At 36.8% G+C, this 72,089-nt stretch overlaps 5 protein-coding genes across 6 annotated transcripts; 3 read left to right on the forward strand and 2 right to left on the reverse strand.

The window, feature by feature from the left end:
• Window positions 1-6,207: 6,207 nt before the first annotated feature.
• LOC132795739 (E3 ubiquitin-protein ligase KCMF1) lies at window positions 6,208-7,221 on the reverse strand. The gene is made up of 2 exons (XM_060806613.1): window positions 7,070-7,221; window positions 6,208-7,005 (listed from the first exon to the last, which is right to left on the reverse strand). Exon 2 carries the CDS (start codon window positions 6,999-7,001, stop codon window positions 6,300-6,302), a length of 702 nt encoding a protein of 233 aa, XP_060662596.1. The 5' UTR covers window positions 7,002-7,005; window positions 7,070-7,221; the 3' UTR covers window positions 6,208-6,299.
• Window positions 7,222-22,358: 15,137 nt separating this feature from the next.
• On the forward strand, window positions 22,359-23,153 carry LOC132795619 (salivary glue protein Sgs-3). Its single transcript, XM_060806416.1, has one exon. The coding sequence runs from the start codon at window positions 22,392-22,394 to the stop codon at window positions 23,040-23,042; it is 651 nt and encodes a 216-aa protein (XP_060662399.1). The 5' UTR covers window positions 22,359-22,391; the 3' UTR covers window positions 23,043-23,153.
• A 2,497-nt stretch (window positions 23,154-25,650) lies between these two features.
• Window positions 25,651-26,754, forward strand: LOC132795587 (ras-interacting protein RIP3). The gene is made up of 2 exons (XM_060806383.1): window positions 25,651-25,716; window positions 25,805-26,754. Exons 1-2 carry the CDS (start codon window positions 25,653-25,655, stop codon window positions 26,752-26,754), a joined length of 1,014 nt encoding a protein of 337 aa, XP_060662366.1. The 5' UTR covers window positions 25,651-25,652.
• A 16,618-nt stretch (window positions 26,755-43,372) lies between these two features.
• Window positions 43,373-44,247, forward strand: LOC132795588 (uncharacterized). The gene is made up of 2 exons (XM_060806384.1): window positions 43,373-43,454; window positions 43,544-44,247. Exons 1-2 carry the CDS (start codon window positions 43,373-43,375, stop codon window positions 44,245-44,247), a joined length of 786 nt encoding a protein of 261 aa, XP_060662367.1.
• Window positions 44,248-55,530: 11,283 nt separating this feature from the next.
• On the reverse strand, window positions 55,531-56,228 carry LOC132796345 (uncharacterized). Of its 2 annotated transcripts, XM_060807488.1 has the most exons (4): window positions 56,173-56,228; window positions 56,048-56,093; window positions 55,904-55,984; window positions 55,531-55,851 (listed from the first exon to the last, which is right to left on the reverse strand). In XM_060807488.1, the coding sequence occupies exons 2-4, from the start codon at window positions 56,062-56,064 to the stop codon at window positions 55,641-55,643; spliced, it is 309 nt and encodes a 102-aa protein (XP_060663471.1). In that variant the 5' UTR covers window positions 56,065-56,093; window positions 56,173-56,228; the 3' UTR covers window positions 55,531-55,640. The 2 variants fall into 2 exon arrangements, with proteins under 2 accessions (XP_060663471.1, XP_060663470.1); XM_060807487.1 differs by having other exon boundaries at window positions 56,048-56,226.
• Between the last annotated feature and the right edge of the window lie 15,861 nt (window positions 56,229-72,089).

Raw genomic sequence — 72,089 nt, forward strand, 5'->3', positions numbered from 1 at the left:
TGGGTAGAAGGGTATTATTTTGTGCCTCCATGAAATGAGTGTAAAAAATAGAAGGAGGCATCACCGACCCCTAAAAGTATATATACTTTTGATCAACCGAACTAGCGAGACGATATATCTAATAGATATTATCTATGTCTGTCTGTCTGTCCGTCCAGGTCTCAGAAATTTTATAAGACAGAGATATAATTCTCTTTCGATAGTTTACCGATCAAGTTTGTTTCAAATTTTTGCAATGCAAATCGACAAAAATCGAATAGCAAGCATAAATTTGAAGCTAATTCCTAATTCATTAGGTTGCCATTAGATATAAATTGTAGAGGTTATTTAGAAAATATTTTTGGTTGGACAAAAACGGGACTTTATTGCTTTGGCTGACAATGTGGTTTATTTTACACTCTTTGGTATATTTTACACAATATCAATATACCAAATGAAGCTTTTGGTATATTTTTAGTACTGCTGCGGAATATTATTTGGGTATATTTTAAAATTAATACAGTTCTCTTTTGCTCAATATACCAAATATCGTCATAGGTATATTCTAAATTTTTGCGGTATATTTGCGGTGAATTTGTAAAATATGGTTTTATTTAAAAAGGGGTGGACGGTATCTTACAGTCGCGCAAACTCGACTATGAACTTTTTAAGCTTACCGAATTTTGACTTTAGTTTAAATTGTGCATAAATGCGGATCGTTAACTGTGCGCATATAGAAGTCGATTTAGATGAATAGTTAAAGATAGTTAGTTAATGATATGACAACTGGCATTATGACACACACCTACACACGAGCACACACACATATATAAATGTATAAACCTTTACTACTTGTTGTTATTCTGTTACTTTTTCTGCTGATTGAGGGTAAGTTAAGCTACTCAAAAAATGTACAACGCCAAACCGCATTGTCTCGCAGTATGTGTGGGAAATTGTGTAGGAGTGTGTGTGTGTGTGTGGGTGTTTGTGTGGGTGTTTGTGTTTGTGTGTGCGTGCAATCATCGTGACAAAGTTGAGACATTAAGAGACAAAAACTGTGGCATCCATATTCTCTGATTTGTCTCTTCCTCATTGTCATTGTTGTTGTTGTTGTTGTTGTTGTTGCTCATGCTCCGGCTGCTGCTGCTGCTTCTTCTTCTTCGTCTTGTTATTGTTGTTGTTGTTGTTGCTTTGTATGATTTTGCGGCTCATTTGCTTTTATTAAAATTTGCACGTTTTTCACGCTTATCAAACGAGGCAACGCCAAAGCTTTGAGGCTTTGATTGTGCGTAGCCAAATCTCTTTCTCTTTTTTCCTCACGGATTTCTATACACAAAAACCCTGCATACGCGTGTGTATGTGCGTGTGTGTGTGCGTGTGTGTGTGTGTGTGTGTGTGTGTGTATGCTTGTGAGTTTTACTTTTATGCTAATTTCAAAACAGAAATGAATAAATGTCTTTCGTTTCTTTGGCTTTGCGTCGTGTTTGCCTTTGCTTTTATTATTGTTATGTAAATTTTTATAGTTTCCCCATCATTTAGTTGTCCCCCCTTCCAACACATATACACACACACACACTCGCACACACACACACACACACACACACAGTAACACAATGGCCTAAACGCTTTTTCAATTCGGTTGCTGAACGGAGTTTGGTCTGGCGGACTTTCTTTTTTGTTGAGTTTGGGTCATGCGGTCTGTGGCTGCTGTTTCCGCCTGTCCGTCCGTCCATCTGTCCGTCCGTCTGTCCGTCTGTCTGTCTGCCCGTCCATGCGTCGCTTAGCTTTTGAAGTAGAAAATTTAATTTTCATACAGACACTCGCAGACACCAAAAAGAGCTGGCAAGAGAATGAAAGAGAGAGAGAGAGAGAGAGAGAGACAGAGAGGGAGAGGCAAATGCATACATTACGTGGCGCGAGCGCGCTCAAATGTAGGCAATGAAATTTCCGCTTTGCAATCCCTTTTGTCGCTTCCTCTCCCTCTCTCGCCTTTTGTTGCCCTTCCCCCTTTTGAGCGTCGCCCAGTTTTTGGGGCGCTGTGGAAACCTTTTGTCTGTCATTTGTTCTAAAAATTGTATGCAATAAATAAAAATTACACGTTCAACAATTTTTATCTCGCTTTTGTGATCTGTGTACGCCGCCAACAATGGCGCCTCTCTATGCGCTTCTCACTGCTTCGACTTGATGGGTGACGGCGGATGGGAACGGAGAGCGGAGCGATTTGCCTCTCTACCCTTTTTTTTTGGACTTGACTGTCATCTAATTGGATATGTTAGCAGCGTTGTCGTCTTCGACTTTCGACTTTTGGGATTGCTATTTTAGCCATTGGGCTTCTCTGTTCGCCGCCATCCAAGCAAAGTACAACTAAAAAGACACAAAGACTAGAAGAGCAAAAAAAAAAAAACACAAGCGAGTGCAAAAAGAATGAACGAGAGAGAGCAGTGGGGAGAAAAGTGTCGTCGGAGGTCGCTGTGAAAAACTCTTTGGTATGCGTCCAAAAGGCTCAAGCTGAAGCTGAAGTTGGAGTCGTGGCGATACAAAAGCGGCCGCCCTGACGGGCAATCAGAACTTATGTTTACCCCAATTAAGGTGAACACGAGACCGTTTTTGCGATCCAATGAGTTAGAAACAAGATAAAGGACTAAAAGCCATAGAGAAACGGCAACAATATAAACCGGTCAGGCTGCTCTTTCTCTCCTCTCCACTCTCGAATGCCTACCGCCTAAGCCAAGACTTGGAGCCACAGAACAGCAGACTGCAAAGAGGAGCAGAAGATGGGATGGGAGAGAGGGGATGAGGAACCATGCATGTTTACGTGTCGCTGGCGCAAACAATGTCCCTGTCCAATGTCGAGGAAGCAGCAGGGATCAGCAGCTGGCAGTCAAGTCCTCGCCTCGCCATGATTAAAAATTGTGCAAGCGTTCCCCGGCTTGTGGGCAGCCCAAAAAAAACCAAAAAAGCCAGACCGGGACGAACCTAACTCCAAGCAAGAGCAGGGAAGAGGGGAGAGGAAAGTGGAGAGTGAGATACACGACTGAAGAGTGGCTAGATAGAAAGGCAAAGTCGCAAAATCCAAAAACCAAAGTCGTTCGTTTTTATTGTCATATCAATGCGTAGCGTTGCAAAATGGCAACGGCGTGAGAAAGGAGCCCAAAGGCTTCATTAGGGATGGGCGCGTGACTGCAAAATCGTGAGTCACGACGTGGAATGAGGATTAAAGATATTGCAGCTTCAATTGCATCGAGTTTTCTGGAGTAATACAATTTTAATCGTCAAATAAGCGAAAGACTAAATCTGCTTGCCTACACGGTTATATTTTAAGCTACAATTATAATAAACAAAGACAAAAATAAATTAAAAGAATAACAAATATAGCAATAAAATAAAAATACACAAATGACACATCACAAAACCAATAATTAGTTTAATAAATAAATGAGACATACACAAAAAGAGTTTAATGTATGTACATTTATTTATAGGATAATTAAATAAAAAAAAGAAATACAAATAATAATAATTACGTTGCATGCATAAATAATTAAAAAGAAATGCAATCAAAATAAAATAAAGATAAGTAAATAAGTTTAAGAAGAGGTACAAGAAAAAACTTTAAACATATAATTATGTAAATGCAAAAAAAAAATATGAGATATACACAAAAATAAAAAATACATAAATAAATTTCAAAAATATATAATTAAAATATCATAAAATTAAAAATCAATGAAATTATAAATAAATAGAGAATAAATATAAAATATAAATACGAAAATGAATAGGAATACATGTATGTATATATTAAATAAATATGTAATAATAAAATTAAAAGTAAAGTAAATTATAAAAAAATAATATTATTATTTCCATGTTAATTATTATGCCATATAATATAATAATTAAAAGAAGGGAGTGCTAGCAGTAAGGGCCATCGATTTGTATAAAAAAAAAATAAATAAAAAATGAAAACTTATAAATAAAACATATATATACAAAGTTAAATAAAAACTAAATATCCTTGAAAATAATTCGAATGAAAATTCATCAATGGGTAACATAATAATGCAAATACATAAATAAATAAATAACATAATAAATATATTAATGCATAAGAAATTACAAATAAAGTTCAACGCGCAAAAAAGTGATTCGACTTGAATCATAAAACGAGGTAACTTTGGTTTCACTCACGACTTTCGTGTCACGTGTTCGTGCCACTCACGCGGCGCACAAGCTGGTGCAGTTCATACAAAGTGTGGGTTCATAGCTGACAAAACGAACTCGTGTCACGACACTCCATTTTTATTTAAAATGGAAGCGATTTGCAGTTTGCGCACGCATCCAGCTCAAGGATCAACCCCTTTAGTGTGTTGTATGTGTGTGTGTGTGTGCTGTGTATGTGTGTGAGTAGCGAGCGAGTACTTGGCCGTCTCGATGGCTCGTAATACTCATTAGCCATAACGACCTGCAGGCAGCTGCGTCCCAGGCAGTCGCATCTCCAACGTTTCAACTCATGTAGATGTCCAATGTTCATGTCCATGGCCAGGAATGTCTGGATGGAGCCGAGTACGAACAGGAGCAGGAATATCTCGGTAACCCATCAGCCAAACAGTCGTGCGGCATGTGGCAAGTGGCATGAGGCAGCCAGCTAGCCAGTCAGCCAGCCAGTCAGCCACGCAGCCATGCAGCGCACAGATCAAAGCGTGGGGCAGGTTGTGTCCCGGCATGCCTTTGTTTTGCTTCTGCTTCTCTATTGTTTGGTTTTGTTTTGTTTTTTCGTGTTTTGTTTCGTTGTGATTTGATTTGATTTGATTCGAGATGATGTGGTTCAGGTTTAGGCTTTAGCTTCGAAGAGACAACAGGCAGGAGACGTGGCCTATCTGCGCCTTTCCACTATTTACACAGCTGATTTTATCTAGTTCGATTGGCAATTTATCTCAAATGTTTCAACCCACTGACAGACGTAGTTCAGTTTACCTGCCAAGACTGAGGGGTAGTGGGAGGAGGAGAGGGGGCTAGGAACAGGACCCGCTTTATAATTGGGCCTGGCTGGCAACAAAACATGCTATCGGTTTTTGAATCTTAATTTCTTTGAACAAAATCAAAGACCCGGTGACGCTGCCAGCTAAAAGTTAACTAAGCAGCAGCACACACACACACGCACATTCCGTCTCCCCTACTGTGTGTGTGTGTGTGTTGGGGCCAAATCGCAACAAATGGAAATTTTGTCAAGCTTGAAATCCTTTTATAATGACAAAAGGTTTCACCTCTAAGCCGATTACAGCAACGGAGACACTTCACTCCCATGGAACTGGGAACATGGAACACAGCATACTTTTAGGCGAGGCCCACAAGTGCGACAGGGACGGACAGAGGCGACAGCAAGCGATTTTGAGAGTGAACGGGCAAGTGAGTTGCTGGCGACCATCTGTGCGAGTGCGAGTGCGAGCGAGAGGCAACCAAAGCGCATTTCAAAGTTTGCCGAATGCGACGCTTACTTTTGTAATTAGTTTGCAGTGGAGCATAGAAAAAGTGAAAGGAAAATGATATCGTTCCTTGCCCCTGATATGCTTACATTCTTATCGATTATCGGCATAAAAAGAGCAACTGCCAATGTTGCTGAAAACCCCATTGTAAAAAACTACAACATCAATTGGTCGTCCCCAACCTCAACTATAAATATCAATTATTTGCGTATGAAAAATTCTAGAAGATGCCTCCTTCTGCCTGTTACATACATTTCCTGCTGGTCCACAGTTATAACACGGGTATAATAAACAAAAAAAGAAATAAAATAAATTAAAGCGCTGCTTCAAAGTCTGTTAAAAAGAAGAGTATAAATTTCAACTTCCATTGAAAATATAAATAAATAATTAATTTAAATTGAACTGAAATAGACTGCAATAAAGAACCGAAAACTTGAAATTACCAATAAAGAGTATAAATTTCAACTTACATTTAAAATATAAATAAATAATGAATTTAAATTGAATTGAAATAGACTGCAATAAAGATCCGAAAACTTTTAATTACCAATAAGGAGTGTAAATTTCAACTTACATATTGAAATAGACTACAATAAAGAACAGAAAACTTGAAATTACCAATGAAAAGTATAAATTTTAACTTGCATTTAAAATATAACTAAATAATTGATTTACATAAATAGAACTGAAAGAGAACAATAAAGAACCGAAAACTTGAACTTACCAAAGAAACATCTTCAAGTCGGGTTAATTTCGTATTTTTATTTAGCCGTTAACGAATAGTAACAAAGATCATATATTTGATTTGATGTTTCAGATGCTTTGCCATTTCAGTTATGTTTCGGATAATAATTCATCCAAATCCACGATATCTAACTCGGAAGAAACACGCGGATAGTAGCGTGGGGAAGCCGAAGCTTGAGCACGAGCATAAACATGCTGACGGGGATGGCCACGTGAATGCGAATGCGAATATGAATGTGACTGATGATGGTGATGATGATGATGTTGAGCCATGGTGGAGAACGAAAAGCCACCGGTTGACGCTCTGCCTGCAGCCCAGTCAGCGACACCGCCACCGCCAATGCCAATGCCACCGCCAATGCCACCGCCAGCGACTCTGATTGTGCCATGCATGAGTGAAACGTGATTGACCAGATTGCTCATGCGCATCGTTTGCGGCGATGGCATCGCGGCGCACAGTGGACAGATGACAAGAGTGCTATCGCCGCGATGCTGCGACTGCACATGCTTCACCAGCTCCCGGGCCGAGTGTCCCATCTTGCCGCAAAAGGGGCACGTGAAGCTATCGGCACTCATCTCGGGCATGCGCTCGCCAACAAAGTACATTTCACGCGCCTCGCGATCCAGCAGACATTGAAATGGATGTGTGTTGCGGTGGGCATCGGTCTCCACCTTGTTCTCGAAGCACAGGCTACACAGATCGTAGTTGTCGCAGCGCAAGCACTTGTAGCGATGGTGAATCATGTTGATCAATTCGCAGCCATCGCATGTCACATTCCACGACGTTCCCATTTTGCTGTGTGCAAATGTTCAAAAGTTAATTCACTATTAATTCATTTTTTTTTTTTGGTTTTACTCACCTTGTGTTTTTCGTTGTGATTTGTTTTATTCCTTTCTGAAATGTAATATTTTTTTGTCGTTGCAGTTCTAGTCTGAACTTCGCTTTGACAGAATTGTCAGCAAAAGCAATGTGAACTCTTCTGAATGCTGTTTAACCTCAACTTGAATCAAAGCTGTCAAATGCATGATACAATTATAGATATATATGTGTAATAAATAATAATATATATATAATCGTATCATGGCCGAATGCAACTCTACATGAAATTATAAGAAATACTAAATGCACTTAATACTAGAGCTGGGATAATATCGATGGCACTATCGATATATCGAATTTTTGCCTTTCTGAGCCACCATCGATAGTTTTTTTTTGACACAATCGATGGTGCTGGGCATTTTTCACATCACTGACATTTCAATAAAACACGAGGTTTGGTTGCGGAATTTGGGTAAGAGAAATTAAAAAATTTGATATATCTTTTCCAATAAAAGCGCATTTTAGCTTAACTTAACTTATTTTATTATTTTTGCAGAAAAATTACTGGATACCATAATTTTTTGGTTTTTAATTTTATATCAAAAATGATCCGAATTTATTATGATCTCTCTTGAAGTTACCTTATAATTTATGTTAATGATAATATAGAATAATTTTGATCTTTTTTCTCTTTTTTATTATTAGCTTAAAAAAACTATGTATGGGAAAAAATGAAGTAAATATGACTATACCATCGATACTATCGAATTTTTGCTTTGAAAACATCGAAATTATCGAATGGCGCGACCATCGATAGTATCCCAGCTCTACTTAATACCAAATGCTGTTGTTCAACACTGGCAGGAGTCACAGGGTGCACAATTTTTTTGGCTTTTGTTCGCTTTTATATTTCTATTTTATATACAAAAGTGTTAATTAATACTAAGCAACAGTTTTTTTTTTCTTAAGAAAATTGATTCGCGCTCACACTTTCTCTTTTTGACTATTGCCTTCATGGTTGCTTTTTGATCTCTTTCATATGTACATACATTCATGTCAACAAGGAATTATGCGAGAGAAAGAGAGAGAGAGCTTGACTCGCAAGTTGGTGAGCTCTACAAATTTTAGAGTGACCGCCTTTAACAACCTAATTGTACCTAAATTTGTCACGGGAATGGTAAAAAACAAAATATGTGTAGACACGCCAATTAAACATTTGCATATTAATCAACAGTTTTTCTTAATGCAATTAATTGAATTTCTTTCTTTGGCTTTTGCTCTCTTTCAAAAATCAATGTCAACAATGCAGCATCTGCATGTTTGAGAGAGAGAGAGAGAGAGAGACAGTTAGCTCGACTATTTTTTCGCTTTAAAGCGTTCTGGTGCTGAATACCAATGTCATGTGGTTCTTCTAATAATTTTGTTTTGTGTTTACCTTTGTATTAATATAAAGACTAACACGCTGTTCCCAGATGAATTGCGTGCGAAACAACATACATACATATGTATGTATATACATATTTCGCAAGCTCCATCAATTTTAGTGTGACCATCTTTAGAAACCTTTATGGGCGTAAATTGGGCACGAAACGGTTAAAAAGTTTTTAATGAAAACATAAAATTCATGGCTACACTGCTAAAACAATCACACAAATAATTTATAGAAAAAGATGTACTCAAATCCTATGGCAACAATATTCTAAGCTAATTTTCTTAAGTGCAATAATATTTTTGATTTGAAATTTTCTATTCCAATATATCGAACTATCGATACGTATTGACAGTGTTGTCAGATGAACACTTGTAAGCTTGTCACTATCCAACACTTAATTCAATAAGAGCAAATTAATTTATTACTTGTATAGCTAGAGAGTAATTATAATTTAAAAATTCTGTTTGTGATGGCATCTTTTTGGATTTATAATAAAGTTATGCATTGATTTAAAATTCTCTGTAAATATTTGATGAATAGTTTCGCTTGAAATATTTCTATTATGCTGCATCTTTAAACTTGCTGCAAATGCTTGTCGCCTTTGGAAAGTTGACTGAAATCTTTATTGGCTGCCACAAAGTAGGGACTTAAGAGAGAGGGGATGAGGTGTCTCGGCATGTATCCCTTATGTGTGCATAATACATCAAAATTCGTTTCGTTTGTTCGCGCTTTGTACATAAATTTCATGCAAATTGACTAATTAATTTTTGTGCAATGGATTCTTATCGTGCAATGCACCGACTTGCTGGCTTGCTGGCTGGCTGCCTTGCCTTGTGTTGGCCTAAGCCAAAGTAATATATTTGCATACGACAACACAGTGAGTGTGTCTGGGAGTCAATTGAAGTGTAGAGAGCGAGAGCGAGAGCAAGAGACGAAGGTTGAAGTTGGCTCAACCAGGATGCGCCTAAGCTGTGTGTAGTCGATGTTGCACCCACGCACTGTGCCACTTGCCACTTGCCACTTGCCACTGCATCGTGCAACGTACTGTGTGCAGCACAGAAAAGTGCCGACCACAGTGCACACGTTGCAGCACAAACACAACAATTTTAATGACGGATATTAAGCATAACCACAGCCATGGCAAGCCACTAGAGCTTCCAGAGCTCAGAGCTCATTCTTGTTGCTGTTGCTCGGCGTCATCGTCGTCGTCGTTGTAAGTGTAGCCAACGGCAGCGAGAGAGGCATAAAATTTACAATACTTCCGTGCTTTATTTTGATTTTTTGCTCGGCTTTTCTTTTACTATTATTGTTCGGGGCCCGTTCGCAGCATGAACAGAATATAAGTATAGCTGCAGGTCGCAAACAGCCAGAGCCTGAGAGAGAGGGGAGAGGAGTGCTTTAAGCCTGCCAAATATGCTGATTGCAGCAATAATGATGATTATGTTTGCCTGGCCTGCATGCACGACGCAAATTTGTTAGTCAAAGCGGAAGGAAGTCGAAGCATTGACAATGCCAGCGACACGAAACAAACAGCAACAACAACCACAACAACAACAGCAACCAGCAACATTGCTGTTGCAACAAAAGTGTGTTGCAGTTGCAAGTGAGTGTGCTACGACAATGACGAACAAAAGCATTTAACGACTTGCAAATGCAGCCAACCAACATCAACCCCCCATCCCCCATCCCCCATCCCTCTGTCCAACTATTCAGCTGTCCAACTGTTTCAACTGACTGACTGACTAACTGACATATAAACAAATGGCATAGATAGGGGGGGCAAGCCGAAAGGAAACAATTTTCCAATTGCCCCACAAGTCGCCAAGTCGCATGCACTACAATTCCCATTTGCAATTTGATCCACAGCAGCAGCAACTGATATCAAATTGTAAATAATTGTATAAAAATGTAAATAATCAATAGCCATAAATTGATAAACAAAAAAAGTGAAACCTAGAAATACTATAAATAAATTAATCAAAGTTGCTCTAAGCAACTTATCCAAAAAATACCCTTTCAATAATGTGTGTTCTATATCTCAGTTATATTTAATTTGATTACAAATTACGAAAAAACTCGCTTCACAAGTTATATTGTAAATTGAGCAGTTGGCTAAAAATTGAATAGATTACTTGATTTGCTTTATTAAATAAAATTTACAATAATTGTGATTTAAATCTTTTAATGTGTTAAATAGTTAATAGCAGAAATTGGAATAGTTTTTGGAAAGTCATAAATTTAAGTAAGTAATTTCTCAATATTTTTGGAAATAGTTTGTTAACTAATTTGCCCAGTAATGTATTAGTATTTATACTTTTTAATAAGCACCAGCAAAATATGTATAAAAAGCTTGTTAGTGTTCATCGAAATTTGAAAAGAATAAATATAAGATTGTTTTAAATATGATTTATTATTTTATGACATTCTTTACTTTAATTATTTTTATTTCTACTCTTCTTAAAACATTCCTTTATATTGCAATATTTGAATGCAATTATTAAATTGAAAATGGAATTATATTCTTTTCATCATTTGTAATTATTCATGTAATGTAAAGTTTCTATTTTTCCTATTTATTTTGTCTTGAACAATATTTATATATTAAAGATTTACAGCTATTTTCAAATTTGAAAATTGAATAACTTTCGAATTTCTTTCAATATTTAACTGTTCGTTCATTTTTTTATATTTCTTTATATTTTTGTATTTACTGATTATGTAAACTTATATTAAGTTAAGTTTATATCAAATTCTCAAATTTTTAATTTTTGTATATTATTTATATAAATATTTATTTTGCCTTGATTAATTTTCTAATTTCTTTACATATTTAGTTAATGTTGTATTCATTTTTATTATTATTATTATTATTTTTTGATAAATTTACTGATTACTTAAATTCACATTAAAGCTCAAGGTGTGAGTTCAATTAATATATAATTTGTTGTTAGATTCTTTCCTCTTCCCTTCTGAATGCTGCTCAAACTTCTCTAACTAGTCGATATACCCCAGTGTGTAGGGCATTGTTGACCGTTGAGTTTACCAAAAGTGCTGGGCAAATTATTGCATTGCGTGCGGAAAGTTTTGAAGCACCTGCAGCCAAAACGCAGCCAGCACCGGATGAATCGCTGCGGCCATATTAGCAAAGTGAATAGGTTTTTATTTGTAACGGAAATGTGGAAATTATTGCCAGTTGTTTGTTCGTTGTCGTTGTCGTTGTCGTTTTCGCTGCTGTTTGTATTAGTTAGCTGGTTGGACTTGGTGGCTTGTTGTTTTGCCTGCTACCTGTTACTATTACTTGGCTTGCTTTGATTTGCATAAGACACAGGTGACAATTTACCCAGCAGCTGCCTTCTATGCAATGCTCCGTTCTTCACTCTCCGCACTCTCCGCACTCACTCTCATTCATGCATGTCGAAAGCAGCTTAGAGCGCACTTTACCTCCAACTGGCTGGTGGTCAGCATTAAGCTGAGCTGGCAAAATGCTTCTACTTGCAACTTGCAACTTGCGACTGGCGACTTAATGGCTGCCGAAATAAAAACTCCATCTACCGACTCTATTCCTCATATTGTAGAATTTTCGAAACAACAAATAGAGTAACTTGAATCGCGGCTGTTCCTTGCACTTACTTTGCAGCTCGCTTCTCTCTATTATTTGCGACAGTACTCGATAGCGATCGACTGACGGAACTGAAACACAGACTCAATGGCAGCGATTCTTTCTGCAAAGCTTTCTAGTATTTTTTTTCTTTACACATTCTCTGGCGATTGTATCGATACTCGAATGAAAAGTTTATAAATTCAACATCGTTTGACATTCAATTTGAATATATGATATAAAACATATAAAAAGTAAGTCCATTATTATTGTAATTATTATTTTCTATGTTTTATTAATAATGAAAATACTTTATAAAATAATTATTATTTTTAATAATAATATTCTTTATTACAATGAGATGAGAAAATTCTAAAAGTTAATGTGTTTCAAGAAAAGAAAATTAGATTTTATTAAAACAAAATATGCAATTTTTAAGGAAACAAGTATTTACAAAAAACCTCAAAAATACACACAACGTTTTAACACATGAAAAAGTTTCAAAATATTACTAAAATCAATAAAATAATTACTTACAAAATTTATTATTAATTTGGTAACTTTAAATCGACAACAATTACATTCAATTCATATTCATATTCAATCAATTTTTTACTAATACACTTAAATTTGATTTTATTTAAATTAAAATAAGGGTTGATAATCGATTGTATTGTAAAAGAAATGAAATAATAAATCCAAATCTTAGTGATAATTTTAATTGTATCAGACATTTTTAAATAAATAGCACAAATTGCAATATTATTTGTTGGCAACTAGTTAATGAATATATACACCAAAATATTTGGCATTTATTTATTTATTTGTTTCCTCTTCCTCTTCAAACTAAAGATGATACATTATTATTATGTTAAAATATTTAAAGTATTTAAGTGCTTCAATGTTTCCTAGATCCACGAAGTAAAGCTTATAGATTATTCTTATTATTATATCAAATAAAGTTTGTGAAGCATCCGAACAAACAAAACAAAATAGTTGCAGAACTGATAAATAAATACAAATACAAAAAAATGGAAAAATCGTGCTTAAATCAAGATTAACATCAAAAAAAACAAAATATAAAATTTGACATTCATTAAATTTATTTGTTTCCTAGCTCTTCAAACTAAAGGTGATACATTATTATAATATTAAAATATTTAAAGTATTAAATTGTTTCTTTGTTCAAATGGAACCAAATGGAATGTCAAAATGGAACCAAGATTATTTGAAGAAAAAATCTTAAATTTAGATTTGAGTAGAAGAAGTAATAACAACTTATTCTATTATTCAATTTAGATATTTTTGTCTCTGTATAATTGCAATATACATGAATTTCGAATGCAGCTTAATAGAAGAAAACTTGTATTATTTGAGCTGGCTTTCTTAAAGCGCTGCGAGTCGAGTGACTGAAGACAGCTCCGTGGGGAGCAGCATTCTGTGTGACCGCAGCTGATCGCAGCTGCTGACTCTGCCACAAAAGTATGCAATGTAATGTGTGTGGCAAGTATGTGAGAGGAGTGTAACATGAAGAGCAACAAGCAAGAAGCAATTGGAATTGGCTGTGGCAATATCGATGCAATGCCTGACATTTGGCCTGCACTTTGAGCTGTTGATTTATGTATGTGCTGGGCAAACGTCTTGCTCTTTTGGAATTTAATTTAATTTATATTTCATTTGCGAGAGAGAGAGAGAGAGAGAGAGAGACGAACCCAAAGAGGGTGCCCAATGTGAGTCGAGTCGAGTCGAGTTGAGTTGAGACTCAGATCCATATGTCCATGGAGAAATTTCGCTGTTTGTTGCTCTCGGGCAGCGGAGGTTTTCTTTTTTATGCATGTCGCCATTAACTGAAATGCCTGGCTGAACCATCGAATGGCTGGCTGTTTGGCTAGCCAATGCGATTCCTTTGAGCTGGCTTGCAGTACATTAGTGTGTGACATGGGGCTCCACCTCTTGTAGCCACAGCCACAGCCACAGCCACAGCTATAGCAACAGCAACAGCTTCAGGCGGCACACTCACACACTCATCAAGATTGCAACGTTTGTTGGTCCACACTTCAGTTCAGTTCAGTTCAGTTCAGTTTGGTCTGGTTTCAGTTTGGCTGTGTGTGTTTGCCTTGCATTTCTCGTGGGAAATCAGTTTAATGGAAATTATAACATTCGATTACTTTTCAAACTAAACTCTCAAGCTGGAGCTCGAGCTCGAGCTCAGCTCAATTCAATTCACCTCCTCCATTTTTAGCTGTTTAGCTCTGGCCACAAAAATAAGTGACAGCTCTCAGTGCTTAAAGTCACAGATTGCTGCTGCTGAACACAGTCGAGTTGCTTTTGTCAACTGCCTATAAGTATGCTGGCAAATAACTGGAAAATGCCAACACATCTCTCGGAGTATAGCATGAGAGTTGTTCAGCATGTATCAGACAGCCGTTGGCATGGGTACATTTTTTCTCTTTCTATCTCTCTCTCTCTCTCTTTGTTTTCTCTCTCATTATTGTGTTTTGTTTATACGTGTTCTTCTATTTTTTCACAGCACTTTTTTTTTCCTATTTTGATTCAGATTCTCTGTGGCAGACGCTGCCAGGTGAAGTGTTTTTAAGTGACAAAACAATGGACAGCTGAAATGGACATTTGCTTTTGATGGCCAGCAAAGAGAGGGGAGAGCTGCCAGCTACGCTGCAGCGCAGAAAAACCAAAACCAAGACCTGAATCACAACCACAAACACACACACACACACACACACATACAGAGAAGAGTTCAGAGCCAACGGGTTGCGAAATTACATTACCTAATCATTTCTTCTTCTAGCTTTCTTTATTTTTTTTGTTTCTACTACTTGTGTTTTTTTTACTGCGATTCAACCGCATGCTTCTCAATTTCTTTTTTAATTCAAGTGAAAACTTAACAATTTAATTTTTCTGCAACTAAAAATTGGTTTAACTTTTATGTTTAATATAAGCACAATTTTTAATTATTTCATTTTAGTTTTGACTTCAATAAAATGTGCAACTTTAAAGTGTCTATTTGTCTCAAAATTTGTATAAGTAAATTGTTGAATTTGTTAATTTTTGACTAATGAAAACTTCTTGTAATTTCAGTAATTAATTTGTATTCACTTTTTGTTAGTTTTTGTACAACACTGAACACAGTCGAGCACATTTGGTTGTAGCTTTCTTACTTGTTATTGTATTATAAATATTTCTCTATAAATTGTAAAATATAAAAAGCCATTTTCATTTTTTTCATTTAAGTTTTTAAGCAACTTCAAACTTTTTATTTCTTTGAATATTAATATAAATACAATTTTGAAGTTTTCTAAATTTTCGCTTATAAGCATTATTGCATACATTATTTCTTTAATTTGTTTAAAGGAAATATTAATTTTATTTCGTTTTTTTTTTAGCTATTCGTTTAATAAATCTGATATTTGACGCTTAGAAATTTTGACTACAGAAAGCTATTTATTGTTATAAACATTTCTCTAAAAGTTGTAAAAAATTATATAAATTTCGAATTTACTTTTAAAATTTGTATTTCTTTAAATATTCGCATAAATTCAGTTTTTCATTTCGACTACTAAAAAGTTCTAATGTATAATTTGTTACAAATTAAATATTGCATTTTCATTAATTTCATTTAATTTCTCTTAATATTTGTATAAATAATATTTATTGCAGTTTAAAGTGATGCTCATTATGGTTCTAATAATTTAATTCGATCTTGGGGCGATTGCAGCAAAATTCATTCGTTTGATTTTCTTTAATTCCGCTGCCTACGTGACGGCTACGTGATGGCTCCAAACTCTCGCCCACACTGCATGTGTGGGTGTATAGTATGTGAGTGTGTATGTCAGTGTGTGTGTGTGTGAAGGTCACGTGGCGCACTTCGACGCGTCGACAAGAAGGTTGGTTGGCTGGATGGTTCGATGGTTGGATTGTTGGCAGGTAGTCAGCGCTAAGAGCGCTGGCAGCCGATGTCGATGTTGAGTTTAATGAAGTGCAACGAACGTTGTGCAATTGAAAAGCGTGGTGCAAGTGCATTTGGATGCGGCACCTGAAATGGAGGGAGAGAACTCGAATGAAGACGAAGATGAAGACGATGACGATGCAGTCGAAGACGTTGAACGCGACGCACAAATCACAGCGGGAATTGTTGTTGTTGTTCTTGTTGTTATGCAGCAAACGTTTGCTGGTGTTCTTGTTCTTGTTGTTCCTGTAGTTGTTGTTGCTGGCATCATCAAGTGCCGTTAAACATGCCACACGCATCAAAGCGAAAATGCTGCAAATACCAACAACAACAACAACGAAAATACATGCGGCATAAAAAGCTCGAGCAGCGCAAGGCACGAGTGCTAAATAAACCAAAAACGAAAACATAACAACGAGCCAAAAAGGAAAAAAAAGCAAAAAAGAAGTCGACTCTCTCACTTCCTTGCTGTCTCTCTCGCTGCCTGTTAGAACTGTTCTCACTTGGGTCTGGCGTCGCTGTTGCGTCGCTGTTAAACTGTTCTCAGACGCTGTCTTTTGCCATTGCAGACATTCGACGTCGTCGTCGACTGCGCTGCTTGCTGCTCTGCTCTGTTCGCTGCTCGGCGTCTGCGCTTTACGTTCAGTGCTAAACTCAGACTTCGGCTCAGCTCTTGTTCACCGTTTTTAGATCATGGCCAGGCATAATCAGGACATTCAGCTGCTCGCTGCCTTTGGCTGTGGACGTCACACGCGTCGTATGCGCAACATCAAGCATTTGCGAGACCGAAATTTGTCGTAGTTTATTGCTGGGATTATAATGATTATAATGATGACGATGAAAATGCACTTGCCAGCAAATTCTAGAGGCCACTTCAAATGGCGGCCAACTTTGTCTTGCGATGTTAACCAACATCGACCACAGCGGCAACAAAAGCATAAACCAAAAGCGAAGAACCAACTACCAACAGTCATCAGTCTGTCAGTTTGTCAGTCTGTCAGTTTGTCAGTTGTCAGCAGTTCGCTGTTTCTGTTGAGTTCGTGCTCATTAGTGTAGCGCTTATGATGATAATTTGGATTAAGCCAAGAGATGAACTTGCCCGGAAGCGTTTTGCATTTCGCTTAACATAAATCCTCTTCCAATCGCAATTGCAAAAAAGCCTCTTCAAATACAAAAAACGAAAAAAAAGAAACTGAAACAGAAAACTTAGCAAAAATGCTAAATAAATACAATACAACATATTGGATCGAGTTTCAGTTTGCTTGCTGCCAATTATTGACAACTACAAAATGTTTATATACTCGACTCTTTCGTTATTAGACTTCGTATTGAAGAAAACTCTGGATCATCATTTTTTCATTGTTTTGCTTTCATTATGATTGTTTCATTCTCATAACAAACAAGCTCTTGCTCTTGCTACAACATGCAAATATCTGCGTAATTGCTTTTAATAATCTCAAAACACAATATCAAATGTTTTCTTTTCCATTGTCAAACACACAAAATTCCAAAAGAAACCGAACATGATTTTATTTTGGCAATCGAAGTCTTTAAAAATGGGGAAATGATAAGGAATATTTTGTAATTATTTCTACTGCTATTTAATGCAATATTAATCAATTGCAAGCCAATAAGTGGTGGCGTATACTTAATCTACTTATAATATTTGTTTTTCTTCATATATTTATATGTTCAATGTTCACAAAAATTACAAAAGTAACTACTATTTTGATTTATATTTTTGGGAGTATAAAAGATGATAAATAATGCAAAATTAATTGCAAATGAAACTAATTTAATTTATATATTTTGCATAATGTTAGCAGCTGTTGATAGAAAATTGAATCAATTGCAAGCCATCAAGTCGAAGCTTCATATTTCACTGGTGGCGTATACTTAATCTACCTATAGTAAGGTTTTACTTCATATATTTATATGTGCAATATCGAAAGTTTTCTTTTGTGGTGCAAAATAACAAAATTTCAAAAGTAAGCGATTATATATTTATATTTATTTATATATATTTATATATATTTTGATTTATATTTTTAGGATTATAATAGCTGGTAGTTAATACAAAATTAATCATTTGCAAGCCAACTAGGCTTGTCTTAATATTTATTATATAATATATTTATACATATGTGCGGCATAAAATGTTTTGCTTATTTTTTCGCATTACAAAATATTTCGCTTTGCATTGACAAACACAGAAATTCGATAAGTAACTAAATACGTTTTACTTTGCAATGGAATGTGGATTAGGAATATTTTGATTAAGTTAAGTCTTAATATTTCATAGGTGGCGTATACTTAATGTGCATAATCATATATTTCTATGTTTTTTTTTTGCATTAAACTGAATTTGATTGCATTTTGTAATTGACAATAAAAAGGCAATAAGATAAGAAACTTTATTTACTAATATGTGCAATTTTGTTGATTGGCAGTTAATGTAAAATTAAACAATTGCAAGCCAACAAGTCGAGTCTTAATATTTCATATGCATATATTTAAACGTAATATGCACAATAATGTTTCATATAAATCTGTAACGTTTGTCTTTGCATTGTCAAGCTCAGAAATGAAAAAGAAAAACACTTGTTTTATTTTACAATACGAGTATCAACAAGTAAGAAAGCTACAATAAGAGTGTGAGCGACTGTGAGATACCCGCTACCCGATATTCTTAAAATATACCAAATAATATACCGCAAATACTAAAATATACTGCAGGTTATATTTTAGTAAATCGATCGAATAAGAGTGTGAGCGACTGTGAGATACCCGCTACCCGATATTCTTAAAATATACCAAATAATATACCGCAAATACTAAAAAATACTAATAGTGCGGTATCATTCTTTAAATAAACCAAATAATATACCACACAAATACTGAAATATGCCGAGGACCTTATTTGGTGTAACGATTAAGTAGTGCACTATTCTTCTTCAAATATACCGCAAAAATACTAAAAGCCATATTTGGTATATCGATTGGGTATGAAAAAAGTGAACTTTATAAAACGTATTTTCTGCTACTTCTTTGGCAACAATATTATTGTGATTCATATTTTTGTGCGTTGTGAAATTAAATCAATCTTTGATAAGTTATTTCAACGGTGGCGTATACTTAATATATTTATGTGAGGCAACAGAAGAAAGATTGTGTGTGTGTGTTGTGGAGTTAGTCAGCAGTCAGTAGTGAGTCATTGTGAATGGGATGATGTTCGCACATTTCATTTATCTAATTAGCATAATTTAAGTACTCACAGCTGAGGAAACCAAAGATTTACATTTATTTTCACATCCAACTGAAAGCTATGCGCTCGCATCTCTCTTTTGGATCGCAGTCAAAGCAGCTCACAGCTCGCGTACCTTTTGCTGCATTATTTGTGCTGGGTAAATGCATAAAATAAATAAGCAAAAAAAAAACACAAAAAAACAAAAAATAAGAAGGGATGCCAGAACATACAAACATATATATGTATGTATATGGAGTACAACGCTCTTAATGCGAGGGGCAGGTGGAGTTATAATAATAAATAAAGGCGACTCGCTCTCGACGAGTGGCAACTCGACGCAGCGGTTTCACACGCAATTAACATATTCTCTCTGTTTCATTAAAATTGTTGCACTCACCGAATGGCTGAGGGCTACTCCCACCATCCTCTTCTTCACCCTTCCCCCTCCTCTCGCACACACACACAGAGAGAGAAACAAACACAATCCTATCCAACTGGATCAGGATTCCGAGTAGTCTGATGTGCTTTTTGCAGTTCGCCTTTCTACACGTACGCTACTCACTATTTTTTGTTGTATTTCACTTATTTTAATTTTCTTTCACTCTACGCTTTTTTTTGGTTTTTAATTATTTGTGTGTTTTTGCTTTTTATTCAATTACTTGTACACACTGAACGAGCGAAAGAGAGAGAGAAGTTTTAAAACGAATAATTGTCTATGGGATTTCGAGATAGGCGGATGACAATCCAATTGGTTATTATGAGGAGGGGAAGGGGCAGGGAGAATGGTAAAATTGTTGCAATTCACATTAATGCCGCATCACTTTGCAATGCCGCATTAAACAATTAACAATTGTAATTGATAAACAATTAGCGCCAATGAAAATGAGCCGCAAAATGCCAAAGACAACAACAGAGCAAAAAGCATTGATTGTGATTGAACACGAAGTCGCGTATACCCCATACAGAAACACTCAATCAAAGTAGGGTATCTCGAATACAGACACCGGAATCGGAATCGCCTTCGACTAGATCAAGGGGAAAAAAAAGATGCTTCGAGTAATGCGAGTATTTAAATTTTTGGCAAATATAAATTGGAAAAGCATGAAACGTGCTGTCGTCATTTAGTTTCCAAACCGAACCGAACCACAACTCATCCACTCTGGAGGCCAACAACAAATCAATGGAGTAAAAGTCTAGCGCATGGTCGAAGCGTTAATAACGAGCACAAACAAAAAACAAACAAACAAACAAACACGTTGAACGATACAAATAACACGGCGTTCAAAAAAAATATCAATGCAAATACTAGAGGAGAGCTTACTCTCGTCGTCGTCGTCGTTGTCGTCGTCGTCACAAAACAAATCACTGCGATTCTCTCAGCTACAAAAGTGCGGCATGTGCGACAAGTGGCAATGTAACAACAAGATTCTCGACTCCAGTGCCTCGAGTTTGCTCAATCGAATGCAATAATAAACAATGTTATACAGAGATACAGTTTATTCTTGATTTATTTTCATTTTGTATCTTAAAAATGTATCTACAAAATGTTAAGTATATGATTAAGTCTTTCATTCAAAGTATAGTAAAGTGACATTTTAAAATTTAAAAAATAAAAATAGAATATTCACCATTTTCTAATGAATATATACGACAATATACATATACTTAATTATACTTAATTATTATTAATTAATAACTTTATATAAATGAAATACATCAAGAAGTCTTAAAATCCGTAAATTTTTTTTTTTAATTTATTATTCTTTTTATGATTTGAATTCTTTGAATGGTCGTTTTATTTCATTATTAAAATACATCAGCTAACTTTTCTGTAGTGTTTGTGCTTTAATTGTTTTAGAAACGTATTTTTTTTGTGTTTTATGGCTATGAATATTTTTTAATATATTTTTTATTATTTACTTTTGTCCACCAGCCATATTTTTTGTACTAATGTTAGTTTAACAACATTCATACTTTAATAGACTTTTAATTATGTCTTTAAATATAGCAGCTAAACCTTCTTTACTAAATAAAAAAATACATTTAAAAATCTTCAATGCTATATATTATTTCATGCTTTTTTTATTATTATCAAAGTCATTTTTCTGTGTTTTGAATTTATTTTCTGTCGTGAATACTTGTCAATATAATTTTAATAAGTCATTTAAATAAATACCAGCCAACTAAATTTCAATGAATAGAATACCGTACATTTTATTATGCTAATATAAACATATATTTTTTATATTTTGTTGTTATTTATTTCAATTCTCTAGCCAACTTCTCTTTTATAAATTGAAAGAAATGAAATACCTCTGATAAATATATCAATGAAGTTAATTATTATCAAGTTTCGGATATAAAAAATAAAAAAACAGCATAAATATTTTTTTATTTCTTGCTTAACTTAACTATTCTTAACTTTTGTTGTGTCGAATAGAAAACTTACCTAAAAAAATAAATTAAAAATCAATTCAAAATCAATGTCTAATATTATTATGCTTTATTTTTATTATTACTTATTATTATTATTAATATTTTACAATTTGTGAAAATAATTAATTAATTTATTTTTAATTATTTAAAAATAATATTTTTATATTTTGTGAATTTAAATTAAATAAATCAATGGTTTTTCTTCTTTTCTGTATCAGTTTCTACGAATTTGAATAGAGGTATACAAATTTAAGTATTATTATTTATTTTGTTTTATTTATTATTTTTTTATTTATTATTTATTTTGTTTCATTTATACATCTTTTGATTTATTATTTTTATATTTTCTTTTAATATTTTTTGTTATTTTTAAATAATTAAATGAGTTACAAATATAGGCACAATGTTCTACGCATTTGATACGCCATCATTTATTGCGTAGCGCACAAGCATGCTGAGAAAAAAACCCCCGAACTTTGAATTTATGGAGAACTGGTTAGCCGATAGTTTTTAATTGTGTGTGTGTGTGTGTGTGTGTGTGTGTGTGTGTGTGTGTGTGTGTGTGCGAAGGGGAAGGGGGAGTTGTCGCTGCCGGTGCCGGCCTCTAGGTGTCTCTATAAATAAATGCAATAGACACGAGTCGAGGCTCAGTGCTGATTGAAGCATCGTTAACAACAGCAGCGCAATGCGTAAGGCAACTCTCATCGTCTGTTTAATGCTCGCCAGCTGCTGCTGGATGGGCCAGGCATATCCACAGAGTGCAGATGCCACAACAACCACATCCACCACAGCCAGTCCCGAGCAGAAGACTGAGGACAGCAGCAGCAGCTCAACAACAACGACAACAACAACGACAACAACAACGACAGTTGCACCAAGCACCCAAGCTGCTGACTCGACAACAAGCAGCACAACAACTACCGCTGCACCTGACACCGCTGAAAGCAGCACTACTCCGAGCACTACTCCGAATACTACTCCGAATACTACTCCCAGCACTACTCCAGCTTCTACCACAGCGGCGAGCAAAGAGAGCCAAGCATCGAGCACTACACCAGCTTCTGCTTCGACTTCGTCTGATGCCGAGCTGCAACAGTTGCTGCAAAAGTGCGAGCAGCTGCGTCACCGCAAGAAGCGGGACAGCTCCTCGTCGGAGGAGGATGACGACAGCTCGGAGCACAAGTCGCAGAAGAAGGAGCGCAAGAAGCTGAAGAAGATGTGCAAGCGCCTGAAGAAACAGCAACAGGAGCGCAAGGGAGATCAGGACCTCAAGGAGTTGGCCGACAGCTTCCGTGCTTACAATGCGCGTCAGAGCGAGAGCCAAAAGAAAAATTAAGCCAAACTAAACTCAGTTTTATTTTCTTTTCTTTTTTTTTCCAAGTGTAAACCATTTTTTTTATTATTAAATTATGAATAAACAACAATACAGAGTGGCAAAATTGAAGTATCACAAATTGGTCGCTGACCCAATTGAGTGCTAAGCGAGCGAACGAATGTTGATCGCTTTGCTAATTCATAAGTCAAACATCAACACTGAATTTATACTCCCGCAATAATTGAAAGCACAAATCAGTCGTCAATTTGTAATTTCTCTACAAATTCGTTATTTGCGGGGTAAACAAATATATTTATATATTCGGGTCTCTGGTTGGATTAATGGAACTGCATCTGAATCAACAGCTGCAGATTAAATAGATAATCCATTGAAAATGATTTGAACTAGGAAGAAATATAGATATAAATAATTTACGAAAAAAATGAGTATTAGAATAAATCACAAATAAATAGGCAAGCAAACCAATGAATATATAATATTTCCCTTACTTTCTCTATTAACATTACAAAAATAAAATACATTAACAAGTTGAACAAAAGTGCTGTCGTTTTTAAATTTTAGTTATTATATTTTAGTGTCAAAAATAAATCTAACTTATATGAACAAACAAATAGTGTGAAAAATATATTATCGTTCTTACTTACTCCTAACGTGCTTCCATAAGTTTTTGTTTTTTTTTTTTTTTGTGTTCATATAACACTTATTTTATATATTTTATTGTAAATATATTTATATCTTTTTAAATATGTGCAATATGTGCTGTGAATAATATATTTTCACGCTTATTTGCTGCCACACTTATGAATATTCCTCAAACTAAAATACATTTTATTTATTTGCTGTTACTTAAGAATTCACATTAAACTGCAATCGTATTTCTGTTTATAGATATATTTCTACTCTGTATATGGGAAGTTCTATGAAGAAAATATTGCATGCAAAACTATCTAAAGTGAAAAAAAACCAAAACTTATTTTTATTTTGATTAAAAATGAATCTTATAGCTCTTCAATATTTCTAAAAATAGTATTCATCTAGATCTATAAGAATAACCTTTACTTATTCTGAAAATTGTTTCACTTTGTATTTTTTTTTTTTGCTGTAAATAAAATGTGTCAAATTACAAAAGTATATAAATATGAAAAGTTGTATTTGTTTCTCTAATAAATCCAACAGTTGTCTTTTGTAAACTACTAAAAATGAAAATCATTTACTTTAAATATTAATTTGTATTCCGATCCATTTAAAACACTAATAAATTAGATTTCAAATTAGTCGAAAAGAAAATAAAAATGGACAAACCAGAAATGCAGACTTTACTTTTACTTAACTGTTAAACAAGATTTGAATTTGGTTAGAAAATGCTTTTAATTCAAAAGAAAAATCTGAAAAAGCTGAAGAATTTACTATAAAAGTGACTATGTTAAAATGATAAGCTACACAAAAACACAAAAAAAAACGTAGATAAAATCATATTCAATGTTCATTGGAATTAATTCGTTTTCTTTTGCTGTAAAACATAAACAGGTTTTGTTAGTCGAAACTTAATGGAGTGCCAAGCCCACAATCAAGCTGTGCGCAGTATTCTCTGACACACTGTGCACCAGCCACATGAGTTATTATTCTATGTAGAAAAAAAAATGTACAAATAATTTGAAATAATTTGTTAGTAATGTATAATAACAAAAAAAAACGAACAAATTGGCCTGTCTAATAACACATACAAATACACACACACACACACACACACACACTGTGTTATTAGTTTCGATCATGAATTCATGATAAATTCTATAATAATTTGTTAATTGTGCAATTGGAATATTTCCAAAAACAGGTTTCACAAACAATCATAATGGATGAAAACGTTTTACTCAGAACTCACGTCTTTGTTTTGTTTATTTATTTCGATGCTTAAGTCTTTGGTAAATATTAATGATTGGCGGCTTTAAAACAGATCCAAATGTCTATGTACATAGATCAGCGAAATTAGTTGAATGTTTGAATTAATTATTTCGTGTTGTGTTGTAGCCCAAGTCTCTGGGCCAGGTCAATTCAATTTGGTATGCGACGCATAAACATTTCACGGTCCACGTTTTGGCCACAAGCATCGAGAGTTGATCGTCGATTGTTGGTTGATCGTTCAAGAGAGGTAAAAAAAAAAAATTCATTTGCATATGCGAAATCAAAATAGAGGGGAAGAAATTTGTTAATAAGCAAAAATGATAATGAAGCCAGAGTTCAGGCATTGAACTCATAGAAAAAAAAAAAAATAGAGTTTTGTATGCTTATTTGTAGTTCTTCTTGCTGTTCTCTTTTCTTTTTGCGCGGCTCAGGAAGATGTCCGTTGTCCGTCGTCTGTAAATGGGTCGAGACCCGGCATTAGAGACGTGCTTTGAACTCTGAGGCCGCGGCCCGAACTGTGGCTAATTATGCACAAGCCTCAAGAATCAGCAAAAAAAAGAAGAAATGAGGGAGAAAAAAAATATATGCCGTTAGAAGCTAATGATTTATACGCTGAAATCGATGTGAGTCGAGCAAGTTAATATAAGTGGCAGGTCGGCCAGATTCCCGACTCAGTTTGAGAACACAACACACATCAGCAACACAATGAAGTTATCGTCTTTGCTGCTGGTCCTGGCCCTTTCGGTCGGTGGCCTCTCACTGGTGAGCGGTAAATTTTTTTGATCCTCCTCCCACCCCCCAAACGGAAGTCAACTAAATCGCAATCCACAACTCTTTTACTCCCTTATACTCTGCAGCACGCGATGAACTGCGTCCAACTGCGGCTCCGTTGATCAGCTCGACGGTGAAGCCAACGAGCGCTCCAAAGCTCGACACGAAGCCAACGAAGCCACTGATGATCATCAATGCACCTCCAATGAAGCAGAAGCATCTGGTGCCCGTTGCCGTTGAGGCGCAGCCACAAGTCGAGGCACAACAGCAGCAGCAGCTGAAGTCAACGGTGCAGGTGAAGGATGCGAAGCCGTTGCAGGTGACGGGATTCATCACCAAGTCGGGCAACATCTATGAGATCGAAGACAAGCGCGGCATCGGACACATTGAGCCACGTCAAGCGGATCAGCCCGCCGAGCAGCAGATCGTTTGCAACTACGGCAACGTTGTCATCTACAGCGATGTGCCCTGCGATGAGGTGACCAACGTGCAGATCGGTGAGGTGCAGTCCCTGAAGAAGCCCGTCGACGATCAGCAACCAGCTGCTGCCGTCGAGCAGCCAGCCAACGAGATGCAACAAGCCAGCGATGAGCAGCAGCAGCAGCAGCAGGAGGTGAGCAACAACGCAACGGGCAACACGCCACGTCAGCAGGGCAATCAGCAGCGTCGTCGTCGTCGTCGTCCAGCCAATGCCCAGCAGCAGCGTCGTCGCGTCAATGGCAACCGCAATGGCGTGCGTCGTCGCATCCGCATCCGCAATGGCAGCGGCAACGGAAATGCTGTTCGCAATGGCAACGGCAATGGCAATGGCAATCGTCGTGTGGTGCGTCGTCGCCCCAACGCCCAGCGTCGTGGCAATGGACAGCGTCGTCCGGCCAACAGGCAACAGCAGCAGCGTCGCCGTCAGCAGCAACGTCGCCGCCAACAGCAGCAGCAGCAACAACGTCGTCGTCGCCAGCAGCCACAGCGCCGTCGTCTCCAGCAGCAACAGCAGCAGCCACAGAAGCGTCGCATTCGCGAGGATGAAGATGTCTAAATTGGACTCAGAGTCTTAGAAGTCAGAGTTGCCACTTAACCCTAAGTTGCTCCACGTCTGACCTCCTTTCACTTAAGCAGCCTCAAAGACAAACGAATACAATAAAATGTTTACCAAAAAACAGTTCGAATCTCATCTTCATTTCCGCCTCCAATTGCAACTGCAACTGGAATTGAGTATACACTTTGTCCGGGGGAATCAGGGAATTCATCATCCACAGAAGCTGAAGTAATTAAAATAATGAAAAAGCTATTAGGAATATCATAAAACAAGATTAACCAATTATGTTTTTATATCGAAAATATTGTAGGCGGAATTTTCGAATGGCATAATATACGAAATTATGTTCTTGTTGAAAGATTATCTCAACTTTATAAGAAAGATCGTTTAGTATCAATATCAATATCAATATCAATATCAATATCAATATCAATATCAATATCAATATCAATATCAATATCAATATCAATATCAATATCAATATCAATATCAATATCAATATCAATATCAATATCAATATCAATATCAATATCAATATCAATATCAATATCAATATCAATATCAATATCAATATCAATATCAATATCAATATCAATATCAATATCAATATCAATATCAATATCAATATCAATATCAATATCAATATCAATATCAATATCAATATCAATATCAATATCAATATCAATATCAATATCAATATCAATATCAATATCAATATCAATATCAATATCAATATCAATATCAATATCAATATCAATATCAATATCAATATCAATATCAATATCAATATCAATATCAATATCAATATCAATATCAATATCAATATCAATATCAATATCAATATCAATATCAATATCAATATCAATATCTATATCTATATCTATATCTATATCTATATCTATATCTATATCTATATCTATATCTATATCTATATCTATATCTATATCTATATCTATATCTATATCTATATCTATATCTATATCTATATCTATATCTATATCTATATCTATATCTATATCTATATCTATATCTATATCTATATCTATATCTATATCTATATCTATATCTATATCTATATCTATATCTATATCTATATCTATATCTATATCTATATCTATATCTATATCTATATCTATATCTATATCTATATCTATATCTTTATCTATATCTATATCTATATCTATATCTATATCTATATCTATATCTATATCTACATCTATATTTATTTCTATTTCTATTTCTATTTCTATTTCTATTTCTATTTCTATTTCTATATCTATATCTATATCTATATCTATATCTATATCTATATCTATATCTATATCTATATCTATATCTATATCTATATCTATATCTATATCTATATCTATATCTATATCTATATCTATATCTATATCTATATCTATATCTATATCTATATCTATATCTATATCTATATCTATATCTATATCTATATCTATATCTATATCTATATCTATATCTATATCTATATCTATATCTATATCTATATCTATATCTATATCTATATCTATATCTATATCTATATCTATATCTATATCTATATCTATATCTATATCTATATCTATATCTATATCTATATCTATATCTATATCTATATCTATATCTATATCTATATCTATATCTATATCTATATCTATATATCTATGTTCCATCTATCCATATATATCTCTACATCTCGATATATCTTCTATATCTTCCTCCTTTGTTGCGTACTCCCTTGTGCAACTGGATGTCACGACTTGTGAGTCCTTTTTTGACTCAGTTTGTCACATTAATTGTAACTAGATTTTCGACTCGACTCAACTCTAGTTGACTCGACTTTTTGTTCAACAAATTTGCGAGGGAAGCTCGCTCTAGGGACAGGGAGGAAATGGGGGGAAGTTATGTGCGGGTTGCGGGTTATGGCATTTGGGCTGCGATGTCAGCATCAGCATCAGCTTCAGCGTCAGTTACACGTAAGAACAAGAGGAAGCTGAGAAATTTGCGCGCTTGGGCCCAGCGCACTTAACACATAAAACAAATACAAAATACAACAGCAGCAGCAGCAGCAGCAGCATGGACAGCAACAACAAGAAGTAGAAGAAGGGAAAGGAGAAGGCAGGCAGGCAGGCAGGCAGGCAGAGTGAGCCCCAGCAGCGAGAGAAGCGCACAAGAAAGTCATTCAAAAGTCAACCAACTTTCTTCTTTTGAAACACGTTAAAGAGCAGAAAAAAGAAATACTTATACACGCACACACACACACACACTCACAGACACACACACACTTGTACAGTATGCGTTGCGTCAGGGGGCAACATGGAAACTTGTAAAGCAGCAACAACAACAACAACGACAACAACGACAACAACAAGAACAACAAGTGCAAGTCGCCTGCTGATTTTCCTTTGTTGTTTGCATGCACACGAATACCCACACACAGCACACCACCTCGCTCTCCTCTCCACCCCTTTTCCACCCCCGCAGCCTGCTGCTGCTTGCCCTGATTCTGGGCAGAAAACTGCTGCTGCACTTCTGTCTTCGTTGCGACTTCGCCTCTCCAAGGAACCATCAAAATGTGCGCCACGTTGACGTCGTTGCTGTTGTTCTTGTTGTTGTGCTCATGATTGTTGTTGCTGTTGTTGTTCACATTGTTGTTGTCGCTGCAGTTGTTGCTGTGCGTTGAGCCTGCAAGTTTATCACCTCATTGTTTTTGCACGTCGAGGCTAGAGCTCATTGTCGTCGCCTCTGTTCTGTTCTGTCCCTCTCTCTCTCACTCTGTATTTCTTTTTGTGTCTATCTCTCTCGTTGCTTGCCTCGCCGAGTGTGTCATTTGCTGTTGTTGTTTGCGCGACTTTTATCGCTGACTGCAGCAACACCAACACCAACACCAACAGCAGCAGACGCAGTCGCCACCTGCAGCTGCAGCCACTCGAATGTGCCACTGACGACGACCTCAAGCTCAAGCTGAAGCTAAAGTTACGAGTTGTTGTTGCTTACTTGCTTCTCCATAAAATGCATATATGCAAATTCGAATGCAAGTCGGACTTGGCAGTGGCGCCATCTATGGCTAAGTAACTGCCCTAGATGCCACCATCGCGAATCGCGATGCATCCATCGGCCAATCAAAAGACTTCACTTCCCTCTGATTTAGCTGCCATGGCAATAAAACTCTGATTGAGTGCGGCCCTGGAAAACTCTGCATATGTTAAAAATGAATTGTTAAAGCAATGCGCGACACTTGCTTTACAGCAACAATTACCAAAGTAACCAAAGTACTACCCCAATACATAAATGCTTATATTAACATGACAATTTTGTGCACAATTAACTTTAGAATGCATAAAAGATTCGATTCTTAAGTGTATCACTAACTAAGAAGCTTTGCGGGTAAGATATAAAGTATTACAGTTTTTGCTTGTTAATTATAGTATACATATATATATGCATATATAATGTGTACATATTTTATCAGTTTAAAATAAATTGCTCTACTCTGTATACAGATGTGTTATTTAAAATAGCAGTGCTTACGACCTGCTCATTTAAGCTTGAAAACTACTATTATAATTGGTTTGAATGAATATATTATTATGTGAAAAAGCTAAGCTCAATAAATAAATATTATAAGATTTTAACATAAATATTTGTTAAATCTTAGTTTATAGCACGATGTAAGTTTCTATATAGAAATAAGTATATAAATTTAATCAAAGATAAAAGTCGTAAATAGTTCATTACAAATTAATGAAGTCAAAATACAGAAACTATTAAAAATGGAATTGATAACACTACTTTCACAAATCTTCATACTGCGTGTCAAAGTTTGTCGTATCTTTCAACATCCAACCATGTGTTATTAATCTATTCTTTAATAATTATCATAATATTAATTTTTGTTGCAAGATTTGACACATAGTAAACAATGAGAAAACAAAATAATTTATAAATATAATATATAAAAAGATATAAATGTATAATTTCAAATATTGTTTAAATATTAAAATGCTAATGAAGACATATAAACTATGTAGTTGTATGGTAATTGTTGTATATATAGCAAAGTAAATAATGTGCAAAGCACAAAAAGTGTAGAACAAATTTAAATCTTAAGAATCTTATTAGAAATAAGTATTACATATTTATTTGTACAGATTGTTTAATCTATAAATAAAAGAAAAAATACAAAACAATAGGAATTAACTTTCATAAAATAAGCGAAGCAGCCGACCAGTGAAAAATTAAGGAAACACAAATCTCTATCGTAAGCAGTCAGCAAAGTTTTTTCAGTACTCCAAAGCAAAGAACATATTCTAATTGTAGTACAGTGTATGTGAGTTTTACTGAATGATCCTAAAAGTATGCAATGCGAATTTAGGAGAGAGAGAGAAGCGTGATTATGACTCTGGCTGAAGTTGTGAAGCAGCAGACACAGCAGGTGTATCAATAACTGTAACCGTTAAATGCTTTTGGGGCTAAACGACTGAAATCGCTGTGAAAAGCTCAACTGGCCAATAAACCAATATTGAATGGGGGGTCACCCAGAGCGAGAGAGAGGGAGGGAGTGAAGAGCAGGTGGTGGTGGGGGTGGAAGTTGTGTAGTGGAGTAGAGTAGAATACGTGACTGAGAGCGCGCCCAGCATTTAGCTTTGTCAAACACAAATCCTTTGGGCAAAGAGTTCGTTGGCATCGCACACATATTAGGGCAAGCGAAAGAGAGAGACAGAGTTAGAGCGACAGAGAGAGAGAGAGAGAGATAGCAGACATAATCGCATAAAGATAAAACAGTTTAATGTCGCAGCCGAACAAAGCAAATGCCTAAAGTAGAAAACACAAAAGACGAAGATGAAAATGGAGATGAAGATGACGATGAGGATGAAGTTGAAATTGAAGTCGAAACTAGAAAACGACCCCATTGACCCCTCCTTAAAGGGGGGAAGAAGATGGCGCAACGCGCAACAATATAAACAAAAGGCGCCCGACGGCGTTTGCTGAAAACGCGAAAATCTGTCAATTATTTAAATCGCCTGCCAAAAATCTGAGGCAAACCCAGGTCGCTAAGCCCGCAGGCGACTCGACTCGACTCAAGTGGAAATAGAGAGTCAGTCCAGTCCGCTGTGGACAGCAGCGGGTGGTCCAAGAGTTGGGAGTGTCCTTGCTGCCAGTTGAAACTATGTTTGCTTGCGCCTTTGCGCTTGATGAAGCCGCCTTGTCTGTTGGTAATTAACATGAAAATAAGCGCATTAACATCATGGGATGCCAGCGGTTTATGTGCCTGATGAATGAGATGCAAAATGCGAGACACGAGTGACAGCGAGAGAGAAAGAGAGCGAGCGCTATGTAAATGGAGACAAAGTTGGGGATGGGGATGGAGAATGGAGGATTTTTTAAGGGCTTGTCCTTGCCCCTTGGCAACAGAGAAATGACTTCAACGTGGGCCCTAATTATGAAATCGAAATCGAAACCAAATATTTCGCCCCAGCGAATTTGCCGCGAAAAACGAAAAGCGCGCAAATTAAAATAATAAATTCGCTAAATTAAAGAAGGAAGTCATTAAAGGCCGCGACTGAGGCCTCCTCCATGCACCGAGAGCACTGAGAGAGAGAGAGAGAGCCTTTTGTGTCCTGGCGACGACGTCATTAGCAGCATTTACACGTCGCACGTTGAAGCCAAAGGATAATAAGTAACGACGACGACGCGACGCTCGCGATGCGATGCCCGGCAAAAGTGTGAAAAGAAAAGCGGCGCTAAGACAAAAACTGACACAAATTAAACTGAAATTAGTTGCAACTCACTTCGTCCGGACGTCGACGACAGGCCACATCTTCGTCCTCATCTAGCTGGTCGTCTTCTTTGTCTTTGTCATCGTCATCTCGGCGTCGTCGTCGTCGTCTTTAGCCTCGTCTTTGTCATTTCCATTTGCAGTTCTTCCATCCTCTCATCATCGTCCAACATCGTGGCCCCGTCTGTGAATGTGTCAAGCCCAAAGTGGCTGCTAATGAGCGGCACATGGTCAGGGTAATGACGAGGCACCTCCTTGCTTAGAAGGACCCACTTCTCTCCCCCCCCCCATCCATCGCCATCTCCTGCTCCATCTTCAGTTGACCCAGCATCATATTAGACATCCATCTGGCAGGTCAAAACCCAAAGAGAACTTAACACACAGCTGCATTGCGCACGTTGTTGTCACTGAAATTCAAATACTATCAGAACTCTCTATAAATAACTTTTTAGTTTTGCGTAGTTACAGACATTCCAAATGGATTTTGGACAACAATAGTTGGGTTCAAATGATCCTCGTCACTTTGACTTGTTGTATCTCTCGATTGATAACATAATCACATTTCACTGCTACAAATTTATTTCTAGCGTAGAAGGTGAATGTTCTTCTTTAGCTATTTTTGTTTTGTACAACTTTATTTATTCACTCTCATTTTATCACGTTTTCGCAGCTTCGATCGCACATGAGTGTCGCTTTCTTATCGATGTTATGGATACTTCTTTGTTTTAAGTGCTGTGTAGTGTGTCATAATCAGTGCTGCCAATTTGGATTTTTTCCCGTCAAAACTGGCTTTTTTTGAAGGCTAAATGCGGGAAAAATTTGTGAATTGCGGGAATTGTGAAAAGCGGGAATTCTAGCTTTTTTAGAAATTCTGTTGGCTTTTTCCCAACTTTTTTTTGTGTTGTTAACACAAAAGTACAAAATATGGAAAAGTGGCAGCTTTACGATAGTCACATATAAACAATCCAGAAAATGTGTTGGCGTATCGATTGTTTTCTCGAAATACGCTAATTTCATCACTCGCTTAGTGTTTCCATTTCAATTTGATCAAGTGGGCCAACATCAGCAACACAAACAAATTTTGGTCTTTAAAGATTCTGGTGAAAACCGGAGATTTTTTGAGTTGGCAACTGTGGCCCTCCAAATATTGTGTTTGCCCTGGTCATACGCGATTTCTGGCTATTTGACAGGTTAACCTAATTAAATCCAATTTAAGGAATGCATTCTAAGCATAAGTTAAAGTATTAATTTCAAGCAAAAGATATACTCTATTTATTTTTATTGTAATAGAGAATCGGATTGTGACGGATGGGAAAATGCTGCGTCGACTATGAAGTGCCTATAAAATATCTGCAGATGATAGGCACTTATATGTCATACGCAAATGGGACAGACTAAGGAGATAACGATAAAATAATACAAATCTTTATCTTTTAAACAAAAATGAACTTAATATATTGTTATTTTTGAAGACATTTTTTCTCTTTTTTTATACATTTGTTTTTAGCTTTTTTTTGGATTTTTTAATAATTTTTTTGAGCTTTTTTCTCCATTCATTCCGTCAAAAACAGCTTTTTTTGCTGGTCAAAAGTTGGCAGCACTGGTCATAATTACTAATTTTCAGTGCTGAGTAGAATGTAATGATTGCTTTATTTAAGTGCTGAGTAGCACAGCAAAGATAACTTTTAGTGTTGTGTATTGTATAGAAATTAACGGATTAACTTAAATTAATTTACTTGCATATAAGTTTCGTTTGCAATTTATATTTTGCTAGTATAAAAACATATATTATAATTATAAAAATTATGTGAATATTTTTACTTGATTTTGTCACGTCTTTTCTTAATTAGTTTCATATTTGGAACAGCAGAAATGATTTCGTCTGTTACAAACTTCAAATGGGAACTAAAAATGAATATTCATAAGAGAATGTATTCTATACCAAATACGGCAGAAGGAGACATCTGTGACCCTATAAAGTATATATGTATATTCTGGATCAGAGCCGAGACGATATTGCCAGTCTCTATGATTATCGGGCTACGTTAAGATGAAAATTGTAAGTGTTTTTAAAGTCTGGGGAAAAAAGCACACTACAAATATGATATATCTTGCAATGGTATATTTTGAATGAAGCACTATATCAAAATATACCAAATACAGTCTTTGGTACATATTTAGTATTTTTGCGAAACATTAATTGGGTATATATTTTTAAATTAATACCACACTATTTTGTTTTTACTCAAAATTGTCTTTTTTACTTTCGATAAAATACTTAATTGCATAATATAAAATAAAATAAAAAAAAATGAAATAAATTAAATTAAAATAAAATAAAATTAAATAATATATGTAAAACTTCTGTGTTCGATTATCTTATTTGGATAGTTAGAAGAAATAATAAACATCAATGGAAACCTCAAAATGGATCCCAAACCATTTTTCTTTTCCCATCAAGTCTTTATACCCTGTAAACTTTCGGTGCTCAAGCTGTTCTTCATTTCTAGCAGTTAGTTGTGACAATTGCAGAGTCAAAAAAAAATATATATATATATATATAGAAAATTCACGACATTTCCTCGTGTAACATCAAATTAAAAATAAAAATACAAGAATTCTGACAGCAACTCGTTAAAAATGCACAAATCAATATTGTCAGGAATCCGGTTCATTCACAATTTTCAGAGTACGAGACAGACTTCCAACTGTCTGTCTGTGTCGCACTCAGTTCTCCCTCTCTTTCCCTCTCTTTCCCTCTCTTTCCCTCTCTGTTCGTGTCCACCTCCAAGGTGGCGACGTCACAGTCACAACTCGAATCCCAATCTGAATTCGAAGCCGATGCCGAAGTTCTGGTCTCTGGATTGACTCGAGTTGCCACCACACACACACACACACACACACACACACACACGCACACACACACACACACACACACGCACACACACACACATGTGTCAAGCTGCCGTCTGACATATCGTGTCTATTTTGAGCAGAGGCAAAGTCTTATTTTAGCCAGGACGAAGCAGCGTTTGAGGCGGGTTCCTGTTTTGACGTGGCTCTTAACGAGCCCAACTGCCTGCTGCCTGCTGCCTCAGACTCAAATCAAATAAAATGAAAATAAAAATATATAAAAATAAAATGTATAAAATATTTTGTGCTAATTTTGTCACGCCCCCAACTCCAGCTCGATTCATGTCGCCCCCTTTATTTTTTGTGTATTTTATTTTATTTTGTTGAGTTTATAGCAGGCGACGCGTCGCTGGGGCCAAGACGAGTCAACTTTTGCCAGTTCTTTCAACTTGGCCGGAAGCGTTAAGCGTTCGAAGGGCAAGGGAGTGGAGGCGGGGGCGACGGGGGATTTGGTATGAGCATGGGCGATACTTTGTGTTATCAGCAGTCAGTTAGTAACGGAAACTTTTTAAACGTTTTCGAAACAAGTTGAAATTTAAATAAACCTTCTCAATTTTTGACGACCCCGTCTCCCGATCTACTTACAGTCATCCCCCTCGCTTTCCCCCCGATCCCCGTCTACCGCCGCCATATGAATGCCAAGTTGAGACAACAAAATCGCCAGAGAAATGAAACTTTTTGCCAAAGAATTGTAATTCTTTGCCTTCACTTTGCATTTCAGAGTTGACGCTGCGACTCAAGAAAGACTCCAAAAGGCACCAGGACTACACACAGACACACACACACACACACACACACAGAGAGAGTGAGAACTCCAGGACTGCGAGGACTCGAAGACTTCGGCTCTCAACTTGCTTTTTGTGCCCATAAAATCGACTTAAATTTTTATTGCGACAAAAAACTGTTTGGCAAGTGAAAAGAAACGCGCGCGCAAAGTGCAATGCAGTTGGCAATGTTCTTGCTTGTCAAGGGAGAGGGGGCGGGAAGGTGGAGGTGGAGGTGGAGGGAGGTAAGGAGGAGTAGTGGGCATGGTCGCGGGGGCAGCGGTTTGTAAGTGCAGTCGACAACGATGGTAAAATCGCATTATGGCAAAGCATTTTTTCGCTTCCCTTCTCCCCTTCTCGCGCTCTCTCGCGTTTCTGCTGCCACATGAGCAGTTGCAAATTATAGGGTATATAAAAGTTGAAACTACCCTGCAGTTGCACATAAAGTGAATAAGAATTTATATGTTATTTGTTATAGCTGTGTCCACACTTTTGTTCATTTGGTTTAAGAAAACTTTAACGGTATCTGAAAGTCGTGCATACCCCACACAATGCACGCTTCTTTTTGGCATCTTGGATTTTGTTTTTTTTTATTTTTGGTATAGTCGTTGCCCAATTTTCAGTGAGCACTGTTTTCGTACATATTTTTTCGCGGCGCCCGAAAGTATGCTATGTTATACTATTTTCGCTTATGCTGCCGTCCTGCCGCACTGCAGCCCTGGTAGGAGAAGGAGCATGCTAAGGAGTGAAGGAGTGGAGCAGCGGCAAGTGGCAAGTTCAAAAAGTGCCAACGATGCCGACGATGAAGGCAACGAAATAATAAAAAGCAAACTTTTTACCAAGTTGACTTTGACACATTGGGCCAAGACAAACAGACAGATGGTGGAGGGGTGGATAGGGACGGGGGGGGCAAAAGGGTGGAGACGGAAGGCGGGAGGAGAAAGAGAGAGTTGGATTGCTATGGATAGAGGAAAACTAACCGCACAAGACCTCAATCCGTTAGCTCTTGCATGAAAATGGCATAACAAAATTGTCGGTCAGACTTGAAAAGAGACAGAGAAAGAGACAGAAAGAGTGAGAGAGAGAGAGAGAGGGAGGTAGTATGTATATATGCTGATCACTCTGGAAATCGTATTTGCTTGCGCTGTAGTGCAACAAAATAGACGTACTTATATTTGTCTTGGCAAAATGAAAAACACAAATTCGCTGGCGATTCAGGCCAAACTGACAAAACAGTGACAAGGAAAGTAAGAGAGAGAAAGAGAGGGAAAGAGAAGGAGTGAGTTAGAGTGACAGATGAGAATTCCATGAACTGCTGATTAATAAGTCATTTAACCAATAAGCTGGCAATAATTTGGCAGGTGAGTTGCAGCAGGACATCAGCGGTAAAATGTGTAGCTTTGGGTAATTAGCAGTCATTCCCTTATTCTCTTTTTTTTTATTGGGGAGTGAACTTAAGATCAAGTTGGCTAAAAAAACAAAGTATAAAAGAAAAGAAGCCAGCGCGGAGATTAATGAGCTCAAATGGCGCTGCTATCGCGATGAAAACCGTTGTTCTTCATGCCCCAAACTCGCGAACTCTCAAAACTTCTGATAAGCGGGAGCGATAAGAGCGTCGCGAATAAATGAGACTCATTAGCAAAGTCGGAGCAACACTTCGTTCTGTTGGCGGGTATATAAGCACAGTCTGCAGCCCAAGTAGAGCATACAGAGCACAACGCTTCAACTAGTCATTCGACTACAATTCAGCAAACACCTCAAGTTAAGTTAACTTCCCCAAAAGCAAAGATGTTCAAGATGCAGGCGATGACAACGATGGCAGTCCTGTTGCTGATCTGCGGCCAAACTGCATTCGCAGCCAATGTGGAGCGTCAGCGTCGAGTGCAGACAACAGCCACTGCCACAAGCAGCGCAGGCATCGCCGGTGAACTGGCTCGCCTTGGCTTGCCACTGCGTCATGCCACCTACGAGACCAACGACGAATTCTACGAGACCTCCTCGAAGTCCCTGGTCAAACCTCATCCGGAGCCATTGCCGGTGGCTGTGCCCGTGCCCGTGCCCGTTCAGGTGGCTTCGGAGCCCGAGTACAAGGTGTTCGATCTGTTGTCGGGCGGTGAACTGAGCGTGGGACAGGTGAGGCATCTGCTGCAGCTGAACGCCCAGGCGGAACCCGCACAGCAATTGCGTTTGCAAGTGCCCCAGAATGAGGCACGCGTCTTCTTCGGCTTGCGCCCTCAGGCACCGTCAGGTGGGAACGGAACTGCGGTCACCAACGTGATCAATAACACCGTCACTGTGACGCCCGCCTCAACGTCAACGTCGACGACGCCATCGACGACAACCACAACCCGTTTGGCTCCTCAGCTGTTGCCTCTGTCGTACTATCAGAATCGTCAGGTGTCGCCATTCGGTGGTCTCTCCTATGGCCTGATCGATCCCAGCAGCCTGGGCTATGCCGGCAATCAGGTGCCTTTGGTGCCCATCAGTCTGGGCAACAATGCCGTCGGCTATGTGCCCATGAATCTGCGCATGTTCCGCCAGCTGATCGATGGCAACAACGCCAACAATGTTGCTGAACCCACTGTTGGCTTCACCTCCGTCGGCTCATTGTCCAGCCCCTTCACCTTCTCATCCACTTTCTCCACTTTGCCCATTCGCGAGAGCGAAGAAGCCGCTGCTGCTGCCGTCAATCCTCTGGAATCTGTGGTCGACAACGATGCCGAGCTCGCTGACGATGCTGCCGAAGAGTCCGCTGCTCCAGCTGCCGCTGCTGCTGTTGCCAACGAGAAGGCCACGTTCCCCAATCGCCTGCAGCTCTTTGGCCAGAACTTGCGTCAGCTGCCCGTCCTGACCTTCGCCAAGAACTTGCGCCGCGTCCAAGTGGTTTAAGAAGAAGAAGCTACGAAACTGCAAACTGAACTGACAATGATGCCCACGATTGACCCTCTAGCTGGATAGGCAATGCAAAACCCTTTAGCTGCTAATGTCATAATGTAATTAATTTAATTCCGCAATTTATGCTCAACATTTTTTTTTTTTATTTATTCTAACTTATTTGCAAAAATATATTCAATTTTAAATTCACAAAACAAACATGCATTCGTTCTTTTCATTTTACTTTGAATTCATCAAATTAACAGATTTTCTTATATTATATTACATTATGTAATTACTATATAAAAGGAAGTTAATACAAAAATTAGTCAAGCTTTTAAATTAAAATATTATTATCATATATACAAATACTTCTATACAACTTTTAAATTCACAAAACATTTATGCAATCGTCTTTTTTTACTTTTTACTTTTATTCTAGCAATTTAATGCAGCTCATTCTTTATTGAATTAAACAAAGGAAGGATGTTCATGAAATCATTAGAAACTATATTAAAGCAATAATTTCATTAATAAAAATATTTTGAATATAGATGAAATATTATTCAGTTAATTAATGCAATTAAATTCACAAAATAAATACGTAATCGTCTTTTCACTTTACTTTTATTCCAGCTCATTTTGAATAAAATTTATGAATGGAACTGAATTCAAATATTTATTAAGCTTCAAATATATTAAACTCTGAATTTTTTGTAATGAAAACTATATCTCTATAAAGTTTGTTTCAAAAGTTTACCACGCCTTTTTTCGCCCCCTCTAATCGACAAAAATTGAATAACATGCGTAATTTTGAAACTAGATTTGCAATCGGATAATAATCTTTGGAGAATAATACCGCATTGTTTTGATCTTTGACAAAATGGGTTACGAGTATCTCGCAGTCGAGCACACTTGACTTTAGCTTTCTTACTTGTTTAGTATTATTTATTTTAAGTTGATGTAGCTTAATTCTGAATACAGTTAATATAAGAAACGATAGTTACCTGAAATTCTTTTCGAATTTAAACTTTATGTTAAAAAATAGATAAATCAATTCAATGAAATCGTCTTCAATTTGTTAACGCAATTCCTCTGCAAAATTATTGGCAGTAAAATAGATATTCGAAATTGGGTTTTCATTCATTTGCATTGCACAAACTTGTGGCTTCAAATCTTGAGTCTTGAGTTTTGAGTGCTTCACGTATTTGCATCCAATTGTTGCGATCGTAAAATCGTAAAGTGCGTAGACTTTATGGATTTAGTAGAGAAGGAGAAAAAGGGATTATTATGCAAAGAGCAGAGTCGATAAAGAAGAAATACAACAGTGGAATTGCAATGGAGATGCAAAGCAGCCTTCACTTAAATTGTAATTCGATTATGAATAAGTTTGCAAATCATAATGACCAGCAGATACCCTCCAATAAATAAAGAGAATTACAGCATCAACTTAACAGAAGGATATTCAGAAAACCACAATTTAATGCAGTAAATTTTACCCATTGGCATATGCTAAATGCCAAGGCAAACTTGAGTTTATAATTGAGAAATTATTAGCTGCAATTGCAGCTGCATGTAAATGAATCGTAGCAAATATTAAGCATACGTCCGGTTAGCCAACGTCCATCAATCAAACAACTAATAATGCAATAATGATTTTTGCTCCCCACATACATTTATACGAATGTGCTTGGCAACAATTCAATTCAGTTAGAGAATATAGAATACAGAGTGCATAATCGTAATAAGAATGCGATTGCAAATTAAGTTGAAATTATATTAGATCGAATGGAATCGAGTCAGTTAGTCAAATAACTATTGGGCACAGCCTTGAACCTTTTAGAAGATACAACTCGAGTACTCAAAGAACCTTTCTCAGTGAATGTGTGTGTGTGTGTGTGTGTATTAGCGTGCGTGTCAACAAAAACAGCATTTATAATTGGCATCGCATTTAAGAGGAAAACTACTCACAACATCAAGCAGAGCATAAAGAACAGCGGCGAATGGAGCCGCACACAATAACAAATTAAATAAATATAAGAAGCTTTTCAGTTAATAAGAAATTTTATAATTGGATTTTAGCCCAACAGCCGCAACAATAACAACAACAACATCTTCGATAGGCAATGTAAAGTTCACAATCAAATTATAAAAGACGCTTTCCACATGGCCGAACATAAATACAGACATAATTTATATTCCTTTCTATATGCATAGCATAGTTTATGGCAATTTAATTTGAAGGAAGAAACTTTTACATTTCACCTTTTCACAAGTCAAAGTAATTACTTAAATTTCTTTTTTATTTATTTGTATTAGCATAAGTTAAATTTTTTTTGTTATCGATTGCATTATTTATGCATTTATTTTCTTGTTATATAAATCTAAATAAATAAATGATGCGCCTATGTATTTTCTTTATAAATATAATTATATTTTATTTTATTTTTATGGCGATTAAATTTATTCAAGTTGAACTATTAACTTTCATTTTATTTTTTTTTTTTTTTGCATTAACATAAGTGGGATTTCTTTGCCATGGATTAAGCTGATTACAATTAATTTCTTACTATACAAATTTGTATATTTTAATGAATAAAAGAAGTGCACATTTTTTTAAAATCACTTTTATAATTATATTTATACCAATTTATTAGAAACCAAACTTTTACTTTCCACCTTGATGGATATCCTTATTAAATACATTTTTATTTATATTTAGTTTTTGTTTATAGAAATTTCATCTTTGTCAAGTCAAATTATTCACTTCAAATTATATTCTTTTTAATCATGCTTTTTCTTAAACAAAACTTAAATTTTCATTGTTTAAACTGTAGAGGATGCTCATATTTTGTTTATTAAATACATTTGATATATAAGCGAAAGTACTTTTTACTTCAAGTTGCTTTGGGAAGTTCATAAAAACTCTGAATTGGAAAATCCATTATGTGATAGCTTCTATAATTTAGCTAACATTTGTTTTGTTTAAGTAATCTGCTTGTGTGTTTGGTTGGTTTAGGAGAGATAGAAGACAGAAGACAGAAGCGAAGTCAGTTAAGTTGGGCAATATGAAGTATTGGAGACTATTGACACAACACTTTGGGAAATTACAAGAAAACATTTTGACTTGGGCGCCAAAGTTGAAGCAACATTTGCGCATACAGCAGGAGGGGGAGAAGAGGAAGGAGTCGAATGTACAGCTGCAGAGATACAGATACAGTCAGAGATACAGATACAGATACATTTAGAGGACAGTGCATGTGCGTAAGTAAGTAAGTAAGTAAGTAAGTGCTGTGGAATGTTTGCTTCACATTGTGCTTGACTGTCACTTCTTCCCCTCTCCTCTCCTTTTGTCTGTCTGACAGTGCGAATGAAGCACTTAATGTGTGTGCAAGTGTGTGTGTGTGTGTGTGTGTGTGAAACACTTTTCAAGATTAAACCAAAAAGATTTAAGTGAATTATGTTAAAGTTATTTGCCTGGGCGACTCACGCACTGACACTATCTCGACCGCATATGGATATGTGCCAAGGATGCCAAGGATGCCAAGGATGCGAAGGATGCGAAGGATGTGAAGGATGTGGCCGCAAAACTGGTCATGTAATATAAATATGTGCATAAAAAAATATGCCACACACACACACACACACTCACTGAATAAATGTATCTAGATTCATGGTATATGCGTATAAGTACTCGGCCAACCTCAAAGATAGACACTGAAACCGAAACCGAAACTGAAACTCAAACTGGAAGCAGACGGAACAGGAGCAGGAACAGGAGCAGGAGCGAGAACAGAGAAGCTGGACTCTGAAAACATAAATTCGTTTATTTATTTATACAACACGCTCGAGCTGTTGCTTTAGCCAGCCATAAGTATTGTATCTCACAGATACGCACAGACCGTATGTAGTTGGTTTTGTTGTTATTGTGTTGGCCTGCAACTTGATTTGCCAGTTTTTCGTTCGTGCCGCCTGCCGAGATTTATGTGCGCATGTTTATTGTCGAGTTTATTAGATTTGATTTACTGTGCCTACACACAACTTTCACTGGCGCCAAAAGTATCCGAGAGAGCGAGAGAGTATCTCGTAGATACTCTGTGTGTGTGTTTGATTTACGTGCCCCGCAGCAAGCGTTGCAGCTAGAAGCTTCTTCTTCTTTTAATGATGCCCCACGCACGCAAGCCCGCAATTAGTTTATGGCGGGGTGAAACTTTTTAATTGCAACGCTTTTGACTATAAAAGCCCGCGCAGCCAAGACTCAACATACACCCAGAAGATGTCAACAAACATGGCTGGCCGGCAGCTGCTGCTGCTCCTGTTGCTGCCCCTGTTGCACGTCTCGGCGCGTCGAACTGTTGGTGCTGGTGCTGGTGAGCAGGCAACTCATTCAATCTGCAGCTCAATTACTTCAATTAACTCTTTTCTCCCGCTCTCTCTCTCTCTCTCTCTCTCTTTTCAGGCTATCGCCTGCCGCCTGCGATGGGACGCAGCTCGGACGCTGATGTGGGCAGCGGTCGTGATCTGTTTAAGAAATTCATGCTGTGGCGCAACTTGTTCCAACAGCCACAACAACCGCCGCAGGACAACATCATTGTCATCTCACCGCCCACCAACTACTTTCCAACGACGACGACGACAACAACAACCACAACGAACACCACCAGGGGACTGGGGACCAGGGGCAGGTGGCGGAGCATTGAGGAGCAACCGGTGCCCACAATGCCGACGAGTCTAATGCTCAGCGATGGCGTTGATGGAGGCGTCCAGCGACAACGACGACGACGTCAGCGGCCGAGAAACAGAAATCGCAACGGAAACCGCAATGCGGGGGGCAACATTCAAGTGCGGGGAGCGGGAGGGCAGCAGCCGAGGAAGAAAAAGAAGACGCGTCATCGACACGTGAACAAGCGACAGCAGCGTGAAATGTGGCAGCAACAGCAACAACTATTTGAACTAGCCGAAGAAGAAGAACCAATTGCGAGAATCGAAGCTGAAGCTGAAGCAGAAGCTGAAGCGGAGGCCGAAGCCATGGCTGAAGCTTTAGCTTTAGCTGAGACTGAAGCGGAGGCTGCTGCGACGCTGCTCGAACAGCAGAGCGTGTTGGACATGCGGCATGAACGGTCGATGCCAAATATCTGGCGACGACGCCACTCGAGATACTAATCACAGCACACGATGATAAACATCATTATTTATTTTACTTTATTTTTTTTTGTGTGTTTTTTTTTTTTTTTTGTTTTTGATAGTGGCTTAAAAGAATATGTAAAGAGAAAACAAATGCAAAATCACAATAAAGAAAACAACAAAATTGAGATATTAAATAAAGTCTACATTACGGAAATACAAAACAAATATATGTATATGAAAATTGGAGAACTGTGAAATAAAACAAATAACTAAATGCTCAAAAATGCAACAAAAAAGTTGAATTTCTATATAAAAAGTAGAAAGAACAATAGCTTAGGCATTAGCATAAATAAATGATGCAGAAATATTGAAGAACATAGAAAAGTAAACAAATTGTATAGAAAATATATAAAAATTGTAAATAATTATGCAACAAAATGCTTTGAAAATCAAAGAAAATTAAACAAAAAAGTTAAAGAATATAATGCAGCAAATATTGCTTAATTCTTGAAATATTAAAAAACATTTTTAGCAGGAGCAACAAACTGGAAATGACAATATTTAAAGGCTTAGGCATAAACATAAATATATAAATGAAGCAGAAATATTAAAGCATAAATAAATATATAATTTTAGCTGCAAAAAAGTGCTATTGAACCTATAGAATATGTATAAGAATATTACAATAATAATGCAACAAAAAAGTGCTTTAAAATCTATAGAAAATTAAACATAAAAATATATACACAATACTTGAAATATAATAAAACATTTCCAACACGCTTAATTGGATTACTTGATATGCTTGTTTTTCTGTTTGAAACGCGCAGTTAGTTAGCTTTTAGCGAGCATTCACTGTATGTGCTCTAGAATTTCAAAGGTCTTTAAAGCAGCCTCTGCACAAGAAACTGTGAGCTGAGCTAACCCACACACACACACACACACACACACACACACACACACACACACACACACACACACAACATTCAAGAAAGAAGCTCACTTAAATTCGGTTTTAATTCGCGAACTTAACTCGAGACTCGAGGTCGAGGGATACGCCTTAGCAAATCCTTTGACGGTGTCTCCGAAAACAATTGATAACTCTCATGCCGTCGATGGTGTCGGGTCGAGGATATCGCTATCTTGGCGCGCGAATTACAGATGAAGGTGAAGACGAAGGCGATGGCAATGGCGATGGAAGTCGAGGCGCTGGGCAAGTCAAGTCAACGAACGACTTGGCGCACAAATTTATATAAATAAAACGCAGACAAAATATGCGAACATGATATCCTGGCCAACACAAGTTCAAGGATGTCTGGCGCGCTCATGAACCCGTAACCGTAGCCGTTCTCATTCTCCATTTCCCGTTCTCTCGTTGCCCCCGTTGCCGTAAACCGAAACGTAAACGTATACGTAAAATGTAAACGTAAACGCAGCGGTTGACGCCCCAAAAAAGCGAAGAAAAACGAAGAGAAACAAAAAAAAACAGGACTGGCTAAGACACGCAAAAGGTTGCGTTTTGGTTCGGCTCGCTTATTCAATAAGGCCAAAAGAATTTGTGTAAATTGGCAAATTACGCATAAATGGGCATGGCGAGACGGCAAACAAAACAGCTCCAGGGGGGGAAAATTAAACCCGCTCTTCTATCGTTCTCGTTGCGTCTTGTCTTGGGCCCTGTCATGAGACAAAATTAATGCTTTTGCCAGAACTGATCAGCGTCGCGACGAAGCAATAAAGCGTTGCCAGAAACCGGTTTCATGCCACTGCCCACAGCATGACCCCGAAAAACATACGCATAAGAAACGCAGAGGTCAAAAAGTCAACACAACACAGCGAATTTCTTTCTTCTTTCTGGATTTGGATTTCTATTGAGCAATCACAGACGAAATGATCAAAACATTTCAAAGATCTGCTATCAATGTACACAATTCTCTGAAGACAGAATTCTTCAAGCTGATGAATGGGCCAATAAACTCAAGAAGTTTCATAACATGTATTTTTGTTCAGCTGATAGCATAAACAAATGACAAAAAACCAAAAAAATGACTTGCAACATAAATAAAGCGCAGAGATAAATAATGATAAATTCATTTACACCAATTTCTCTATAGCTGTGCATAAATTATGAAAGTGAAATAAATAAATTATGTTAAAATAAAAGTTGCATTTAAATTGCATGAATTTCCATCCGTTCAACCATTGAATATTGGCCCCGTTTTCTATTTAGCCACCTTTTTGGTGGCTCAATGAATGTTTGCTTTTTGCCTTCTGCTTTGAGCTGTGGCGGCGTTGCTACATCTGCATCTCTTGGTCTCTTGGTCGATGGTTTTTAGTTTGTTTGGCCCCTACAGCTTAATCTTCTGTGAGTGCGCTATTGAATCGCAGACTCACCTTGACTTGACTTAACTGCCAGCCAGCCAGCATCGGCATCGGCATCGACATTTCCTGGGCTAGCTTAAATTTTAGTGTCTCTCTTTCTCTAAGGCACACTCACTCACACACACACACTCATATACACTCACATAGAGAGCGACCAAACAAAATCAATATGTCGAGCCATCGCCAGCGCCGTCGGTTTGGCTTCCTGCTTCGTTTGGGCTGCGGTAAAACTGGCAAAAGGATATTGAAAAAGGCGCCGCTTGCAACACGACGGCATAGGAAACTTTTTTCATTTTTAGTTTGTCAAGTTGCACAAAGACGACGACGATGAGGACGACGACGACGACGACGACGACTAAGAGGACATGAACATGGGCGGGTGGGAATAAGCTGGGGGAAGAGCACAAGGACGACAGAACCTGCCGATTCTAAGTTTTTGTAAAAGCATTTTGGGGCGTCGAGGTAAGAGTTGAAGAGCGACGTGAAGCGACGAACGTCACTTGCAGAGGGGCGGGCAACAACAACAACAACAACTGCAAAAGCACAACTCAACATTTATGCGCTAAGACTGGCCGAAGTTCCTAACTCCGTGCAACTTGAGTTTTGCTTTTTACTATATGTTTTTTATTTTTGCTTTGGGGGTAAAAGTGCATTGTGTTGGGCCAAAAGTGTTGCCTGCTTTTAGGCTGCGCATTTGCGACTGGCGCCATCTATTGCATGTTTTGGTGGCAAGGAAATTAGCATTTAATGCGAAATGAAACTGAAATGCACAGACAACAGGTCGTATGCGTAATAAATGGCATTGGCCTAGTGGGCGTAGGCGTGGGCGTGGGCGTGGCAGAGCACATTTTGACAATGTGCATGTAAATTATCGTATGTACATAGTAGATGTTTTATTACATATACTCGGTATTCGCACATAAGTAGGTATTATAAATTATGCAGGAGAAATGCAACCGGCCCTGAAATGAGCTATGAGCCATTGTTGTTGTTGTTGCTGTTGTTGTTGTTGTTGTGCTGACAATACAAAAGCAATTGCATAATTGCGTTCTAATATGATGACGGCAGCAGTTACTCATGCGGACACAGAGTATATCGAGTGTCGAGTGACGAAAGTCGACGCCTCGATGTCCTTTCTCTCTCATTTCTGCAACGGGCTTTGCAATTTGCCACAGTGATGGCGAAAAGTATACGCTCGCCTGTGTCTGTTGTGTTTTCATATATAAATTGCATGTGTTTTAATTAAATGCCAACAAAATGAGACAAATGCTGTTGCAACTAACAGACTTTCAGTCGAAAGCTGTCGAGCTGTAGAGCTGTAGAGCTGCAGCTGTCGAGGTAGTCATCTGTCTGCCAGAGCCTAGTCTGGCTGTCCGCTTTGGCATTTGTCGAGCTGTCCGAGAGTAGCTTTGTCTGTGTGTGCGTATGTGTGTGTGCGTATGTGTGTGTGTGTGTCCAGCATTAAGCCGGCAGCTTTATAAATGCATAAAGCAATTATTTATTATGCCCAGGCACTTTTGATTACGCCTTTCTCGTTCTCACTTTCTGTATTTCGATGCCAAATTGCTTGCAGGTGAATTGACAAAGAGCAATAACAACAATGGACAAAGTCGAACAACAACTGTAACAACAAACAGCAACGGCAGTAACAAGAGAAACGAACGAGCAACGGCATCATCAAGTGTTTCATCCATGTCTAAATTAATGCCAGCAATTAAAATGCTTAACACTCGTTGGTTTACAACCCGATCAAGTCAGAGCCAGAGCCAAAGTTGCAAGTCTAGCAAAAGACTGTCCTTGTCACAGCCTCCACAGCTGCCACAGTCTCTTCTGCCACTGCCACAGCCACATTGACAGTCACAGCCACAGCCACAGCTTGTGCCACACTGCCACAGACTGCAGTCAGCTGCTGGTTTTGCCGTTTGGCCAACTGCTGTCAACAGCTTGCGGCGATTCTAAGTAGCTGTGGCTACCAGCCTGACCCACAAAATCATCTTCTCTGGTCACACAACCCCCTCTTTTCGCTTCTTCTTTTCTCCTCCCTCGCAATTACATTGTTTGCCAGTTGTTGTTGCTCTCACATTGTTATTCCTTTTTGTGACCCACTGCAGTGGCAATCGCAGTCGGGGGGTTGCTCGTTGCTTTGCCAGCTTGTTCAAATAATTTTATTCATTTCTGTTCGGCTCAGTCTCCGCTTGTGATTGCTTTCAACGCAATGTAGTACATGTTTTCAATAATATCGCTTGGCATCATTGAAACTTTGCCACATTCCAAGCTCTGCATCCTAATGATGATAATTATCCAATGCTTCCAATGCATATTCAAATTATGCTGCACTTTTGCTAGCTTAGGCAATTGAGCTGACTGATTTGGCAGCTGTCCAACCAACAGAGAATATCTGAGGAAATCACTGGGAGAGTGACTGGAAGAGTGCTGCAGACGGAGAGGGAGAGGGAGAGGAAAGTGGACGGTCCATTAGTATAAATCTCAAGGGCAATTCGCCAAAGATAAACACTTGAAATGTTCGGCAACAATTTTCATATGCTCGCACTAAATGCAGTAAGGAATTTTACAAATCGGTTTTCAACAGTATTTCACACACTCACAAAGCATTTTGCATAGCATACTTTTGCATAGCATTGGGAAATTGACGCTTAGGCAAATGCACATGACTTCTTTTTTGGTAAATGCAAAGCGGATTTTATTGGAATGCTTTAAAGTCTTTGAATTACAATCGATAGTACTTGCCGAAATTGATCAATTTCCGATTCTTAGAGATTTGGAGGAATATTCAAATATTCAAAAATAAATATTATAAGATACATATCGTAATTACCAACTTTATTGATCAGCATCAAAAACATATGGGATCATCTAAGGTTTAAATACGATTGTCATATTTCAGTTTTTCACCAGATAATTAGTTACTCCACACAATTTCGGTTGCTATTATTAATGGCCTCAATGAACGCTTAAAAAGTTCGAAGTGTACCAAATACCAGGCGAACATAAATTGGCAGCAAGCAGAATTGAAAAAAGTCAGCAGCAATACAATTAATAAATTGATCCTAAAAGTATGCAACATGAGATGTACATATTATACCGTTTTCTAACGCCAAATATGCAATGCATACTTTTAGACTTGACTTCAGCTTGCTGCTGATTTATGCTCGCCTGGTATTTCATTTGCTGACTTAGAGCTTTTCATTCATTCGCGGTGGCTCTGACTTTATGGATAGAAGAAAAAAAACTACTGAACTATTTGATATGTTAAATTCACATCAGATTAAAATATGTTCTGCAGCATCTATAGCAATAACGTAAAGGATCATGTCATAGAAATTTTCTTGTTCGTCACGTTTTTAATAGGTTTGTGATTAACTACAGATTGCTTGGAAATCATTCAAATATTCGATGCTTATAACTAAATGCCAATATTCAATAATATATTTTTAAATTAAGTTGCATTGCATATAAAATACATTTAATTTCATTTAGTTTGCAATAATAACAATTTTCCCCAGCAATATCTATATATCTTTTATATACTGTCGCTGTTATTAAGGACACATTTTTCTAAAATTCCGAAAACAAATTGGGTCAACGAACAGAAGAAAAATATAGATTTATCTTATTATTCAACATTCTCTGTTAAGTGTTCTATTTTCCAATATTATATATTTTACTTAATAAGCTGTGATGCTGATGGTAGAATGCTAATTTGAAACATAACCAAAAAGCTACAAATGTGAAATCAATCAAAAATGAAGCAAATGCATACGGCACTGAGGCGACACGCTTTTCTTGTTTTTGTTTTTTGCTTTTATTCATGCTTTCTTAATGTTATGAGTTATCAGAAATGCATACGCACTCTAGCGTTAAGCTGCCAGCTACTAAAGCCATTTAATCCATTCACTTTCGCAGTCTCTCTCTGTCTCTGTCTCTTTTCATATCTCGCTCTATCGCTTGTCTCTCAACTCTGTGTGAAATTGGCCACTACAAATTCGATTTACATTGTCAAAAACTGCAGCTTCGTCTGGCATTCACACACACACACACACACACACACACACAGAGATACGGAGTGTTACAGCTGCAGGCAGAGAGGGAAAAAAATGCGTTGCCTACTTTTAGGCAGGGCGCTTGATTCATGCGCAGCGGCAGCAGCAGCAACAAAGGCAGCTGCAATTTAATTACCGTTGCAAAGATGCAGATACATTTTCACAGATACGCAGATGTCCATTGCGCACACCCCCAACACCCTCGGACTCGACACCAACAACCAACACCAGCAGCAACAGCAACAACAACAATAATAAAGGAGAATATCAGGCAGAATCAGAAGCTGCAAGCACCAACCAAGCTCGGCATCGCCAACAGCCCCGGCATTGCCATAGTTTTGAAATATAACTGAGCTGGACAGTCGTTGGGAAATCGAGTGCTATGTTCTGCTATTTAATACCCTCAAGTCGAACGGGGTATATCAGCAAACTGTGCGCGTACAAAAGAATGGCGCAAGCATTGAGCAAATACCTGATGGCAAATGCGATGCCAACTAGAAATGTGACTGTGTGTACCATTAGCCTACAGCATATCTGTTTGTCGAGCAATCGCCCAAGGTAATTTGCTGTTGCTGTTGTTGTTGCTGTTGTCACGTTTATTGTGCAAATAAAAGGAAAATAGCATAAAAATTTTTACCGCGCTCATCGCGTTTGTTGCCCCGACAACACGTTGCATTGGACTGGAGTGCGCTGCTCTAACAAAAGATGCAACCGCGCTGCTACATTGCACACCCTCACACACACACACACACACACACACACACACACACATACACCGCCCACGCCCACGCCCACCAAAAGCCGTTCGCTGCCCACGCTTCGCTTAACTAATTAGAGCGTGTGAGCAAAATGACGGGCGAGTTGCTGCTGCTGTTGCTATTGCAACTGGTGCTTATGTTGCTGCTGCTGCTGTTGTTGTTGTTGTTGTTGGTGGCGATGTTGTTCGCAGCACTAATTCTGTGTGGCTGCCTGGCTGGTTGGCTGGCTCATTCAGTCGTGCGCTTGCAGCTCTGCTGTGCAGATTTACCGTTTGGAATTGTGCTTGAATTATGTATAATTAAATTTCAACATTATTCACGTTTCAAGGCAAAATCAGCAGCTGTGCGCATTGCTGCGGGCATCTGCAGCAGCGGCAGCGGCAGCATCTGAGCATGGCCACCTTGTTAACTGCTCCCCTCTAGCTTCCCCTACCATCATCTCATTTCCCTTCCCCTCCCGCAAGGCGCAACAAAGCACTGCGCGCAGTGCCCAGCTTTGACAGTCTGCAATTAAAAAAAAGTGCAGCATACTTTTCAGCTGACCTCAAAAATGCCTGCGATGTCGTCCCATGGACAGTTTTAAAAATTTGCCACGCTTCAAAATTAAACGCAAATTAATTGCACTGAATATTTTTGCAGCGATATTGAAATGCAGAACACATCCAAATAAATCAGAGCGCACTCCGGCATGTCCGACCACCTCCTCCATTTTCTTTGACAAGCGCTGTTTTTTTATACCCAGCTACTCAATGTTATATTTTAAATGTACTTCTTTATCGATATACCAAATATGGTATTTAGTATATTTAAGTGTAAGCGGTATATTATTTGATATATTTTAAGAATACTGCAAATATGACCCTTTGGTATATTTTAGTATTTTATGTGGTATACTATTCTGTAGATTTTAATAATAATACGGCACAACTTATTCGATATACCAAATATGTCTTATGGTATATTTTAGTATTTTGTGGTAAATTAATTTAGTAAATTTTAAGATTAATACCGCATTATTTCAGCGATATACCAAATATTGCCGTTTGTATGTTTTAGTATTTTTGTGGTATATTATTTAATATATTTTCAACATAGTACCGCATTACTTTATCGATATACCAAATATGGTATTTGGTATATTTAAGTGTAAGCGGTATATTATTTGATATATTTTAAGAATACTGCAAATATGACCCTTTGGTATATTTTAGTATTTTATGTGGTATATTTTTCTTTAAATTTTAATAATACGGCACAACCTTTTCTATATGCCAAATATGTCTTATGGTATATTTTAGTATTTTGTGGTAAATTAGTTTAGTAAATTTTAAAATTAATAAATCATTATTTCAGCGATATACCAAATATTGCCCTTGGTATATTTTTGTATTTTTGTGGTATATTATTTAATATATTTTCAACATAGTACCGCATTACTTTATCGATATACCAAATATGGTATTTGGTATATTTAAGTGTAAGCAATATATTATTTGATATATTCTAAGAATACTGCAAATATGACCCTTTGGTATATTTTAGTATTTTATGTGGTATACTATTCTGTAGATTTTAATAATAATACGGCACAACTTATTCGATATACCAAATATGTCTTATGGTATATTTTAGTATTTTGTGGTAAATTAATTTAGTAAATTTTAAAATTAATAAATCATTATTTCAGCGATATACCAAATATTGCCCTTGGTATATTTTTGTATTTTTGTGGTATATTATTTAATATATTTTCAACAGAGTACCGCATTACTTTATCGATATACCAAATATGGTATTTGGTATATTTAAGTGTAAGCGGTATATTATTTGATATATTTTAAGAATACTGCAAATATGACCCTTTGGTATATTTTAGTATTTTATGTGGTATATTATTCTGTAGATTTTAATAATAATACGGCACAACCTTTTCTATATGCCAAATATGTCTTATGGTATATTTTAGTATTTTATGGTAAATTAATTTAGTAAATTTTAAGATTAATACCGCATTATTTCAGCGATATACCAAATATTGCCCTTTGTATGTTTTAGTATTTTTGTGGTATATTATTTAACATATTTTCAACATAGTACCGCATTACTTTATCGATATACCAAATATTAACTTTGGTATATTCCAGTATTTTTGCAGTATATAATAAAAATGAATACCGCACGGTTTTGCTTTTATTCCAAATGGGTAACGGGTGTCTCACAGTCGATCACAATCAACTATAGCATTCTTACTTTTTGTTTTTGCATTTGCTGTTTGCTGTGCTTTTGTTTTAACAAACTTTTCATTTTTCACTTTTGAACACGTCGATTGCATTTCGAAATCAAAAATGCTTGCACGCTTTTGTTGCCTGTTTTATTTTTAAAACGCATTATTTCACTTTTGCACTAATTAATATATTGATTCCGAAATACTTGAGTCGCAGCAGGCGCTCCAGTTGGACAGCAGTCATAAAAGTAAATACATACATATACATATGTAAGTATGTATATGTAGATATATGTACATCCAGAGAGACACGTAAATATGTACTTACACACATTTGCGAATATCTGAGCATATGTTAAAATATGTTTACAGTTTCAATTTCGTTGTGTGCGCACATAAAGCAAATATCAATTACAGCTCTTCATTCCCCACACACACACACTCGCATTCGCATTCGCACTCACACACACACACATTTGCATCATCTGCCGTCGCTCACTTTACGTTCATTCATTTTTTTTTTATGATTTTTGTCTTTGTTTTTTATAATTCCACAGCACAGCACAGCCCACACAGAATAATGGCAATTTATGGGCGTGGCAAAGCCCATCCAACAGAAAGCATATCAATTGTATCGAGCCGCTTGGCCGCCCACAAAAAGCACTTTGTGAAGCATATTCATAGCTCGGCTGCAGCAACAATTTATGCGTATGATTCTTCATTAATCACATTGCAAATTGCTTACATTATTGCAAAGAAAAAAAAAAACATTAACACGCTTTAAATCAATAAGCCGAAAAAAATCAAATTTAAGCGGCTTATAATACTTCGATTACAGAAATATTTGACAACTAGAGAATAAACGAAATCTATAAAAATGTATATTTAAATTACAGGAAAATTTTTAAAATACTATATATTTCAAAAAGCACTGCAATGTAAAATAAATAAATAACAATATGTATAATTACATATTTACAATTAAATTCCAGAGAATACAATTTTAAAAAAATGAGTAAAGATAATCACAACATTATAATTCAATCAATCAAAAAAGCAAGCAATTAAATTCCAGAGAATATTTAAAAAATAAATGTTTAAAGATAATCGCAAGATTAAATGAAATAAATAAGTAATATGTATTTATAATAAGTAAAGATAATCACAATATTTTCGCTAGTCAATTAACTAAAAAAGAAAAATAATAAATAAATAATATGTTTAAGTATTTACAAGCAATTAAATTCCTGAAAATATTATTTGAAGGATTGAATAAACAAATGCTCTGGCAATGTGCAATTATAAATAATAATATGAACAAAATAAATATTCAAGTATTTACCAACAATTAAACTCCATTTCTTTTTTGTTTTAAATTTAGTAATTGCAAAATTGCAATCAAAGCTAAACATATTGTTTTAAGGCTTTGTTTTGCATCATTAATAACAACTATTGATTCGCATATGTATTATATTTGATTTTGATAAATTCTGGAAATATGTTAAACTGACAACGGCCAAAAAGCTTACGTTATGCACGTTATGCCTCCAAAGCTGCCAATTGGCCAATTGTCAATGTGCGGCTTTGTTTATAGTGCATTACATACATATTTATGTTGTGTGAGTTCGAGTTCGTTGTCTGCCAAAAAATGTTTGTAGTCAAGTGCAGCGAACAATTTGTGTGTGTGTGTTGGTAATATTTATGTGCATGTGTGTGTGTGTGTGTGAGTGTTGAATTTGTTTTTGACATTTTTTGCTCGTTATTTGTTGAATTAATTAAAATTCAATAATAAAATTGTTAAATGCAAAGCTGAATTAATGTTGTCCTCCTCTGCAGAGTGCAAGCGCGTGAAATGTTTAATAGCATAAATAAATAAAAGCGCACAAATGGTGCGCAATTGCCGCTTGTTTATAAATATAATTAATAAACATTTGTATAACCAGGACACGCACACACAAGAAGATAGCAAACAGAAGAGAAAAATGATCAAAATTTTCGCATTCAAGTTTAATTGTTCATGTTATCGTCATTGATTTTTGATACCACCAAAAAAGCTTCCAGTACGCACATATTGAAGAGAATATCAAATTGATAATTGTCTTCATCAACTTCCAAATCATCGTCGGACGGTACATATCCACCGTTAGCCAGAGATTCTAAGGCAACTTCGGTCTGCGTATCAGAAGAGTCCTCGACGTCAGAGTTTTCCATAGACGAGCTAATCAACGAGCATTAAATACCAACAGAATAATTTTTAGAACATAACTTACCTTAGGTAATTGTTCAAATCGTCATCATTATCGCATAAGTTGCAAAGCATCGACTCTGGATCCAATTGCATGCCGCAAAACCTGTGTGTTGAAAAGTCATTTTAATTTTTTTTTTGATAATTATTATATTTTATTGTGACTGACCCGCAAGAATTATCCATTTTGTTCAATTCAATTCGCAAAGTAGAAACTATTTGTGTGAAGAAGCCAAAGAATCACGGCAAAGTTATACAAGCAAATTAAATAAAATTAAATAAGTTTAAATTTACGTCTCTCAATTCACGTGTTCACCAGATGAAAACTTTACCAAAGAGAATTGTCAAAAAATTAGAGAGGAAACAACTTGAAAGCTTTGTGCACTTTACAACACTGCCAAACAATCGTATCCAGTTCTTAGTGATCAACTGCAGTTTGAAAACTGTTGAATTTAGAAAAAGAGCCATTCAACAAGCCAATTTTATTTAATCTTTAACTAAATCGATAATAAAGCTACTTGCTGAAGAAAACTGTCAAAAAACAAGCCTCGACCTTGTGCGCTTTACAACACTGTCAATCAATCTGATGCTGTTATTTATGATCAACTGCATCTTAAGGACTATTTGATTAATAGGAACCATTAAAAAAGTGAGTTATTAAACTAGCATAATCTATAACTTAAGCGATAATAAAGTTACATTTAAAATATATCGATAGCTTGCAAGTAGTGTTGAAAAATTCTGAAATTCAATTAAATGCAATTTCCTTGAGTAATCAAATTAATGAAGAAAAAATATCAAAAAATAATGCCCTTTTGGGCAGTGCTAAGGCGTGGCACTTGTATGTGTTTGTGTTTGTCTGTCTGTCTGTTTGTTTGTTTGTTTATTTGCCCGACTGTGCGAGTGTGCGTGCATGTGTGTGTGTGTGTGTGTGTGTGTGTGTGCAGGCAAATAAACTGTAATTGTAAATAAACATAAATTTTAAAATTATTACCAATACGCCCCCCGCTTTATTTGCAACTTATTTATGCCAATTTTTTTTCGATTTTTTTTTACACAACACTGATTGGTCAGAGGGGGGGATGTGAAAAGGTGGCCACATCGACACGAGCCGAACATAATGGATGCCGACATGCGATATAAATAATATTCCACATTTTTTTACACTTACGAAATGCGATGCAGGTTGACAGGCGAGAATAAATGCTAGATATGCATTTAAATATCATTCTAATAGCAATATCGTTTCACTCGAGCAGGGCTGCATTAAGCAACAGGGTTGCATACTGTTCTGTTTCTTTATTTTTGCTCATCCCTTATTCAAGCATTTGTGTTTTCGTGCAGTGTCAATTAAGGCTGTTGGATTTTGAAAAAAAACATCGTATTGATGATATTTACTGTTTAAAAATATCGATATATCGATATTTTGATATACTTCCGACATCCCTAGTTCCCTGTTCTTTTTCTTGCTGTGTAATTCTGTTTTTTTTTTGTGTGTTTTTTGTTGGTTTATTATGCTCTGTCAACGTTTGGCTGCCACGCCCACACCGTTCGGACCAACTGGGCTGTGCGAAACGCCCATTTTTGTCTGCTGCTCTTCTCCCGGTTTTTTGCCACTTTAGCGGATATCATAAATTGGTTCGGCGAGCAGCATTTCCCATGTGGAAAATTGAAATGTGTTGCTCGCCGCCGTTGGTAATGCACTGAAAGCATTGACATGCCACGCCTCCCTCCCACTCGCAAAGCGATCGCCGAACGGCAGCGGCTTGAGGCTAACCTCGAGATACTTTTCATGTGTGCATACTATAGAAATGTACAGTGGATCACAGTTTATTCCAATCAGCATTAATCGACAACTTTAAATCAAAACTACTATCGATAGTGTCCTCCATCGATATTCGACGATAGTGCCATCGATTGCCGCCGATAATATCAGCTGACTTACAAATTTTGGCGTAGTCAAGGCATTTATCAACTGAACTCTGGTGCAGAATCTTTTCCAAAGTCTGTGCTGGTGCAATCGCACTCTAGCTTGTGTGTACTTGACGCACTAGCTGTTGCTAACATTCAAAGTTGATCTTAAATTCGACACATTATAGATCAAAATACTTATGGAAACATACCTATTTAACAAAAAACGATCCATATCTATTTGTTTTTTTCTTAATTGCTGAGTTGGGCCACTATCGAAAGTGATTGCTGCTATCGATTGTGGCTCGACAGTGCTATCGATTATTCTCCAGTCTAACCTGTCATGTGTCTGCTTCTTTACAGAGTGCAGCTTTAGATCACGACGTAATACGGATCCTCTAACGTACCGTTCACTGTAGCCTCGGATTTTGCAGTACCTGAATGCAATCACCCATATATACACTCCGTATAGCCATTTGAGTACTATGCAATGGGCATTTATATATGTACGTCTCTCAGCACCGGGCGACATTTTATGTACTTCTTTCGTTAAACAGACAGCGCAATTTTTACAACCTTTGGCCACTGTTCTGGGTGACAGCTTTGTGGATTAAAAGTGAGTCTCTTGATGAAGTAATATGTTTTATATTAAAACACTAAACTAAAATTCTGCGTTTAAATAGATGTAATATCGCCCTTGTTGTCGGTTGGAGCTGGTTGAAATAAGCTGTGATCCACTGTAGATGGCAGATTTCCATGCTCAGTTCATCAGCAACGGCAACAGCAGCAGCTGGAGGTGGAGGAGGAGGAGGAGGAGAGCGGCAGATGTGGCCAGTCGTCGTCGTCGTCGTCGGCTCGGCTGCATGCCAATTGTCGTCAATGCTGTGAAAATTTGTGAACGGAAGCGGAAGTTGCCATTGGCCGCCGGCCAATCGAGCGTGGACACTGTCGAGCTCTTGCCAACATACAAATACATATATAAATATATATATATATGTATACTATATGTATATAATAGGAAATTGTTTGGCAACATTTTATTTGGTGGAAAATGATCGATTTAAAGAGCTTAGTTCGTATCTCATTTCGATTGTATATATTTTCACTTGTGAATTGTTCAAAATTGCAATTGAAAATGCAATATGCATAAATGTTTAATGACAGTGGCGAATCAGCAGCCAACGGCAACGGCAACGCCAATGCCACCATCACCAACCAGCAACAGCAGATGAAACAATTTGGAAATTTAATTAATTTTACAATGCGTGCTGGCAGTTTTTGGATTGGTTCACTTCATTCGCTCTCTCCCACTAAACTGACATAATGACCAAATAATTTTCCAGTTCGATGAGCCTTTATGGTCCATGTTTTTGGCACCGTCGCTCGCTCGGAGAGGGAACTGTTTGGTTTGGTGAATGGGTGAAAGCGGAGAGGGGGAGAGGAAGTGTCACCGGTTGACAGTTTTCAATTTTGCATAGGTTTGACAGGCGACGCCAACGAGTCGCATTTAATGCAAATGTTCATTTTCAATTTGTAAATTTATTATAAATGTCAACATTAATTTAGCGCAAAAATCTATGCACATGTCTGTAAAGGATCTATACAAAGTAGGAAGAGGAGGAGGAAGAGTTCGTATGTGTGTGTGTGTGTGTATCGCCATTAGCATTAGTCTGACACATGACACGTGACCAGAGCAGCCATCGGCTCAGCAATTAATCAAGCAAATGATGCAACAGTGGCTCCCTCCCGACAAACTCTCTCTCTCCCTCTTTCCACACACTCCACCGGAGTTGCGAGCTGCGTCCCAGGCACAAAGGTAATTTGGCATTTAAAAAGGGTAAACGAGCATCGTACCCCAAAAAGAAGATGAAAAACTTGAACCCCCACATAAAAATACAAAAATACAAATACAAATCCAAATCCATGCCATGCATATATCGAAACCCATATCGCAAAATCCCTGCGCCGAACCGTTCTCAAAACAGCATTGAAAGGCGAACGCCTAATGTGACGAGACTTTCGTCTCCATTTTGTCCCTTTGCTGCCGATGATTCTCTCCTCTTTCTCTCTCTCTCTGTTCTGTTGAATGGATTTAAACGGCGGGGCTGCAGAGGTCAACTGTGTGCAAGTTCCATTTATCATCTGATTGACTAGATAATTGACTGTTCGTATAATTTCAAAGGCAGTTTGTTTGACGATTTTTTTTCTTTTAGGATTTTCCATTTTTTTTTGTATTTTCCAACTCTACTTTTCACACAATCATTCATGTTATACGAAGTGTTTGGCTCACATGTGAGCAAGTCGTTTTGTCGCTTCCTTTTCATTTGTTTAGCACAACTTTCGACAAATTCACAATTTGTATTTATTGCTGATTTATTATTCATTTATCGATCATCAGTATCTGTTAATTTGTCATTGTAATTTGCACTTAATAATGACACTTATCGTTTAGTAATGTTAACCAAAAGATGTATTATTTGAAATTACACTTCAATAAACAAATTGTTTTTGACTATTGACAATTTTCAATGCTTGGATATTTTTCAATTTCTAAATCCATTACTTAGGTGTTTATTGATAATAAGTTTTTAATATGTTGATGTGTTTTTTTTTTGTTTTATTGTTAATTGTAAATATAGTGATAAAAAAGAAACGATTGACTTACACTGTCAAAATTTAGTTTGATTTAAGGAAAGCTTTTTTTTTTGTTTTTGTATTGTTGTTAATAAATAAATCTGTCAATATGAAATGACAATGGCGCAAAATTTTAGTTACACTTCAACAAAATTTGTACACCAAGGAATAAAGGACTAAAAAAGGTTAATCTTAATTGTAAAGAGGCAATTCTTAATTCTAAATAAAAAAAAGTAATTGACACTGAAAAGATTTAGTTGCATAAAATTCAAAAAGCATGTCTTTCTAATTCACAAAAGTATATTAATCTAATGGATCAACTTGATCATACTTAAAAACTAAAAGACGTATTAAGGATGCTTTATTTTAAATTGTAAATAAATAAACCAGAAATGAGAGCATTAGTGACATTGTTAAATTGTAGTTACACTTACACCAATTCTAATTTCTATGTCTATAGTGGATTGTTATAGAATAGCATATGACTTCGTTTCACTAAAGTATAAGGGATTAAGAATTAAAAGGCGTTATGTATTATATTACAAAAGCATATTTGACACTGCCTTATTGTAGTTACACGCACTTAAAAGATTGTACAATCAGATACTTTTTGTTTTATTTATTCATTATATTAAATCAAGTATTAAAAGAAAGAAAAGGAGTGCTGACTGACTGCTGAGGCCTTCGATTCACATTTCACTTTTAAATATTTGAATCTTATTAAATAGTAACTGATTTTATAGCTTAATAGAATATTATTAAAATAATTAGCTTAATACAATTTAGGTATTAAAAGAGCTGATGTATTATTATTCAAGAAATAAACTGCAATTATTCATAATCGACAAATTTGGACTAAGATTGATTTCAAATTCAAAATATGATTTCAAAGCTGATTTCATTCTGAAAAAGTAAATATTAATCTATTGAATTAACTTGAACGAGCTGAAGGCCTTCGCTGCCATTGCTTTACCAATAGTTAGTATTAATTTTAATTGTAACTAATTTTTAAATAATATTAATAATAACTTGAACGAATCTATGCTAAGAGGTAAATAAGCTCTCGTTGCCTCCAGCGCAGATCTTTCAGCGAAGTTCAGCTCAGCTCAGCTCCATTTCTCATGTGGAACTCATCCCGGTTTGCAAGTGCATACGTCACGGACAACACACACACACACACACTGAGTTGAGAGCCATAAATTGTTCTAAAAAAAAAAAGAAGTAAGGAAAAGAGCAGAAAAAACAACAAAAACAAGAAGAGAAGAATAATGGCTTAAAAGTCAGCAGTCGAAAATATTAGAGCAAGAGTTTTAGACAAAGCGCGACACTATATAAAAATATTATTGATTGGCCTGACGCTGCGGTGCGTTGCCTTTCGTTGCGTTGTGTTGCGGTGCGGTGTTGGAAGAGGTGCTAACATGGTAGATGAAGAGTAGAGAGAAAGTGTTGTTGGCTGCAAATGGAGACGCCTATTAGTAGACAGCGAGACGATGGCTGTGCACGAGGATGGACAAACGCATGCTATAAAGCCATAAACGCCAAGCCATAAATTATGCTTCCCACAGAGCCAAAGTGATGGTGTTGGTGGTGTATGGTCTAAAGGGGGAGGGGGAGGTGGAGGTGGAAAGGGAGGTTGGTGCTGTGTACGCTTGTGTGACATGTGTGAAAATGCACTTTACTGACACTCGACTGTTTTGGTCGTCGCGCTGCTGACAGTCGATAGTGCCTGGCCGAAGGGAAAGCGAGTATAATCAGAGTCGCAAGTCCCAACCTTGATGGTAGTTCCTCCTGCCTCCTTCCTCTCCTCCTCCACCCACACACACACGCGTTGCCATTCGCAATGAAATTTATTTATGTTCGCGTTTGTCCATTTGGCGGTTTGTCAGGCACCGACTACTCCGGGCAACTGGACAACAACGAATACGAACTACAACTACAACAACAACTACAACAACAACTACGACTACGGCCCCATGGACGTCGTTGGGTAGCGCAGCAATTGCAAAGGAAGCTCTTAAATTATGTAGATGGGCAACTCTGCTGCATAGCGATGAGTACGACAAAAGATTACCGAATTGCCAGCAGCTGGAAAATTATTCGCATTGGGGGAAATATGTTAACTCTTATGTTTTATTTAAGCTATTCCATCATCTTACTCTACTCTATTTTTTTTTTCCTTTTCCCCCTTCCCAACCCACACATGCACATGCATGTAAATATGCATGTTTCTTGTTTGCTTGCGTTAAATCCAATCGAATGTGATGTGAGCACTTGTATGTTAATACAAATCTTTTTAATAAACGCGACAATAATACACCGAACAGACTTTGATATTTCCGAAGCTAGAGCTGGAAAACAATCGATGTTTGTGACCATCAATGTTTTCGAAAGTAAACATCGATGTTTTCAGATACCAATACAAGGTAATATAAACTTCACTACATGTGATCAATAAATAATTTAATAAAATTAAAGTAATGCGACACAAAACCAATTTTTGCTTACACGTTCTCAATGCACATATATAATAAAAACATTCGATAGTGGTGAAAGAACCATCGATGTGTAGAAATTTAAGAAACATCGATAGTGCCATCGATTGTTTTAAATCTCTAGCCGCAGCATCTCTTTTTACATACTTTTAGTAAAGGCGTCTATATTTCAATTTACTACTACTTCTTAACGTATAATAAGAAGCAAAGTAAATATTTATGTACACTCTTCTATTATTTAAGTTTAAGCTATACGCTAGTACTATACAATTACACAATTTATTTAACGAATGATACAAATTTATTGTACTCAACTAATGAAATAGAACAAAACAAAAATATAAATAAACAATTGTTTATTGTTTTGTAATATTAATTGTATTTGGAATTGGATTGAATTGTTGTTAAAGACTTCAGGTGCCTGCATTGCCATATTCCTTGTAGTTCAGTGCAACTCTCCAATTTCCTACATATTAGTCTGTCTAGTTATATTATTTAAAGTTGTCGGCTTGTGCTGTTTGAATTAAGATGTGATCTACAGTACATACATACATACATATATGTCCGACATTCTGGCGAAGAAGTTGTCACTTGTCTTGCCGTCCAGCAAGTCAAACTCCTTTGTGAAGAAGTGCTGATTGGCTGACTTCAAGGCGGCACCTTGACGATCCTTCAATCACGCGTTTCAGCTCCAGAATTGTATTATACTTCTTAATTATTATTATCCATTATTTATTATTATACTAACATTATTAACATGCTTTAATACACGTGCTTTCAAATGGATAAAAGTATCAATTTTAACATATGCGATTTCTTAACGATCGTTTTTTGTCAATCAAAAAGCTTTTGTAGCTTTTCTACTGTGATTGGTTTTAACTTTCCGAATAGTAGTAAAAGAACAACAATTTCCCATATTAATTTGAAAATACGTTTAACTTTTATTATTATTTTGGATTTGACTGATCACAAAACAGATTATTTAAATGTTCTTTACTATTAAAAAACGTTTTAAATTATTTAAATATGACATTATTATAAAGTTCTTTTATAACTTATATTGCAATAGCTATAAAATTTATCTTTTAAATTTCTTTCAAAATTTCAACAATAAGTAATGTTTGTTAACTAAATATTGATTTCTCGTATCGAAATATTTAAGAAATTTATTTTTATCAAAAAAAAAAACTTCAATGGAATTACATAAGCTGCGATTTGGATTTCGATCTCTTTTGAGTTTCAACTTTAAATAAAATTCGAACCAAGTTTAGCATTTTATTTGCATTGTTGCATTGCTGTGCTGAGAGTTAACTAAAGTGGAAAAAGAAAGAAAAAGAGAGATATTCGTGTGTAGCGTCACATGCCGCATGCCACATGCATTGGTGCAACGCTGACTCACGTGGCTGCCACACACAGCATGCAGAGGCAACAGCTTGGCTCGTCTGTTCTGTTCTGTTCTGTTCTGTTTTGGTCAGTGCATCTTCGATGCACGACTTCGCTAATACGAGAATCATTTGCTGCTGCTGCTGCTGCTGCTTCTGCTCTTGTTGCATGCAACGTGCGGCATCTTGGGGCGCAATGCGTGCGTCTCGCTTTGCCTTTGTCCATCCACCACTGACTCAAAATGTGATAGAGTGCCGCGACACTGAGTAATCTATTTTGTGTGACATTCGCACACACACACACACACACACACACACACACACACACACACACACACTCGCATTAATAGTGGCATATAAACTCGCACGTTTTGTGCCACGTTTCTCGACGCGACGCCGCTCGGCAAGGTGCGAGTTGTGAGCTGTGAGGTGTCGAGGATGTTGAGGCACGAGCTTTGCGTTTGCTTTTGGGCAACGCTTTTGTTTTTGGCGTTTTTACAACATGGCCAGCATAACAATGTCGCCCCACAGCAACAACAGCAACAGCAACAACAACAAGAGGCTACGAAAAATTGCAAGTGGACACATGAATTATGTGCAGCACTCGAGTTAAACAACCGCCGGGCTTGTGCCCCCTCAACAAGCCCTAGCTCTCTCTTTCTCTCACTCACTCTCACTCTCTCTTTCTCTATCTCGCTTACAGCTAAGCCCCGCAGTGTGGCAGTGGCAGTGGCAGTGGCAGCGACAGCGACAGCGGCAGACAAACAAAGAGCGACAACGTCGACGGCTTCCTACTAAATGCACGAGTACTCCAAGTTCTTTCTTTCGTTGTTTTTTATTTTTTTTAGCTTTTTGTTGTTGTTCATGTTACGACGCTTTTTTATACACTCACTCTCTCTGCTCTGCTCTGCTCTGCTCACTCTTCACTGTTCGCGCTCACATGGCTCCGTTTTTGTTGGCTGGCCATTGGGGACGCGTTAGTGGTCCGTGGCCGGGTCCATGGCGCGCAGTCGAGGGCGACAGTTGGAGCAGCACATGGAGATGGAGATGCGAGTAGAAGGCGGAAGGCAGAAAGCAGAAGAAGCAGGCTCAGAGATGCCGGATGCGGGCTTGTGGCTGTGGAGTGTATGCTCGCTCTCTCTCTCTCTCTCTATCTCTCTGTGTGTGTTTGCTGTGTGGATAAGTGTGGGAGCAGCAGCAGCGTTGACTTTGCTTGGCTTTGGCTTGTTTTGGAGGTCAACACCGACACACACACACATACGTACGTACGTACGTACAAAGCGAACCAACTGCCATTTGGGAGTTGGCTTTGCGGGTATTAAATTATACATCATTTTGCAACAAATGATGGTCGTTACGTTTGCAACCGCCACACACACACACACACACACCCCACAATCACCAATACACACATAACATAGAGTGTGTGTGTCAGAGAAAGACGCACAGCTGGCAAGTCTCATGTGGCAACTGCCGCATAGAACTAGCAATTGTTTATACTCTAACCCACAACAAAGCAAAAGAGCTCATTGTTTTGCCATTAACTTTGTCGCTGCTTTTAAATAATACATTTTGATTAACAAACATAAATAAATTAAGTTTTTCTCACACTTACAAAATAAACATTTTTTAATGAATCGAAGTCAGGTCATATTTTTATATCTTGCTTTGATTAACATAATTTTCATTCAACTTTAGGAATAGTTTTAGCTAACCTTTATAGAATAGGTTTATTGTTACATTTTTATATTCCCTCTCTTTGGTTATTGATTTCTGAGAATGGCAAAGTGTTGCTGAAATAAACATTAAAACATCAAAGTGTAAATCACAGCAGCTTTTGCCTTTGTAGAACACCATTTGATTAACAACAATAAAGCAATGAAGTCTGGTCACATTTACAAATAGTACTATTATACAATATGAATATAAGCATTTTTAAGGAATCAAAGTCTGATCACCTTCTTATATTCTTTTGCTCTTAAATAACACCACTTGATTATCTAACAAAATAAAGTCTAGTTCATTGTTATTTCTAAAACATCATAATATAAATCAAAAAGCCACCAATCCGCCTTATACATTGAAATATTCATGTTGAAATATAAATAACTTTAAGCAGCTAAACTTGTATGAACAAATATTAATATGATAAAATGTAAATTCTTAATAAAATATCTATTTAAAATTAAAATAACTGTAACCAGTTCAACTGAAATTCCAATTGTAAATAATACGTAAATAATAAAATACAACAATTGGAAATTGAGAAAACTTTATTCAGTTCAATTTAAAATAAAAAAATATATCTATTTTAAAAGTGGAATAACTTTAACCGGTTCAACTGTAACTAAAATTGTATATAAATTGTAAATAATTAATTGTGATCGGCCGAGTAGAACAAGGGCATTCAGGCTGTCGCTTGTCATTGTCATAGAGCTTGCTACTATATAACATACCTATAAATACATTCACATATCCTTGCTGTCTCTTTCTCTCTCTGTCTGTATGTGTATCACAGGAAGTCAGTTAATAAAAATCTGTGATTGTCCTTGGGTTTATTATTATTTTTAGAGCTCACTCTCTAAATGATTTAAGCAAGTTTGACTGCAGCCCAGGGAGGCATATAATCGATCTTAATTACATGCCACAACGTGTGTGTGTGTGTGTGTGTTAGTGAACGTGTGTGTGTGTGTGTGACACACACATTTCCGGCATTAAGTTGCCATCGACGCGCTGTGAGCTTGCTCCCATTGCGCAGTTTATGGCGTTGCTTACGCATTGATTGCTTTGAATTGCAATCGTTTAAGCGACACTTACACACGCACACACACACACACACACGCACGTACACACACACATGTATGCCATTTTAATTATGAGCAAAAATGGCAAGAAAATTAATAACAATTTGTTACGATTACGAGCAGCGGCAACGGCAACGCCATTGATTAATTTATGCGAGTGCAACTTTTGCCATCGGCAACAACGCAACGCATCGCATCGCATCGTTTCCGTTTTGTTTCGTTTCGTTTCGTTACGCTGCGTTCCATTCCAAAGCGTTCCGCGTCGCTGTCATCTTGTTCAGCTCACACACTCCACCTTCATGTTGCCGTCAACCTATTGCCATTGGCTGATTTATTACCGCTTAATCGCCGTCACCTCGTTGCATTGTCATCAACCTCACTCTAAAAATGCATGTGTGTGAAAGAGAGAGAGGAAGGCAGAGAGAGAGAGAGAGAGAGAGAGAGAGAGAGAGAGAGAGAGAGAGGTAGAAGGAGAAGAAGTATCTGTGAGTGCTTCACATATGTTGTCTTTTTATAAATTTAATTAAAACGTCTGTCACAAGGAGAACGACGACGCATCGTTTAGCAGTTGCTAGCATTCATATTCCTATTCGTGAATGCATTCACCTGCGCTTCACTTTGATTGCGGTTCTACGACACTAATTAGAAGGAGATTCTTAAATCCAAAAGTATTCCTTAACTATTGCCATAAAATAGATTTCAATAAATTCAATGCAAATTTGCAGCACTGAAAGGTTTCTTTTAGCGTGTAACTATAAAGTACTTTAATATAATAATATTTAATATTTTTATACCCGCTACCCATAGGGTAGAAGGGTATTATAACTTTGTGCCGGCAGGAAATGTATCTAACAGGTAGAACGAGGCATCTCCGACCCTATAAAGTATATATATTCTTGATCAGCGTCAACAGCCGAGACGATATAGCCATGTCCGTCTGTCCGTCCGTCCGTCTGTCCGTCTGTCCGTATGAACACCTAGATCTCAGAGACTATAAGAAATAGAGCTATAATTTTTTTCGACAGCATTTGTTATGTTTGCACGCAGATCAAGTTTGTTTCAAATTTTTGCCACGCCCACTTCCGCCCCTGCAAATAAAAAAAATCGAATAACAAGCGTAATTTTAAAATTTTAAAGTTGCGAATTTTGGTATATACAATAATTACTATAGTAGTTATGATTCCTGAAATTTTGGCTGCGATCAGATAAAAATTGTCAAAGTTATTAAAGAAATACTTTTGTATGGGCAAAAACGCCTACTTACTAGGGCAACTATGCTTTGGCTAACAATCTGGTATATTGTGCCGTCTACGGTATATTTTGAATGGTGTACTATATCGATATACCAAACATACCATTTGGTATATTTGTAGTATTTTTTAAGTATTTTCGGTATATTTTGAAAATAATACCGCAATATTTTGCCTTTATTTAAAATGGGTAGCGGGTATCTCATAGTCGAGCACACTCGACTGTAGCTTTCTTACTTGTTTGTTATGCAAGTTTGCATTTTAATCTTATTATATTAAACACTAATCAGATAATAATAATCCATATGCTAATTACTTAATAAACTAACATTGGAACTAAATTTCGAATTGCCCTAAAAATGATCAACATTTTTTTGTTGTGTTAACAAGGGGGAAAACTATAGTCGAGTGTGCTCGACTGTGAGATCCCCGCTACTTATTATGAATAAAAGCAAAACAGTGCGGTATTAATTATAAAATATAATTATACTATGTACCACCAAAAAAATTTACAAATATATTATGGGTATATTTGGTAGATTTATATTCTGCCATTGAAAATATACCATAGAGTGCAAAATATACTAGATTATCACCCTAAGCAACAAAGATCCCCAGCATTTGTTGTACAAAATTATTGTTTGTTATATATGGTAATAATGAAAACTTTTAATATCAAAGTTACTTGATGATTAACGTTACTTGATTTTTTTGCACTTATATATAAAAAAAAAAAAAACTTTGATTGTTTATTAAAATTTAATGCTTATTTTTGTATTAACAGAGAAAATATTGAAAATTGCTTGAAATTATTGATATCGTATAAGCAATAAAAGTTGAAGTCTTAAGCGTTATCAGTGGGATCAAGAAATGCCATAAATACTAATGGAATAAACCTGATTTACCTATCAATATTTGTGCTCAATATTTATGTGCATATCCTTTAATTACACAGACATGACGCAAGTGTTCTTGACGCTGTTTCGCATTATCCTTGAAGCCTGTGGAAACCTGTATTCGTGTATTTCACTTCACTTAACTGCTTTCATGTTGTTGTAGCTGTTGCTCCACGGTCTCCTTTCTCCTTTCTCATTTCTCCTGTCTCCTGTCTCGTTTCTCGATTCTCCTTGTGTTCCGCTCTTGTTGTCCGCTGTTGTCGCTGTTTTGTGGCAGCTTATTGCAATTTGCATCGCTGAATGTTTCATTAAAGGCCGCAGCAGCGGGTGGTGGCACCTGGCTGTTGCAAAGCTGCGACGATGTCATCGTCATTACAATGTCCTTCCTTCGCTCTCTTCCTCTCTGTTGTTCCCCTCGCTCTCGTTGTCGTTGTTGCTGCTGTTTGCTGACCATGGCGTGCCCAAAATAGCCGCACGCAATTGATTACGGCAACGATGCGGCCGTGGATGACCGCAAGTGGCCGTAGTCCTTGCAATAAAATCGAAATAATGCGCCAGGTATTGAGCTGCCGGCAACGACGATGGCACCCAAAGTCCTCTTAATAGCCGGCTAGCCCCAAAAGATGCGCGGCTTCTGCATCCTGCACGACAATTAACCTTAAAATGCAGCTTGCTGTGTCAGAAGATGATACGCAGCAGCAGCAGCAGCAAGGATGCTTCGTCGAGTCTCGTGTGTTGTTCTATCCGCAATTTTCCACAATCCTGGCTTGACTTGTTTCTCATTTCGGCGCTCCATAAGACGCATTGTCCTTCCCTCTCTCAGTCCGTCTGTCCGTCTGTCTGTCTGTCTGTCTGTCTGTCGACGTCTATCGCAACACACTGGAAATGTAATTGGCTCGGGGAATAGGAACAGGACTTGGTAATCGTGACGCGCGGCTTTTAATCGAATTTCAAATCGAACGCAACCAAAACCAATTAGACGCAAATATCTATGTGTGTGTGTGTGTGTGTGAGTGTGCCAGCAATTGTCTCTATCTGTGTGTTCAGCGTGAAACGGAACCGAAAGAAAATTAAGGCAGGCAGCAGCAGGAAAGCAACGGCGGCATCTTATCGTAGCCAACGCAACGCAAGGCAACAAAACTGAATTGAAGCTGTAAATTGTGCAAAGCATGCTGAATGTGTGCGACGCTTTGCAACACTGGAAAAGTATCGTTATATTCTGTGTTACGTTCAGCAGAATAACTTACAAGAAATCTTCATTCTCATGTTTAATGATATACAATTATAAATGGAATTGAATCGATTTGAATAATTTAATCATAGATTAACAAAAAAAATCTTAACAAATTTATGCAGCTTGAAGCCCTCAGTTGGCTCAGAATTCAATTCTAAGCTACAATTATAATAAATACATAGAACATAAAATAAAAAGAAATAAATAAATTATAAAATAAACAAGTACTAATAAATAAATAAAAAAGTTAATTAAAGTTAAATCAAATGCATATAGTATTAAGATATATTTTGAATATTTACTCAACTTTCAAGGAATTTTATCATATTTATATTAAAGTTACTTTAAATGATTTAATAAAATAAATACAAATTAAGCTGATGTTAATTCAACTTCAAAACTGTATTCAACAAATAAAATTACTAAAAAAAAAAAGTTGAAATGAATTAAGGTAAATTCAAAAAATTGTTGTTGGTGCAAGAAAAGTTTTTAAGTCTTTAAGTTGAAATGAATTCAAATGAATTGAAATTATTTTTGTGGCAACACAATTTTATTTCGTTAAATATAAAAATTTATTGCAAATTAATTTAAATGACAAACAACATTTGTTTGAATGAATTTCAACTGAAAATAAATGGTATAACTTTCATTGAAATAATCAAACTTTTATTGTCGCAAATATGTAAATAAATGTATTATAATTATTTGATTGTCTTCGATTTAGTTTCAAGTAATTAACTTATATTTTAGTTAACAAATAATATAAATTTCAGAACATAAATATATAATAACAATCAAATTAAATTACGAAAGTCACTAAATTTAATTAGAAAAATGTAAAATTCATCGGTAATAAATATATATATTATTTTTAAATAAATTTTAATGAATTTATATCAAAAAGGTGAAAGAATTGAAAGCTAATTTATATTTGAGTTAATAAATATACTAATTTATTCGAAACTGAAAAGTGCGAACAACTAAAATGATATTTGAGGTTAATATATTTATTCGAAATAAATCGCAAAGAACTAAACAAGGCGACAATTTCATGGTGCTCTACCAGCTGTAGAGTATTCAAATTAATGCCGCTCAAATGCTGAGCCAGCAAAAAGAAGGCGATAAAAAATGTGAGCTTTAAATGGCAAATGCTGAAGGTGTAAAGCGGTTTGGGCGGCAGGTGGCAAGTGGCAGTTGGTGTTACGTATTAAACGGACTACAAGGGGCAGCAAGGAAAAAAAAAGAATCAACAGCAACAGCAGCAGTAGCAGCAGCAGCAACAACAACAATAAGTATCAGCAGCCAATCTCCGAAAAAAATACGAAAAAACTGTAGGCAAATGCTCTGGGTAAAGGTGGGGAGTCGGAAAAGGAGGAGTGGCAGTAAGGGTAAAAGGGAGGAAGGGAGGGAGGTAGGGAGGGGAGAAGTCGGGTTGGCTGGGGTCGCTGGCTGGTTGGTTGGGTTCGTGCAACGCCATCGCAACGGCGAATATGTGTCATGAGCCATTTAAGCTCATTACGGGCATCAATTTGGGACGCAAAAATTATGCTCTAACCTTAAGTGGTTGCCACTTGCAGCGCGAATTGGTGCTGCGGCAGTGTGGCACTG

Source organism: Drosophila nasuta, chromosome X (genome assembly GCF_023558535.2).
Source record: "Drosophila nasuta strain 15112-1781.00 chromosome X, ASM2355853v1, whole genome shotgun sequence".
In the NCBI taxonomy this organism is placed as follows: domain Eukaryota; kingdom Metazoa; phylum Arthropoda; class Insecta; order Diptera; family Drosophilidae; genus Drosophila; species Drosophila nasuta.

What these genes read in the sequence shown, in the direction of transcription:
- LOC132795739 (XM_060806613.1), bottom strand. Translation starts at nt 7,001, where the DNA reads ATGGGAACGTCGTGGAATGTGACATGCGATGGCTGCGAATTGATCAAC.
- LOC132796345 (XM_060807488.1), bottom strand. An exon ending in GATTTGAACAATTACCTAAG is followed by an intron (nt 55,852 to 55,903) that starts GTAAGTTATGTT and finishes CTCGTTGATTAG; the next exon opens with CTCGTCTATGGAAAACTCTG.
- LOC132795619 (XM_060806416.1), top strand. Translation starts at nt 22,392, where the DNA reads ATGCGTAAGGCAACTCTCATCGTCTGTTTAATGCTCGCCAGCTGCTGC.
- LOC132795588 (XM_060806384.1), top strand. Translation starts at nt 43,373, where the DNA reads ATGGCTGGCCGGCAGCTGCTGCTGCTCCTGTTGCTGCCCCTGTTGCAC. An exon ending in AACTGTTGGTGCTGGTGCTG is followed by an intron (nt 43,455 to 43,543) that starts GTGAGCAGGCAA and finishes CTCTCTTTTCAG; the next exon opens with GCTATCGCCTGCCGCCTGCG.
- LOC132795587 (XM_060806383.1), top strand. Translation starts at nt 25,653, where the DNA reads ATGAAGTTATCGTCTTTGCTGCTGGTCCTGGCCCTTTCGGTCGGTGGC. An exon ending in TGGCCTCTCACTGGTGAGCG is followed by an intron (nt 25,717 to 25,804) that starts GTAAATTTTTTT and finishes TATACTCTGCAG; the next exon opens with CACGCGATGAACTGCGTCCA.